The sequence below is a fragment of the Pseudonaja textilis genome, chromosome 8 (assembly GCF_049901715.1).
Source record: "Pseudonaja textilis isolate UNSWEBS1 chromosome 8, rPseTex1.2, whole genome shotgun sequence".
Lineage (NCBI taxonomy): Eukaryota > Metazoa > Chordata > Lepidosauria > Squamata > Elapidae > Pseudonaja > Pseudonaja textilis.
The window spans coordinates 16462468-16534556 of NC_141997.1; the positions used below are offsets into that span (position 1 = coordinate 16462468).

At 37.8% G+C, this 72089-nt stretch overlaps 1 protein-coding gene across 1 annotated transcript; it reads left to right on the forward strand.

Annotated features, from left to right (window-relative positions):
* The first annotated feature begins 17093 nt into the window (after nucleotides 1-17093).
* Nucleotides 17094-43728, forward strand: CRLF2 (cytokine receptor like factor 2). The gene is made up of 10 exons (XM_087938412.1): nucleotides 17094-17169; nucleotides 18301-18342; nucleotides 21016-21124; nucleotides 23957-24123; nucleotides 25824-25957; nucleotides 26765-26918; nucleotides 29094-29211; nucleotides 30511-30589; nucleotides 33047-33152; nucleotides 42930-43728. Exons 1-10 carry the CDS (start codon nucleotides 17094-17096, stop codon nucleotides 42941-42943), a joined length of 999 nt encoding a protein of 332 aa, XP_087794538.1. The 3' UTR covers nucleotides 42944-43728.
* Nucleotides 43729-72089: the final 28361 nt, after the last annotated feature.

Here is a 72089-nt window from a genome sequence, read left to right on the forward strand (position 1 = left end):
GATCTAAAGCAGCAGTGTCCAACCTTGGCAAACTTAAGGACTTCAAATCCCAGAATCCCATGTGGTTGGGGAATTCTGGAATTTGAAGCTCACAAGTCTTAAAGTTGCTGAGGTTGGGCATCCCTTATTTTAAGTCTTCCCCTCTTCTCATTGGATTTCTTCTCATGGAAGAGTTGGAAAATATCTTAGAGGCCATCTAATCCAATGTTGTCCTTGATGCCACTTCTTCTACAACATCTTTGACAAATGACTCTGCTTGAATATGTCTAATGAAGAAGACTTCATCACTTCAAAAGGTCATCTGTTCCACTGGATGTTGGCTTATACTCTCTTCCTGATTTCTAGATTGAACCTTGCAATTTATGGGTAAGGATAGTTGCAAATCCATATATTCTTTCCTAAAAGTATTCAGTATTGTACACTTCTTGTTCTCTTACTTCTCTCAGTGTCTGCCACAATAGCCCTTCTTTAACCAGTAGTTTAAAATTAATATAGCCAGCTTCATAGCCTTTTCCCAGTTTGTGGTTAAGTTCACAGAGTTTGTTTTGTTTGTTGGCTTTGACTTGTTAAAGTAATGGGATCAGTAAACATTGATTTCTGGCTTAGTGTTGTTATATGTGAATGTAATCATGGCTTGTTCTACAAATCATAGTTTTAAAAAGCTTAGTACATGGCTGTCAAACTCAATGTCATCACTTGATGTCACATGATGTATTGCAACTTTTTTGCCTTTGCAGAGCTGGGGTGGACGTGGCCTGCACGTGATGCATCTGGCCCACTGACCACCAGTTTGACACCCCTGGCTTAATATGGTACATGAACCCAGTGTATATACTGTATATTTTTGATCCACGTTTTTCTCATTTGATTTGATATTGTATGAAATTGGATGAAAGCGAAAAAAAGGAGTTTCAGGAAATTGATAATATTAAACTGTTATTTCTATATAAAGCCATAACAAAGAGCAGTATCAAACATTATGCTTACACTTGCCACATTCACCACTGGGTGGCATAGGTACTCAGTCAATAGTGTTTTCTCTTGTCTCTTCTCCTTTTCCCCTTTGCCCTCCCTTCCCTCGTCTGCTTTCTTCTGCAGCTGAGGAAGCAAAAAATGAAACTGTGGAAACAGAATAAAAGTATCAGTCATCATTAACAGTTAATAGGAACATAAAAAGTTTGAAAAGACACTCCAGTCTTAATTAGTTTAAAATATGCATCTCATTCCCATTCTGCTGGAAACATTATAGTCAATATTTCACTATAATACCTTCATTATAAGAAATTAAGATTTAATATTAACAGATTTAATTTGGCGGACTGATCATGCTAAATATTGCTAATAATACATGGTTGAAGTGTAGTTTGAGTATACCAGTACAAGGGTTAACTGAATCGGAGAGAATTCTTGTTTAAGAAGAATGTGACTTCTTTGCCAGCAAATCACCCCTTTTAATGTTCAATCTTCAAATTTGACCTTTCTCCACAGCAGCACGAGGTCAGTGACTGGTCTAGTGTAGAACTTCTTGGTGAAAGTCTGCTGGTCACAAGTGGAGTCTAATGACCTCACTATCAGCACCTTGACTTTGCGGATTAGTCCATCCGAACTGAGCAGGGTTTGATACACAAGTCCCATAGGCCATGCGTTGTGATGCACATCCTTGTTTTTCAGCAAGGCAAGGTCTCCCTCTTCAAGGTTCGGGTCTTTGGTCTTCCATTTACAGTGATCTTGTAGGGTAGACAAGTACTCTTGCTTCCAACAGTTCCAAAAGGTGTTGGCAAGCTGTGGAACTTGTCTCCATTTTTGTTTGTACAAGTCCTTAGAATCAAAGTTTCCTAAAGGTGCGGACCAATCACCTGTCTTCTTTCACAATAGCAGGGGAAGAGCCATTGCCAAATACATGCACCCTCATTTGGTATTCGGAAATCCATTGGTCATGCTGATCATCACTAAACCATAGGAAACGGAGGTAGTTGCGGTGATCTTCCCATACGAGGAAGGAATAGAATATCTGCTGTATGTCGGCCATAACTGCTATAGCTTCTTTTCTAAAGCAGATGAGCACCCCAAGTAGATTGTTCGTGAGGTCAGGTCCAGTGGCCTTGGAACTGTGCACTGGCATTGAAGACTAGACGTATTTGGCCTGATATCTGTGGATGGCACACTCCAAAGAATGGCAGGTATCAACAGGTACATCATTTGAGGTGCTCCTCTAACTCCTTCTGCATCAGGAAGAGGGTCTCGAGGGGCAAGTTGCTTTTGGGGGTGTCACAGATCTTGAACAGCTCCGTCCATGCATCTGCATGACAGTGATACTGCCTTTCCCAATCCTCTCTGAAGCATTTCATCACGGGTGAGGTAAGCTTCCTATGCTGTCTGAGGTTGTAGGCCTTCTGAGGTATCGCGGCTTCTTCAGAGGGTTGGACATCTAAAGGTGGTTGTTGGGAATCAGGCTCCATGGTGACATCAAGGGTGGGTGGAGGATTTGGGTCTACTGGTACATCATAGACATCTGTCATGGCTGAGGAAGTTGCCATGCTTCAAATTGGGAAAGGAAAAATTCTGGAAATTTTTAGTGATTTTTTGTGCAATTCCTTTTTGTAATAGGGTACGCTGTAAGCAGGTGGTTGCTGGATTTAACACTTGAGCATGTAGGTGGCACTGCAGAGTCTGAGCAATGCTAGCACAGCACACGGTATGGCTGCTTCTAGGGTGCGGTGTGAGCTTTCGACAGAAGGGGGCACTAGAGTTGCATTGCGAAATATGAGGACTAGAGGGCAGAATGCAAAAATATTCCTATAAGGGTCGCTTGCTTTGCAAGGTGGCAGCAGAGGGTCTTAAAGATGCTGTTGCTATGCCCATATTAGGTTGCAGTTACTCTTGGGACCTTTGAATTAGGTTGATTAAATGATGCACAATAGTTTCATAATCACTCTGGTCAATATTTGAGAAACTGTGTGGAAAAAAAATCACATAAGGAGAATTTTTTTTTTGTTGACCACCAGAAGGGGGCAGTTGACTGAAGAGAAAAGGAGGGAAGAGAAAATGATGCCCACTCTTGAGAATAAAATAAAATGACTTCACTGTAAATTTCTTCTTGACCACCAGATGGAGCTGGTAGGTTGTAGGTAATCTTGGAATATTTGAAATAAATTGATTAAATGTTCACAATAATTTCAAAAGGAGTTATCAATGCAAACACGTATTGGAAACTCAGGGAGACTTTTCTTTGAATACCAGATTCAGAAATCTGTAAGAGTCCTGTTAAAATTCCCCTTTGTAATCCAGACAGACTCCTGATCATCTGTGGGTGGATAGAGAAAGAAGGGGAGGGATTCCTCCGAGCAGCCAAACAAGCTTTTGAAAGTTGAGCAGAGAAGAGGGTGGGTGGGTTAGAAAGCTCTTTGTTTTTAGCATGTGGGGAATTCCAGCTCCTCCCACCATGCAAACAGCATGTAAAGAGTTTAGGACAAAGGGGTCTGATGAGGTATTTTAATGACTGACTTCCTGTTGAAGCTTCTGGCAAGCTGGGTGCAGTCTTTGTCTCAGAAGGAAAAAAGGAAGAAAAGGATAGCAGATCATCCTCAGTTGCTAAAAATCGTAGTAGGGCAGATGGGAAAAATCTGGCTCTTCCTTTTGCTTTACAAATTGACTCTTCCAGTTGGGAGGTGTTCCTCGAGACACAGCCTTTCCTTCGCTGAAGAGAAAGGGAAGGGGGATCAGTAAAGGCTTTGTCTCCCTTCCAAATGATGCAGATAGCAAATCAGCTTCTGGTTTCCATTTTAAAATACAAGCAAGATTTCTCAAACTTTCCAACTGAGGTTTGACTATCTTTGGAGAACGGGGAATTTTCTATCTCTCCTTGTTAGGCAAATAGAGTCTCTGAGATAGTAGGAAAGCAAATTGAGCAGAGAGGAAGGGTGGGTGGGTGGGTAGAAAGGTCTTTTTGTTTGTAGCATATGGGAAACTCCAGCCCTGCCCAACATCCACAGCATGTAAAGAATTATGATGCTCACACACAGAGAGAGATGACAAGACATGCAGGTTCAGATCAACATTGCACATTCACTCCTGGTTTCAATATCATGTTGCTTTATCATAAATCCAAAATTTAATACATTTATTTTGATTTTACTTTTCTGATGAGTTAGGATTCATCTTTCACTGTTCTGTCTCTTGCACAGAGGTAGATTTATAGCTGTGCAGATGCAGATAGAGAACTCAACAAAGCTTCCATAACGAAGTTCATTTATTGGTACATCAGATATCTTCATAATTTACATTTGTGACAAAGTTCTTCTTAAATGACCAATCCTTTGTATATCTGCCTTGTACGTGAAAGATGGTTATCTCCTAACCCATCTCGTAGCGATAGAGGGAAGATGCCATGAGGTAGAGAGTTCAGACAAAGAATGAGGAAAACTCCCTTAACCCACCAAGGGTCAATTCAGTGACCAATCAGAATTACAGATGTAGCCACGTGAGATGAACTACATTTCCCAGGATACCTTTAACTACATTTACCATGATGCATTCCCTTAAGGGGACAGCTCATAATTCCTAAGTAACTATCCAACTCCCATAGACTGGCTGGGACAGCACAACAACATACAATATTGATTACCTTTATTACACTACACAACATTACCATTTTAATAATTAAGTTTACATAACTTTCCTAATTGCCAGTAGCCCTTATAAACAAACATACAAGAACAGATGAATGCATAGAGGCCTTTCCAGTTGATATGATTTCTCAATTAATTATGATCTCTTCATAGCAGATTTGGGTCAAATCTATAGTTAAGGCAGGAAGGGTGTGTCTGTGGTTTTTTTTTTTTGAAGGCCATGTTCTCTTATTAATAATCTACTCAGAAGTGGCATCAACTTCCTACCATCTAAACTCGATCCTTACTTTAACTCAAATAAAGATATGGGATTTCAAATAAAAGTAAGAAATGGAAAGAATGTACCTAATCCCTTCTTTACTCAATGATTGCAAAGTACAGCTTCCCACTGTCTGCTGTATTTTCCTCAATTCAAATTGTTCTTTTCAATGGAAACATTAATATCACCAAAAGTACTTGGAGCGCAGTTTTAAGCAGAAATTATTAGGCAGAGGAAGTGTCCTCTTTTGAACAAGTTAGATCTCCCCATTTTTCAAACATCAGTTTAGAGATTTGGTTATGAGAATATGTGAATTTCCATCTCTTATTCCATTAATAATTCAGTGCACTCAGACAAAAGGACTTACACTACTAATTTTCTGAATTGTGAAGTATTAGTTCAATTTTTAGGCTATTTCTCCGGATGCATACATAGCTCAGAGATAGGTACTTGATCATCAGAACAATCTGAAAACAGGAAAGTACAGTGTGTATCACTTCCTCATGTGTTATCCTATCATGCTATCATTAAAAATTAAATTTACTCATTGATAAATAACCTAGATTATTAAAAAAATATTAACTGCTTTTTCAAAATGTACATAAATAATATACTATAAAATAATTAAGGTACTTCATCACGATCTAGGAACCCATTCCATTATTACCCTTTTTATATATTTAATATTTTAATGCATTCGAAAGAACATAATGTTTCTTCAAAGTTTCTTCTTGAGTCTTCAAATTCAATGATTTGATTAACACAGTTGATTATCTTAGTCAATAAAGTACATTTAATTATATGCATTATAGATTAGGTTTTATGAGCTATATTAATCTTTTTCGCCTTTTGATTTAATTATAAGTTAGACAGATGATTTCCTTTTTTCATCTTTAAAAAGCCATCAACATTTCAAAGACAGATGGACAAACAGATCCTGCTACATATTTTGTTCAGTTTTTTTATTGAACTGGAAACAGATTTTTCAGAATCTCCCAGTCTCTTTTTAGTGACTTTTTGCTATTATTTTAATTAAATTGAGAGTAAAGTATTTTTGAAGGGATATGAGTTTAGTGACAATTGTTAACTTGTGTTTGACAGTTTGCTAGGAAGCAGTTTAATAACTGTCATATTTGTAAGTTGTTCCATATGAAGTAGGCCAGATCTCTACCAAAATGTTTTCCCTACACTCATAAAAATAGTAATAAAGCAAAAAAGCTGCATATTACTTACAAGTTAGGTGGTACTAAGATATATCTAAATCATACTCCTCACTCATTTCAATTGGGCTTCCAGCAGATGTATCTGCAATAGTGGACACTCCAAAGTATGTGAGATAATATCATGGTTTAATTCCAATTCAGACTTTATTGATAATTAATCAGAAGCAATCGTAATAATACTGATTTTGAGAACTGTTCAGATAGGATTGTTGAGAGGTATGTTGGTATTAGAATGTATAGATGTCAGCTCTGATAATTTTCAACAGTGGGCATGCTGGCTGGAGAATATTGAGGACAGAAATCGATATACCAGGAAACTGCTTCATTGAGCACTATCAATAGTCTATGAAATGCATTTCCCATTTATTATTAAAAGAACCATCAGATAAACTACAGTGTTCTGTGGTTTTAACTGTAGAACAGCCAAGTATACAGTATATGTAATGGATTCCTTAAACAATTTGAGAGACTTGCAGGCCATATCTATTTTTATTTATTCCTTTATTCTACAGTTGGTGTCCACAAACATAACTTCATATGAATCTGCTTATTGAATATATAATGGCAAAAGAAAAGTGTGAGAAGTAAATCCTGAATGCAAATTAAACAAGAGATCCATAATTTTTAAAACAGTGTTGTGTTCAAGTCCTTTAGCAGGTGAGTCTTAGTGCTTAAGAAATGTAAATATTCATTTTATGACAGAAGAAAATATGCATATTTTTAATAATGTTAATAGCACATATCCTCAACATTATGATGATAATAAAGATAATGATTATGATTATGATAAAACTGGAAAAGAAAAACCATCTGAAAAATTATATTATACTGTATTTACTTACAAATTTTGCTTTCTTTCCTTTCTTTCAACAATTCAGAGATTAACAGCCACCATATATCAAGAATCCACTGTTGCAAATCAGGCGTAGATTTTATTTTTTCATGCCATACACACTTTTATAGCCGTTTCCCATGTAGCAAATGTCAAAAATTCTTGAGATTGACAGTTTTCAAATACTAGGGATGTAGAAAATAACTTTAGTCCAAAATATAGGCAATAAGTCAACGCGGCTATGTGTTATTATTCCAACACCTGAACTGGGTGTCCAATAAAAGAGAATTGGGATTAAAACATATTATTCATGTTTTGAAGTATCTATTCTCTAATCTATTTTGCTATGCTCTGATTATAAGCCCTGGGAGACTCCTGCAAAATTAGAGTGAAGGAGTTTAGACATTATTTTTCTGTTAGTACATCTATATTCTAAAATTAGAGTCAAATTCTTAGAAATTGGATCTACATCTCTGTTGTTGACATTTTGCAACTACTAAAATAATATACAGGTGAAACTCAAAAAATTAGAATATCGTGCAAAAGTTCATTTATGTCAGTAATGCAACTTAAAAGGTGAACCTAATATATGAGATAGACTCATTACATGCAAAGCAAGATAGTTCAAGCTGTGATGGGTCATAATTGAGATGATTATGGCTTATAGATCATGAAAACCCCAATCCACAATCTCAGAAAATTAGAATATTGTGAAAAGGTTCAATATTCTAGGCTCAAAGTGTCCCACTCTAATCAGCTAATTAAGCCATAACACCTGCAAAGGGTTCCCAAGGTTTTAAATGGTCTCTCAGTCTGGTTCAGTAGGAATCACAATCATGGGAAGGACTGCTGACCTGACAGTTGTGCAGAAAACCTTCACTGACACCCTCCATAAGGAGGGAAAGCCTCAAAAGGTAATTGCAAAAGAAGTTGGATGTTCCCAAACTGCTGTATAAAAGCACATTAATAGAAAGTTATGTGGAAGGGGAAAGTGTGGAAGAAAAAGGTGCACAAGCAGCAGGGATGACTGCAGCCTGGAGAGGATTGTCAGGAAAAGGCCATTCAAAAGTGTTGGGGATTTTCACAAGGAGTGGACTGAGGCTGGAGTCAATGCATCAAGAGCCACCACACACAGACGGATCCTGGACATGGGCTTCAAATGTTGTATTCCTCTTGTCAAGCCGCTCCTGAACAACAAACAATATCAGAAGCATCTTACCTGGGCTAAAGAAAAACAGAACTGCTCAGTGGTCCAAAGTCCTCTTTTCTGATGAGAGGAACTTTTGTATCTCATTTGGAACCAAGGACCCAGAGTCTGGAGGAAGAAGGAGAGGCACACACTGCAAGATGCTTGAAGTCCAGTGTGAAGTTTCCACAGTCTGTGTTGATTTGGGGAGCCATGTCATCTGCTGGTGTTGGTCCACTGTGCTTCATTAAGTCCAGGGTCAACACAGCCGTCTACCAGGAGATCCTTCCACAGAGGAGCTTTATGGGGATGCTGACTTCATTTTCCAGCAGGACTTGGCTCACACTGCCAAAAGCACCAAAACCTGGTTCAATGACCATGGGATGACTGTGCTTGATTGGCCAGCAAACTCCCCTGACCTGAACCCCATAGAGAATCTATGGGGCATATCCAAGAGAAAGATGAGAGACATGAGACTGAACAATGCAGAAGAGCTGAAGGCCGCTATTGAAGCATCCTGGTCTTCCATAACATCTCAGCAGTGCCACAGGCTGATAGCTTCCATGCCACACTGCACTGAGGCAGTAATTGCTGCAAGAGGGGCCCAAACCAAGTACTGAGTACATATGCATGCTTATATTTTTCAGAGGTCCGATATTGTTCTATGTATAATCCTTGTTTTATTGATTGCATGGAATATTCTAATTTTCTGAGATTGTGCATTTGGGATTTTCATGATCTGTAAGCCATAATCATCGCAATTATGGAAAATGACGGCTTGAACTATCTGGTTTTGCATGTAATTAGTCTATCTCATACATTAGTTTCATCTTTTAAGTTGCATTACTGAAATAAATGAACTTTTGAACGATATTCTAATTTTTCGAGTTTCACCTGTGTTGTATCTGGGAGGACGGTTCAAGAACGGAGGCAAGACTCAGATAGTAACTAAAGCTCTTTATTTGTGACTTCAGATCTGAGCAACTAACCCCAGCTGCAGCAGCCCCTTATATAGGGCTGGCTGCGGCTAGGCAGCCAATGAAGGCGATTTGAGTTTGCCGCTCTTGGCAGGGCCAATCGCGGCAGCCCGTTTATTGGCCAATCGCATCAGTCTATGGCGACCAATCACGATCGGCTTTCAGCGGGCCAATCAGATTTGCAGGCTACGAGCCTGCTAGTCCGCAACAACCTGTATTTTGGGGGAAAGCATTTTAAGCATAAAGTATCACTGCTAATTTTATTGGTTTTGGAAATGTTTATATCTGGATTGCTGACCTGTTTATTTCTTTGTTTGATTTATTGTTTGGCATTGTAAGAGTTTCTTTCCTACATTTTGTTTTTTTTTATTGCACCATTAGCATTTGATTGTACTGTTCTGTAAATGTATCACTAACACCAAGAGTCTTTGTGATTACAGAGAATAAATATTCACAAATCATTTTTGTTATATTAACCTGTTTTAAGATAGGAAAATTATTTCATGTTATTTAAATCAACTCTCCACAGGGTATGAAAGCTCATTATTCCAGAGGCCTTGCAAATAATTAATATAAAATTCCTCCTTCAGTATCCCATAAAAAGGGGTCACTGGATTACTGAAAGAACAGTTAATTTTTCCCCAGACTTCAGCCATTGTTGAACTCCAGAAGCAGTATCTGGACCAAGTACAATGAATAACAAATGCTTTGCTAAATAAATATTAAGAGATAAAGAACTGAAGCAAGGCAGTTCCTTTTTAAATTTTATAGAATACGTCAATTCATAAAACATTTCTATGCCTGTTTTAGAGTTGCCATGAACAGAAGTGGGGAAATTCAAGAAATTTGAAAGAGCAGTGCAGCAGTTTGGAACCAAAGTGCATTCCATTCTTATCTTGCAAAGATTATAACCAAGCTACCAGAATTTCTGCCATGCAAATCTCTAATTGGAGAACATGATTGATGACTCTTGCCTAGGAGCTAGTGTTTGTTGGAGATATGAATTATGATACACCCAGAGGGGTGGGGAGAATTACATGTCTCAGAATAGGCTTTACACAGGCCATGCTGACATGGTCGCTCCTAATAAATCCTTTGAAGTTTTTGAAGCTTGGCTTGAGGCTCATGATTTAATTGGGGCAACTGCTGGAATCCTGACAGCAATATATTTATATGGCAAAATATAGTATAGCCATTGAAATGGAACTTGTACAAAGAATGTCTTCATTTCTTGCAGGATTTTAGTGGTTAGATAATATCCCTATAGCTAAAGCCCACTAAGCTTTTACTACAGCGGTGAACTAGGATGAATGCTCAATGAAATTCTAGACAATTAAATACACTTTTTTGACAGTTAACTGATTTGCATATATTAATAATTCCTATATGTATTACTGTAATGTGCTTTACAAGGGGCTATCTTTGAAGATCACTCAAAAACTACAATTGGTCTAGGACATAATCGCATGCACAGCATTGGGTATTTTTAGGTTTGCTCCTGTTATACTTCTGTTGTGTGTGGCACTGCATCCCAGTTCCTTCCAGGTGCAATTCAAGGAGTTGGTTATTACTTTTAAAACCCTGCTTCGTATGGGACCAGTTCACTCGTTGGACCTCCTCTCTCCAAGAGTATCTGCCCATCCTACTGGATAGAATGGGGTAAGGAAGGATGCATTAGATCTTTTCCCTGAATTCTTGACAAGTAATACTACCTCAGAAGCATGACTTTTCTATGGCTGCTCCTTATGGAACTCCTCCTCCAGTGATTTGGCTAAAAGATTCATCCTTTTAGCCTTTTGGAAGGTGATCAAAACCTGGCTTTTTACCTAGATGTTGGGATAGAGTGAGGATGTCTGGAGTTGGTCCTGGAGTATCCAAATGGGATGCTTGAGGCATGGAATTTATTTTGTTTTATAGTTTTATTTTTTATTTTTTAATATATTTCTGGGTTTTACTGTTGTTGTGAGCCACCCAGTGTTGTGCTTTAAGATGAGGCTGTACAAACCTTTTTCATCTCTGTCTGTCTTTCATGTTTCAATATCTTGCAAATTCATAAGAAATGTGAAGACATAAACACAGGAAGGACTCTCAAACTATAAATCAGCCTTGGAGTTAATTATATGCTGAAGATTTTATCCTCAGTCTTCAAGATAGGGGTGGATATTGTCACCACAAATGGTAAATCTTTGAATTAATTGTGAGTGGAAACTTATTTTTCTCTGATAATTTCCTGATAATTAAATAAGTTTCTTGTCACTTCAGGACATTTATATTTATTTATTTATTTATTTATTTTATTTTATTTGGTTTGTCAATTGCTTACAAGATAACAAGTATAAGTAAAAACATAGTTATGAATACATGGATACATATAAGAAAAATATAAGAAACAATAGGACAGGGATGGTAGGCACATTGGTGCGCTTATGCACGCCCCTACAGAACTCTTAGGAAAGGGGTGAGATCAATAGCAGAAAGTCTAAGGTTAAAGTTTTTGGGCTTTGGGGAAGAAACCAGAGTCAGGTAGAGTATTCCAAACATTGATCACTCTGTTGCAAAAGTCTTATTTCCTGCAATCAAGTTTGGCGTGATTAACCTTGAATTTGTATCTATTGTTTGCTCTTGTATTGTTATTGTTGAAGCTGAAGTATTCATTGACAGGTAGGGCATTGCAATGTGTGATTTTATATACTATACTTAGATTGGACCAAAGACAGCGTAGTTCAAGGTTTTCTAGGTCTAGAATTTCAAGTCTGGTGGCATAAGGTATTCTGCAATGAGTAGAGGAATGGAAAACTCTTCTTGTGAAATATTTCTGGACTTTCTCAACTGTGTTAATATCAGATACATAATGTGAGTTCTAGACTGATGAGCTGTATTCGAGTATTGGTCTAGCAAATGTTTTGTATTCTCTAGTTAGTAGTGTAATATTACCAGAGAAAAAGCTACGTAAGTTTAGGTTAACAATTCTTAATGCCTTTTTGGTTATGTAGTTACAATGAGCTCTAGCACTTAGATCATTAGAGATGAGTACTGCAAGGTCCTTGACAGAGTTTGGCTCATCAACAAGGTCTTGACTATTCAGCCTATATTTTATTTTCTGCTTTTTTTTTGCCAATATGTAACACAGAGCATTTGTTTGCTGAGATTTGAAATTGCCATTTGTTTGACCATTCTGATACATAGTCGAAGTCTTTTTGAAGGGTAGCAGTATTGTCTGTGGTGTTGAATAGCTTTACATTGCCAGTGAAGAGGACACAGTTGCTCTTAATATGATCACAGGATAATGGATTGATTAATAATTGATTCTATGACTTTACAGGTGACGCAGCATAAAGTGATTGGTCTGTAATTTTCAACTAGGCTGGGATCTCCCTTTTTGAAGATGGGGATGACCATGGCTTGTGACCATAGTTTTGGCAAGGAGCTGATCCTGAAAGATTTTTCAAAGATTATGCTTAGAGGTTCTGCTATGGCAGTGGATAGCTTTTTTAAGAAGTAGGCACATATTCCATCTGGTCCAATAGACAGAGATGCTTTTAGATTGTGTAGTGTTTTTTCAACATTGTCTTCTGTAAAATCGATATGTATTAGATCATTGTAATTGTCTGTGGTTTGACTAGGAAATACTGGGAATGATCCATTGCTGTTTACAAATACTGAGCCAAAGAATGTGTTAAAGAGGTTGGCTTTAGTGGTGTCATCATTGCAGTCTTTATCATTAGGTCCTTTCAGGGGTGGGATGGACCTTGAGTCTTTTAGTTTGTTGTTCACAAAATTGTAGAAAGCGTGGGTGGAATTGGTGCATAAAAGGTTTTCCTCTTGTTTAATGTGATAATTGGTGCATTCAGTCTTTATCTGGTGGCATAAATTTTTGTATCAGCTTTTGAAGTTGGCAACATAGCCAGATTTGTTTTTCCGCCAAAGTGATCTCTTTTTGGATTGAAGCTTCCTTATTGTTATGGATAATCTGTTTTTTTTTTTTTTTTGGAGTTGTTATTGATACATATAGTTTGATGACTCTTTTGACTTCAAGTAAAAATATGTTGTAATAGTCTTCAACATTATTGCATCCAGTGAATAGAAATTGCCAATCAAGGGATGAGAGATTGCTGTGTATAAGATCATAGTTGCCTTTTTTGAAGTTATAATTGGGGATTCCGTCATTGTGATGATTTTTGTGTGGGCGTATGTTGAGACAAAAGTCAATCATATTGTGGTCACTGTTGGAAAAGGGTTCTTTAATTTGTATTCTGTAAATTAAATTCAAACTATTGCAGAAGATGAGATTGAGGCAGTTGTTAAATCTAGTATTGTTGGTTACTAGTTGTTCCAGTCCCAGGTTTGTTACAGCATTGTAGAAGGTTGTATATATAGGTTCAGTTTTACATTCATTTAGGGTCCAGTTAATGTGAGGTAGATTGAACTCACTAAGAAAGATAAAAGTGTGTGGGCATGATGTTGCCCATGTTAGTAGTGAATTTAGCTTGTTTACATGTTCAACGTCATAATCAGGGGCTCTGTAACATAGTAAAAATTGAAATATGATATTTAGGGACAGTTCACAGACAATGGTCTAAGGAAGAGCAAGCTCTTGGGTAACTTGGATGTTTTTTAGATGTAAGGACTTTTTATAGAAGATAGAAACACCACCTCATCTATGGATTTCACGATCTGATCGGTAAACGTGATAGTCTCTTACTGTGGTAATGGAGTCAGGGAGAGATGCATTGAGCCATGTTTCATAGACAAATATGATGTCGAATTTAGCCATATTTAGTAAGAGGAGAAATTCAGGTATTTTATTCACAAGGCTTCTTGCATTGAGAAGCTTGCATTTAAGGCCAGTTGTAGTTGGAATTGAGGTAGTTAGGGGCATGCATGCCTAGGTTAGGGCCGTGCGTGCCTAGGCATATGGTATATGGTGCTAAAAATCTTCTTACTCACATAATGACCAGCAACATTAGCCGGCTGTCAAATTACCCAATTGAGTCTGCCATCATCATCATTTTGGGGAGTTTTTGCCCATTTTAATTTATAATTTGAATCTGAAAGCTACTGTCAAGACTGATTTGCACTTTCACCTACATTTCTTCTTTGCTTGCAGCATGACAATAACAGGGAGGGAGGATGGTTGGAATGCAGAAGAAAGAGAGTGGTGTTCAAGCATCCGGTAGCACCAAGGGACATTGCTGACAACCCAGGGATTACCAAGCAGATGCCTTCACATTGCGGACTTAAAAAATGAATATATGTGATTGGTGGATGTTTTGGAATATGGGTAGCCCATAGGAAAAGGAAAAAGGGAAAATTAACTATGTTTGATTTTGCGTAGGGAAACCCCAGAGCTGGTTTTGCTTCTTCTGTGCCAATGTGGTTTATTCAGTAAAGTTAATGCTCTTGGTAAAAATAATGTCTGGTTTCTTTTTCTGGATTTGCCAACTGGACAATTGACAGCTATATTTACAGAGACTCATCCATTTCAGCATACCGACCTTACTGAGAGTATCTACTATATATCTTTTTGTGCTTCTATTTCAAGAATTCTTTGTGCAATAATTTTATTAACTTATTGTTCAGGTGCTGCTCAACAAGAGAAGGAAGCTCACAATTCCTAATGTAGTTTACATGTTGAATTATTTGGGAAAACTTTAACTGAAGCCTAAGCTGTTGTATCAAACAAAATTTTTGGAGTTCTCATAGAAGAAAATCTATATAGCTAAGGATTGAACTGTGGAGTCTTTGGTGGAGACTTCCTGTCTCAGGAATGCTCTGGAGTTTTTTTTCCCCTCCTTTGCTGGTAATTTGCTTGTGTGGAGTGACCATTCAAAGTTACAATAGCACTGAAGAAAGTGACTTATGACCATTTTTCACACTTACAACTGTTGCAGCATCCCCATAGTCATGAGAGACCAGGTGAGGAAATGTGTGCCTCGATGTGAGTGATGTTGAGTTGGCCATATCCAGCCAGTCACATGACCAGCAAGCCATGCTCACCAATTAAGCCATGCCCACAGAACTGGTTGTTAAAAAATTTGAATCCCACCCCTGCCCAATATATATAAAATTGCTCTGAGCAAGTTCCTATAATGATGAGAGAACCATGACTTAGTCTTATAACAACCTTAAGTAAGAAAAGAGTAAGTAATGCTTTACTAATTTACTATCTAAAAACTGTACAGTACAGTTTTCAGTTATCATCTTAATTCTGCACAGGAAACTATATTAGTTTTAGTGATAATAAAAAATATTATATTTAATATAATATCTATTAGCCTAATCAGTCTGACCTATCTCAGGAGCTGTTTATCCCTTTCTACGTCTTGTTAAGAAATTCCATTGAGGCAAATAGAATCTGTTTTAATAATAGATACTTTGTTATGCTGTTTTTCATAATCAACAGGTATCTTCTATATCGTCAACATTACATGATTTAGGTTCAGTATTCTATTTTTCAAAAAAAAAAATCTATAGCATTTTCTTAATTTACATGATTTTTGCATATGTTTGTATATTTTTTTTCCTTATCCCTCTTTTTAAAAAATGCTATCCAGAAATACAATTAAGATTCTTTTGGTCAAAAAGAAGCATTCTCTGAAGGTCTCTCAATTGACCTTTTTTGTCACTTCTTCACTGGGAAGTAGTTACAAGAGATTAAAACAGACTTCCAGGGACTGAGATAGCATCACAGGAATGCAGAGTGCCTGTGGAAAAGATGAAAGGAATGTGGAGTTTAGCAAAACAGTACTCTTCTCTGTTGGTTTTTCTCTTGAAGTACGGAAAAAGTAGCAAGCAATTTCTTATCTCTGGGGATTTTAGGGAGGGAATAATTATGATAAGTATTGCTACAGTCACTTTGTTTGCTCTTGTTCATAGCTGTTGAGTGACCCAGTAGAAATCACATAAAAGAGTTAATTTATAAGGTGGTTGCCATATTTGTTTTAGAAATAACATAGCTAAACTAATATAAGTAATCTTATTTCTAATATGTCTTGAGAAGGGAGTAGTGATACCTTTTTCTCATTTTTTATAGATATGAGACTACTCTGTTTTAATAAATTTGAATAATAGATAAATAACCATATAAAGTTAAAGTTATCTGATGAATGATAAGCATAGAGACTTTGAGATAAGTTTGCATCAGAAAGATTTTTCATCCAGAGCATACCTACCTATACTTACAATTACACATTGTGAAAGGTTTCTTTTCAATTTGCTGTACATAATAGCCTGTTTTGCATTGATTTCTGGGGAAGATATGGTAAGATCTAAGAAACAGAAGTGCTTGCTGGTGTTTTTTAAGTTGAACCACAAAACAGATTCGTTTATTATGGGGTTAAACATTTTTTTGCTTATACAGTAAAAGAGATATCAACTTAGCTATTAGAATTGAAACTTTGCACCTGTAATTTAACTGATTATATTAAATCTAAAAACAGCTTGATAAAAATGGCCAAAGTTTAAAAGTTGAAGAATCACCTCAGGGTAAGCACAAGGCAATGTTTATCATTAACAAAAGTAGATGTTCTGCAAGGATGATTCAAGCTTAGAGTAAACTCCATTACAGACCTCTATTTCCATAACATTTAAAATGTGATAGAACTCTTAAGCTTGTACAATCTCAGTTTTAAATGTGAAATGCTACCAAAGAACAGCAAAAGTGAGGCAAGAACTTACAATTTGTCCAACAGCAGTAGCCCAAAGAAGCCTTTTAGATGTCAGTTCACCTTAGTGCCAACCAACTCTGAATTGACAAAGATAGGGATTCTGGTTTTGAAAAATTATGTTTGAAGCCCTTTATCACTCTCTATAACAGAAGATGAAGTGCACAATTGTTTTAAGAACTTCATACCACAATTATTACAATGATTTCCTATAGTCATTTCCTTCAGTTTTATTGATATAAAGATGCCCAGCAAAAAATAGTTGTAGAGAAGTATTGCTGCAATTTACACTGATAAAATTTGATTATAGATTCAATTAACATTATGGGATGGACTATTCAAAATTATGTTGCTGTACTACTTTGGATCTACTTGCTAATTTCCAAGTTATGGGCACAAAGTAAGTTGCAATTTAAACACATGCATTTATAACACAAATGATGATTTTTCTTTTTAAACTATTTACAAGAACTGGGATAAAAGTCAGAGCTAAATCAATCTTCAATATTACACTGTTTTCCAGGCTACTATAATGTTGATGTACAATGATTTTAGATTGTTTATGTACAAAAAATGAGATTTAACATAACTTCATTTAGGTTTCAAGGTAAATAATACATATAAATATTCTAATGTTTAGCATAAGCTAGATAAAATGAGCAACAATGCAGACTATACTATGCAACAACTTTTTGGACAGCATCCAATTTGGGTCGGTCACCAGGATCAGAGGTTTTATCCTCTGACCTTTTGGAGTCATGGTAAAGTCCATTTTTATGAAACTTCTATCTTCTTTTTGGACAGTGATAATACATAAAGAAGATATAATTTTAAAGTGTTTTGAGTAATAGTAATGAAGTTTTACTAGAGCAATTTAATTCCAATATAATTTTGTTTGCATTTTATTTATTTTGTCATTTGATTTATTCATTTTGTTATTTTTAATAATGTTTATTTTTCAGCAGGTTTTGTGGCAGGATAATTTATTATTCATATTATATATTGATTTGAATTTTGGCTGACTTATCTTTCACAGATTGCATACACTTGTCTGTTATCTCTCCAAAATGGATTATTAATATTTTAGTGTTATCGCCCAGTGTTAGTGTTAATTTGTATCTATTATATTGTTATACACTTAATAATTATGACAGCCTGTAAGTTAATTAAAAATAAATACACATTTTTGTCTTTATGCAGAATAAACCTGTTAAAACCAATGGGATTTAAATTAGTACATTAATTCAGTCAATCTACTGTGCTATGATCAAGTTTGGATTAATGCATTGCTTATAATTAAAAGACAGATATAAAATTGTAATGACTGGTATCATTGATTTCCTGGAATATCTTAAGATTTTTAAAGTTATATCAACATTGTCTTGATATCATAATATAAAATCCATTTTACAAAGCACAAATTATTATAAACAGGAAGAACAATCTATTACTGTAGGCTGTGTTTGGACATTTATATGGAAGTTGTATAGGATTTTTCTTTTTCAATCACTCTTACTTATTTCTTTTGAAGATTTATGTCCACCTGATGAGGAAGACTTCTCAAAAGGAACAGGTAGCATTTAAAATATTGATTGATTCATTATCTGCCATTGTCATCTTTGACTCCTAAAGAACACATAGATAGATTTTCTTCCTGACAGACTGTCTCTTCCAACTATGCATTCATCTCTATTGTGATTGAGTCCATTCACCTTGCTGTTTGTTATCTTGTTCTCTTTCTTTTCCCCTTCCTAGCATTAGAAATGTTCTAGAAAGCTGGGTTTTTGCATAATGTGTCTAGAGTAAGATAATTTGATATTGGTTAGTTGTGCCCCAAGTGAGAACTCTGGTTTATTTGTTGGACGATTCATTGGTTTATTTTCCTGGCCATCTACAATATTCTCAGGACTCTTCTTCAACACCAAAATTCATATACAAATATGTTCTCACTGTCTTTTCAGTTTTGCATTATACTGCATAAAAATCTTTTTCTGACTTCCCAAATGCTTTGTCCCAAGGAAGAGGATATTTTATCTTAATTTCAGATTGATTTGGAATTTATTTTGCTGCCTTCTTCTGATTGTATTTGGAAAGTGGAGGAGACTGACAGAAAGCACTCTGGAGATTATTTACAATTGTCTTCAACTATTTGATCTCAGAAAACTGTAAATAAGAACTAAGCCACTCAAGCCATGTTATATGGTTTGACCAAATGCAGAACAATTCTGATCAGTTTGTATGAAATGGACCTGAAACATGTCAAGGTACTTTTCTCCTTCAAAAAAAAAAAACTGAAATCAAGGAACCCTAGACAAGGTTCTTCCATCTGCACTAGGTAAGAGGCCTTTCTGGGTCCACTTCAATGTACTGGTAGTTAGCTATAAAGCCCTATATGGCTTGGGACCCAGTACCTGAGTCATTGCCTTTTCCATGAGTCTCTATCCATCCAACTAGGTTAAGCAGAAAGGGCATTTTGCAGATCTTGTCAGCCAAAGATGCCAGCTGCTGGAAGCCAGAAGCAAAATTTTTCTGCAGTGGCCACTGCTCTAACAATCATGCTTCTTTCTGTCCCCAAGCCTGTTAGCCTTTTGTAAGGCCTTAAGAGCCTGGCTATGTTTTCAAGCTTAGGGCACTGAATATGACAATGGACCTATTTCCTAGCTATATTGCTAATAGGTCAAATATTTTGCTATTGTGTAGCTTGAATGGGATGTTTTTAATCTTTTTATTCTTTTAAAATGATTTTTTTAAATTTTAGTATATTTTATGAACTATAAGCCGCCTAGTGTCATTGACTGAGATTGGTGGCCATAGAAATTGAACAAATAAATAAGGAGGAATAGTAAAACAAATGGAAAATATAGCTATCCAAAAGTTCCACAGATAAAAAGACTGTATTGTGTTCTCAACTATGTCTTCAGTGGTGGGATTCAAAATTTTTTACTACCAGTTCTGTGGGCATGGCTTGGTGGGCATGGCAGGGGAAGGATACTGCAAAATTCCCTTCCCTCCCCACCCCACTAACCTGCTTTCCAGCTCTGTTCTCCTGTGCAGGGCAACAAAAGAAGACCCAGCCGATCAGCTGGGACTTGGGAGAATAGATGTGGGCGGGTCCAGTCAGAGGTGATATTTGTGAACTGGTCAGAACCTGCTGAATACCACATCTGCTTCAATAGGTCAGGAATAAATCAACTCCACTCACAAACATGGTTAGTTTGAAGGATAACAAAGGTCTATAAAAGATAAATGTATTTATAACTGCTATATAGAAGATTTAAATCTGCTTTTTAGCATCTTTTTCTTTTCTTTTTTCTTTCTTTTATTTCTTTCTTATCTTATTACTTTAAAATTTATTTTTCACTATTATCTTTTTTCTTCTCCAAGTTAAATCTCTGTTAAATCATTACTCTGTAAAAGTTTCTTTTTTAAAAGTACATGGTAGAATAGGCAAGTTTGGAGATCATCAAGGATTCCATGGTGGAATTTATGGGAATCTTTTTATATATGATTATACATCATAACTGAGAATAAATTAAACATATACATTGGCAAAAATAGAAATTATAACAACCTTACCTTGAATCCTAGAAATACAAAGTTATCCAACTATCTTCCAGTGAGAACTAAATAATGTAGAATGAGAAGTGAAGTTGATGGAGAACAGGTAAACTGTCTGAGACAAATAAATGCATAATTAAAGTCAGTTTAAACAATAACACTTTTTTACCCTATCTCTTTTTAACTCTTCAGTGGAAATTTAGGGTAGCACTAGTGGCTGCAGAAGGAGGAAAGAAACTTTTGCGAATGACTTTTTGTGAATTATATGTGTTCATTTACTGCAAACAAATGATCAGTGTAAATCAGTGTTTCTCAATCTCAGCCATTTTAAAATGTGTGGATTTCAACTTCCAGAATTCCCCATTCTTAATTTCTTAATTATTTTCCAATCACAATCTTTTTCGTGCTGTCTTTCGTGCTTGTTCAAAGTTTCTTGGTTATACCATTGCTAGATGACATAAGATCTGTGGTTTGAAAGATGATTTGCAAATTTAGTTGAATCCATAAACAACTTTTTGCAGCCTGACCCTACATTTTGGCTCTTCATGTTAGTAAATGCTGAGTTCTAAAAGTACACAAATGTTTCATATTGGAGCAGGTCATGAAAGAGACTTTCTAAGCAAAATCTTCAGACAGTTTTTATTACACAAATGTCATGTTTTATTTTTCATTATGATCAACAATGAAGACAAATTATGCATAAATTATATAATACAAAATATCCATAATGAGCAGATGAAGATCTCATGGGATCCTATAGAAATGTTTACTGGCAGGAACTTTACGGTGTTTTATAGGTGAGTATTATTGAAAGACTATACTCAGTGAGATGAGAGGCATACAAATCTAATAATAAATAAATAGCTACAACTTTAAAAGCACAACTATAATGATGTGGGAAAATACCCGAACAAAGCTGAATACCATACATGTAAGTACCCGCGAAAACTTAAGAAAACAAATTTGACTTTCTTTGAACTATTAAGTTTTAATGCTAGAGATTTTTTTGAATAAGTTAGGGTTTTACAAACAACGCAAATTGTGGTATTCTTCATCATTTTTCCTCATTCCTCATTTTGTTTTGTCTAGAAGAATATTTTTACTACTAGGCCTCCCTTTTTCATTCTTTTAAATCCTTGAGAGGTTTTAAACAATGACATTGATATGATGGGATTATCAGGGATTTACTGTACATTTTACCTAAAACAAAAAACTAAGCAACAGATACATCATTAATTGAATTTCAGTGCCATAATTTTGGGCTAGGACCACAGAAGGCTGACCTTGATATAGACTTGAACGGAATAAAGAAATGTGATTTAAAAAAAATAATTGTGATTCTAATTGGTGAATACCAATCTGACTTCTAATTCTACAATTTTTATCTCATTGGCTAAACATTCTATATTTTTTACACCTCCACTAACCTAAAACCTAAGTATGAGGAGACCAATACTATTGATCTCACTGGATCTTCTTTAATGCACAATTCTAACAGTCTGTTCAGAACTGTCTGAAAATATCTTTTTGTAGAACTAACCTGCAATCTAGCAAGAGTGCAATATTTTGTACCAATGTTGGACAAATAGATGCTGGAAGAAAATGCTACAAATGGAGCACCTTGAGTTGCAGCTTACAAACACCCATCTTGTGAAGAAAAAACGAAGACTTGCATACAGATAGTCCTTGACTTACAACAATTCATTTAACAATAATTTAAAGTTACAACAGCAATGAAAAAAGTGGCTTACAAGTGGTCTTTGTATTTACAACTTTCACAGCATTTCCACGGTTATCTGATCAAAACTTGAGCACTTGGCAACCATTTTGTATTTATGATCACTGCAGTATCGTGGGATGATGTGATTGTCATTTGAGACCTTCTCAGTCAACTTCTAACAAACAAAATCAATGGGAAAAACTCAATTCACTTAACAACCCCATGATTCACATAACAACTGTATTGATTTGCTTAATATCCTTGGCAAAAAAAACAACAACACATAAAATCAGGTGCAACTTAACAACCACTTTGCTTAGCAACAGAAATTCCGGTCTCAATTGTGGTTGTAAGTTGAGGAATACCTCTACAGTATTCAATTGGAGGAATGAAAGTACAGACTTATTTAGATTAAGTTAAGGAAACTGTAAATGCTGCTGAGAGAGGCACTGAAAAAATGATCAAGTTTATCTACTGTGGCCATTATTATATCTTTAACACAACCAAATTATTGCATTGGTTTTGTACCAGGTATCCAGAGAAATGCAGGTCAAAATATATTGAGATGGCTTGAGGACATCATTTACAGAGTCAAAGCCATCACTGTATTGACAAGTTTGGACATCCCTGTAGTTGCACTTTATGCATTGTTTTTGTACTTAAATTGAAAAGCTCATTACTGCTGAATTCTTGTTGCCTTAGAAAACAGACAAAGTAACTGTTATCCCCACTGATTTTGCCTTCACGTATTTATTGTACTGCAGATATGTAAACTTCCCTGACAGTTGGAACACAATACTCGATTTTTGTTTTCCTTTTCCATTCCTCTCTGCAGGATCTTTTTCGAAGGATAAACTTTAGCAATTTGGTGTAAGAATGGTGTGCACTAAAAGGAATCTGTGTGATTGCAGTCATGTGGTTGTGTGGGTTTTCCCCACTATACTGGAGACATTATACGTCATGCAGAATGTGGTTCAAAAGGTTACCACATTCAAATGTAACCTCTGAAACATGTTCTGCAGAACACTTTAATACCACTCTGTTTCCCTTTATGTTTTGCTGCTATTTTTTTAAAGGAGAAAACAGATCGAGACTTTTGTGAATCTAAGAAGTCCATCCTTCTCAAATATTTAAGTCAGTTTGCATTGAGTTTTGCATATTGCAAAAAGGCTGACAATAGCATTAGGAGTTGCCTTTATTTTTTGCAAGTTATATTGTTGAATCTATATTATTTCACTGTAGAAACTGAATTTATATTGATTAAATTGGTGATTTTTATATGATTTGAGCATACCAAACTGAACAAAGATTTTAATAGTAAATATTCTTTTAATAGAAGGAATGAATATGTCACACCTACACACAAACACACACACACACCCCTACATATACACACACGGGGGGGAGAGAGAGGAGGGAGGGAGGGATGGAGGGAGAGGAGGGAGGGAGGGATGGAGGGAGAGGAGGGAGGGAGAGAGAGAGAGAGAGAGAGAGAGAGAGAGAGAGAAACACACCTATGCAAATTCTAAGTGAATTGCTTAATATTCTTTACTTGGCCTACAAAACCTGCCAAAATTATTTGGGCTACAAAATCTTGGCTTACAAAAACACAGAGAACTTTTATTTAGAAAATCATTTCAGGGTAGGAAAAAACTAATTCTTTCAGATGGCATGGGATTTCTAAAGTTTATTCCTGGACAATAAAGCAATCAACATTTGCTGCAAAATAATAGGAATATTTTGTCAGAAAAGCAACAGAGTATTTTCAAAACAGGAATATTCTAAAAATATTTCTGTGATTCTCAAAAGATAATTTTGTATGATACCAGAGGCCAGCCAGGACCTCTTTCCTGTGGTCACACTTAAGCTGCAGTCATATCACTTTTTAATATTGTTGTTTCAACTTTAGATTTGATGAACAGAATTGGAAACAGTGTGTCCACTATGTCTATGATCATGGATACATAGTTGGTTGTACTTTTAAAGTTGAAGGACGTGAATTTGATATTTCTATCAGAGATACAAATGGGACAAAGGAATTTTACCAGGATTTTAAACTATCGAGCATAAAATTCTGTAAGTCTATATATATTTTTTTTATTAGAAATCTACCCGTGACCTTAAATATAATTTTGGAGTACTTGGCATTTGATATAATTGCAATTGTATGAATAGTAGCATTTATAATTTGATATCATATTTCATTGGAAAAACATAAGAATGAGACTTAATTGCTGGATTTATCCCAGGTCTTCACTGAGTTGGAGATTTCAGTCGATTGAGATTTTAATGAGTTCTTGTTTTAATGAATTTGAGGAACTGTGAGAAAATTCATTAAAATCACTTTTTCTCTCTCTAAAGCAGCGGTCCTGAACCTTCCTGACAGGCGGTGCGGTGCTGAGCAATGGTGGGGGTGGGGGTGGGGGAGAGCAATGATTTTGGGTGTTCAACCTAATCCCTCATATACACAAATTGTGTGCTTTACTGCCACTTGTGTGGCCCAGTTCCCAATGGGCAGCAGACCAGTAGAGGCTGGGGTTTGGGGACTCCTACTCTAAAGAATTAAGTATGTAATATCCAGATATACTATTTTTTTTAACAACCTTTGCCATAAATGTGCTGATTTGGCATTTCTGTTGAGAAAATAGCTCTCTATTCTAAAATAGAGCCATGGGAAGCTGTCTTATTCCAAGTTAGACATTGTTCTACCTCACTATTAGCAGCTTTGTAGGGCTTCAGCTGGGTTTTCTCTCAAATGTACCTGGGATCAGCCTAGAATATTTTGTTTTTAGACTCCAGGAAGATTGGAGACTCTAATACTTGTGTCATTTCAATTCTTCTCTTCATCTTGAAAAGAGTGTTGAATTTTCTACCACAAGATGCAGATTACATATTTAACAGAGAAAATAAATCTATTCTTATGACTGAACTGTCTTGCAAAGTACTGCCAGAAATGATAAACCTGACCTGAAAAATTGCGAGATCTGTCCTTTCAACAAGAAGTAAAACTGAAATCTGAATAATATATTTTCTCAGTGGCTAAAGTTTTCAAGGGCTGAAACCCATTGAAGCAGCTCAAATTCCCAAGAATGTAGGGCTCTTGAATCATGAACTAGATGAAGAAAATTCAAGTTTAATACTTGACTGTAGAAATATATTCCTAAGTGAGACAAAATGGGAAGAAAGAATTACCAGCCACCTGAAATACAATTTTGAAGGAAAAATTGGGAGAGAAATCTAATAATGAGTATTTTCCTTGGCTTCCTTTAGACACCACTCAATTTAATCTGCTGCCCATCCATGCCTTACAGATAATAAATTGTGTTTTCTTCATTATATATTTCCTTTCAATACCTGACAAAATAGTAATTTTTCAGCAGCTTTATAACATTCTGCTTCAGCATTAGGACCTCCTAAAAAAAGAATTTTTAAACATAACCAAGAGCATATAACCACATAGAAGTCATCAATTTTAAAAAGTTAATGAGCTGCAAATATTATTAACCTACTTTTGCTCCTACTTTTTATTCCCTGCAGACAGATCACCTGCAACATTCTGTATTTTTAAATTAATAGTAAAACCTGGTGCCTTACATATTTAAAAGATTATTATAATTCCTGTACATAAAGATGTTAATTATTAGAAAAAGGGACTTTTACAAAAATTATTAAACATTTGGTTCTTGCAATGTAATAAACATTAAAAAAATGTAAAGCAAATGTATGTGTATCTAGAAAAATTTCAATCTGTACTAATTTATTTTCATCTTTCCCAGTGAAGCCCAAATCTCCTCAAAATGTAACCTTCCTCTGGAAACATGACAAAGTGATCATAGAACATAGGCCATCTTTCCCTCTACATTGTTTTATATTGGAATATCAGTACAAAAGTGAATTTGATGAAGATTGGGTATGTGTCTGATGGAATTTTTTGTAACATGGATTCAAAGATAAAGGGATGGAAATGTTGAAAAGCAGTTAACTTATATTTAAAAGTCTGTCATATACAACAGCTATGGAACTGTTCTTTGTTAAAATGGAGAATGGGATGTGGAGCAACATATTCAAATGAAATGGAAAGATGCATTAAGGCTGAACATTAGGAGGAATTTTGAGATGGTAAAGGTTCTGTAGAAGCAGAACAGTTTGCCTAGAATACTGGTGGACATTCACTTTTCTGAAGAATTTCAAATGGATTGGAATTCAAATGATTGAATGACACTTGTCAGGGATGGCTTAGTAGATTGCTATATTGATTAGAGCATGTGAGTTGATTACCTGTTGTTTTCCAGTTCCAAGATTCAATGAGGTTTCATACTAATGTGATTAATCTCATAATGATTTTTTTGGTGATTACAGTGTTCATAAAAAAACATAGGCTTGCTAATTGTCACTCACATATTTCTTCTTAATTGCTAATGTAAAAATAGAAAGAGGGAAACTTAAAAAAAAGTGATTTGTGCTTAATTGTTTTATGGTCTATGATTCCCTTATTTTCTGAATTGTGGTGCAAGTGATTGAATTATAAATGAGACAGATAAAGAATTTAACCTTTTACTGGTATCTGACACAAAGAGTGAATCTTTCTAATAGGTCTGTGCATTTCAAAAGCCTTTGCTATATAATCTTAGTTTTTCCTATATTTACTAAGATAAGCTGGAAGATGAAATGTATACAGTGAACAAAATTAATAATGACTGCCACTCTTGCCATTCAGTTTAGGAAAAATGAAAGCGGCAAGTTTGAAATACAAGGTTTGGATCCAGTGAAGTGCTATTCCTTCCAGTTTAGGGTGAGATTCATATGCAGTAGATCTTCTTATCCAAGTGAATGGGGACCAAAAATGCATTGGAAAAATAGCAGTTCCATAGGTAAAAACTCCTAAATATTATTTCCCTGTCATCATAATCAATAATTATCTGATGTTTTAATATTTGTTTATGTACACAAATTTATAATTACCAGGGTCATATTTTCAGTCTTGTGAGGTACTCCAGACAATAAGTACACAGAGAAATACCACTCCCAACATTATTGTAAGGTTATATTAATAGAATCACATTCCTTCTGTGGGCTCAACTGCCACTTGCCTGATCCTTTTCTAGTCTGTAGGAATTCCACCTGTATCTGAAAGTCATTCCCATGTATCAGTCTATTTGGATTGTCTTCCACTGATGCAGCCTACAGCAGCAATAGCATTAAAACTGGTTTTGGCAGGTTATCCTATTATTATTAATATTACGTGACTCACCAGTTAACCCAGTAGAGAATCAGGATGTCCCAGATAGTGTGTTCTTAGATAGGAGAATAACTCTCTTCTGCCTCTTTCCCAGGTCTATTCATGTCAGAACAATCCAGAATAAAATCTTATTCATCTCTGATTTAACTATGAATTAGAGCAGGGGACACCAAACTTGGCAACTTTAAGGCTTGTGGACTTTAATTCCCATAGCTGGCTGGGAAATTCTGGGAATTGAAGTCCATAAATCTTAAAATTGCCAAGTTTGGAGACCTTGGGATTAGATGGATGAGCTAGTATATAAGAGCAAGGCAGGGAAAGGGGAGAAGCTAATGTAACGACCCAGGATATGGCACAAAGGCAATACAGTCAAATAATAAGTAAGAGTCCCTTTATTAGCTCCAACTTTGCCCCCAATGTCCTGGTTACCTTCTGGTCTGGAGAAAAACTCTCCCAGGAACAGCCTTTGGCTGCAGAGATTCAAGTCCAAAACATTGTCAACAAAAACTTTAACTATAAATCCAATCAAGGCAAGATGAGGTAATTAATCTGGCAAATCAAGAGAAGGAATTCCAGATGTGAAGAACAACAGTAAATCAACCCAGTTGGGAGGATTCCAGGAATTCAAATAACCACATTCAACATAAGATAAACTCATGTCTGTTCCCAGAAAATGCCGCTCTCAGCTTGCATCTCTTTTAAACTCCCTTCCCAGGTGTGCCTAATGAATGGAATCAGGGCCCTTTTCTCACCCATAAGCCATGCAACCCACGTTGCTCTCTTCTCATTTGTCCCTGCATGCCCTAGGATGAAGAGTGTTGGGCCTGTGTCTTCCTCTAAACTTCCACTCCCTTTTTCTACCTCTTCCCTGCTCTGCCCAGCCAGACTTTGCCCTTCACCAGTTTCCTCCACAGCCAACGGAGCCACACTCCCACTTCCTGTCAGCTGTTCATCTTTTTCCTCGGATTCAGACTCTGGCAGGGGCATGACAGCTAGTCTCTTCCAATGTAATGCCTTCGCAATATTAAAATAGATTTAAGGGTTAGGGAGAGAATGTTGCTTTTAGTTTTTTAGGGTCTCCATCTCTTTCTTCAAGCTTTCAATTCATGTGAGTGCCAATCTGGACTGGCTAGGCAATTGAAACGTATTACAAATTCTGTGGATAGGCTGCATATCTGCTGCTCCTTAGACTCCTTACTTATTCCGTCTAAACTGACTTTTCTGAATGGCAGAGGGCCTTACTCCAGAGAGAAAGAGGGTGGATCTCTCTTTCTTTTTACAAAATTAATTACAGAAACATATGTAAGATTTACTTTGACCCATATTCTATAATGAGCTGCCTTTGGTTCTTAGTTTGGAAAATCATTTTGAAAGTCTCAGTACCCAACTGCAAGCTGGTAATAAAATGCAGTTGAATATATACTCATGTTATTTGGGGAAAAAACAACCCACACATTAACAAAGAGCAAATGCTTTCAGGTTGAGGCCTTATTTTTGCCTATTCTAAATGTGTTGAGGCATCATTAAGGTCACCTCAGGTGGCTTTTCTATCAGGTATCTTTATCAGAATATTTCTAGTGAAATAAAAAATGTATTATCATGAAACTTTATCACGACAATATTAAGACTGGCATATATAGAAGATCTACCACAAAGCCTTTTCAGGCTTTATTCCTTTTTAGAAGACAATACTTGCAAAACATATACCTAAGCAGAACTGATATTTCTTTTGTTAATCCCTTAAAGAATACTTTCAATTTTTTGTCTGTGTGTGCCCATGTCTGCATCTGTGTGTGATTTCTCTAAGATTCCTGTGAAGCTGATGACTTCAATCCAGATTTAAATATTGTTCTCCAGTCATGTTTGGTGATGGCTGGCCTCCTAATCATGACAGCCATTCTGCTTTATATCTGCAGGCTGAAGAAGTATGTGATGCTTATTTTTATAACTCTTTGTGAATTAATGTAACAATGCCTTTTATTATGATTATAAAACCTAAGCAGTTATAGGGATAAATTTGGAGCAAAGTTCTTATTGATTCTGGTATGTTGTACTGTCTTGAATCTCCCTTTTGCATGAAATGTCACTTTTAAACTGAATGCATCATTCCACTAAGATACCCATTGTATTATACATATTTTGGATTGAGAAATGTTTGAAGGATAACCATGTCCCAATATTCATATTAGGCTACTAACTGTGAATTAGGCCAGTTTTTTTTTTAAAAAGATGAAATAAAGTGATTATTGAAAGAGGAATTATTTTCAACACAGTGCAAAAAGAGGAAGTTGGTTGGAAAAAAATCCATCAGCAAAAAATGGGGGAAAGCGGGGGAGGAAGGGAGACATCTAGAGAAAGTTCAAAGAAAGCCCTATAATATTTGCAAATCAAGCAGACAAATTGTTCACAATTTATGTACTGACAAAAGCAGGGAATTTATACAAATTCTTGTAGCTAATCCGTACCTGCTGTGACTTTTGTTCATTCTCACTGAATAAAATTAAAATACTTCATTATAACCACCACTGGTTCAGCTTCCAGTGGTAGATGGAAGTTTAAAGTTCCAAAGAACTAAAAGAGAAGTGAAAGATAAGTTTGTTTTAAACAAGAATAACATATAGAGAAGTTTTATTGTCGTACTTTTAAATTCAAATGAAACTTTTTCCTTTAAAGTAAACTGAAGAATTGAAAATAGATAATCTCTATTTAGATTATCAGTGGAATATTGTCTCTTTTATTGGTAATACAGTACTTTATCATAGTAAACATGTTTCAATTTTCTATAGTAGCATGCTTATTATGATGAAGTATTTGTAAAGAGATTAATTCATTTATAGAAATTCATTTATCTCCTGTTCAGTTTCAGATATGATTGCACAGCTACACTAGCAACATCAATTGTGAACTTATAAACCAATTCTGTCTCAGATCTTTAAATTATTCAGTGAATGGCTAGCTATTCCAAATATTATTAAAATTACTAGCTTTAGACTTTTTCATGTTTTCACTTTTTCGGCTGAAAGTTGTACTTCCTTTTCTTCTTACTGTAAAACTGTAGAAATATATGTAGGTGTTTTTAAATTAAAAAAAGAATTTATGCAGGAAAGGGTAGATAAATGTTAATTTTTGGAAATTTATCAGAAAAAGTCTATTTTTGGAATATATTACTCACATTTTCTCTAATCATTTTTCTTAATCAATCCTTATCTTTTAAATGGTTACAGAATTAGAAAAACTCTAATACCAGTAATACCAGACCCTAAAAATTCTGATTTGTTCAGGGATCATAATGGAAACTTCCAGGTGAGTTATCGTGGAATGTTGCATTCATCTTCCTAATTTTTGATTCCCCTGACAACTAACTTTTCACAAGGGTATTTGAACTTGATTCGTTAGATATCTCCAAGCTATTTTGCACATCTCTTGCAAAGGCCAGAGATTATTTATTTATTTGCACAACTATTTCTAGATTGTTCCTTTCTTGGAGCATTCTAGGTGGTTCATAATACCAAGCAAAGCAATTAAAACCATGACCTAACCAAAACAAATATCACAATTTATGACAAATAGAATTAAAATATGTAAAATAAATAAAACTAAATTGATTGATGATGTGCCATCAAGTTGTTTTCTAGCCCTGGTGACCTCACACAAAACGTACTAATTTTTAAGCTATCCATATTCTTAATCAGATGCACCGATACTGCGCCAAATGATATATCTCAATAGATAAAAAGTAGAGGATATACATCAGAGTGGTCTCAGATATCATAAAACAGAGCAAGTTAATTCAGAACAGATTTTTGTTTTATTTTGTTTGGATAGCTTGATCTGAATTCATTCCACTTCAGTTACTAGATTGCATGCAGCTGTTGCTCCAATCTACTTCATAACAGTTGCACCAGCATGGGAAGGACAAAGTATTTGCAAGCTGTTGTGGACAAGAAATTAATTTTTATTTTTATTTAACATTTATTAATAGATTTATATGGAAATCTAGCTCACTTAAGGCAACTCTGGGTAGCATATGATAATGCAATATAACTATACACATATAAAAACAATCATATACATATATATTAAAATGTTAAAAACTAAATATACCATCTTTTTTATGGTACTGAATTAATTCATTACTTTTCCTATTCAGTCATTGACAGGAAGAATCACTATGTTCAGGAAAAGGCATTATCAATATGAAATAACACTCCACCCCTTTGAATAAACACATGAATTCATGTATTAAGAATTAGTATCGATGTTACTCATCATAGGGGCAACTATCATTGTTACATAAAATATGCAAAACAAATCTGGGATCAAAAGCATGAAAAAGTCAGGGAAATTTGATATATTTTTTCTCATAAATTTCTCAATATGATAAAAAGAATTTATAAGCACTTATATTTGGTCATATTTACAAAAAATGAGAAATTGAAAGAAGCCAAAATTTACCTATCCCAGATCAGTATGTGTGTTTCAGTGCTATCAGTCAGAATAATGTATGTTCTGAAAGTTTATTTCTAACAGTGATTAATATTTTTTCTTTCTGTTAAACTTTTAACTGAATCATAAATGCAGCAGTTTTTAAATTTAATATAATTATATAATATATTAATATTTTGTTTAATATAAATATGACATATTTAATATGTCATTTTCCAAACTGTTGCTATTTTCTCTGACCAAGGAGATTTCATTGGTTTTACCATACCAGAAAACTGTCAATATTCTAAACACTTTAGACTATAATTCCCATTATCTGCTCTTAGGTCCAATGTTCATAATTGTTAAGAATTGTAGTCAAATGCTAAAGCCAGCTAAAGACAGGGTTATTCTCAGGGGTGGGATTCAAATTTTTTAACAACCAGTTCTGTGGGCGTGGCTTGGTTGGTGGGCATGGCTTGGTGGTCATGTGACTGGCTGGGCGTGGCCAATTCAACATCACTCACATCAAGGCACGCATCTCCTCACCTGGCCTCTCGTGACTGTGGGGATGCTGCAATAGTCGTAAGTATGAAAAATTGTTATGTCACTTTTTTCAGTGCCATTGTAACTTTGAATGGTAACTCCACTCAAGCAAAGTACCAGCAAAGGAGGGGGAAAAACTCCAGAGAAGTTCCAGAAACAGGAAGTCTAGTCCTGCCAAGAATGTAATAAGGGTTAACAGAGAGGCAGTTTCTGTAAGCAACACCAGAATGTTCCTTCCTGCCTTCCTTATAGGAGTAGGCCAGTAATTTCTTCTAACAACTGGTTCTCCGAACTGCTTAGAATGTTAACAACTGGTTCTAGCAAATAGGTGTGAACCTGTAGAATCCCACCCCTGGTTAGTCTTGTGGGGAAAATAGAAGGAGAAAGGAACATGTTTGTAACCTTAAGTTATTTATAAAGGCAGGATAAAAATACATACATACATACATACAAAAATGATCAAAGATTAAGGAAGGCTGTGCTATCTGTTTATTTCATGTAGTAACAGCACCTTGTTGATCTTGATTTGTCTAAAAAAGCTAACCTGAATCAAATCTGGTTAGACCTTGAGTGATAGACAGGGCATACAAAGAATATAAGTTCAATCAAGAAGTCAGAAATTTATCTTGGAAGAAGACAAAGAAAGACAAATCACTTTCATCTACATAAATATGAGCATGGGCATCACTAGAATTAATTCCAAAGAAGACTTTACTTTTTATTACCAGTTAACATGCCTGGAAGATACCGTTTAAGAAATCATGGTAATCGGTGATTTTTTTTTTAAAGGAGTGGATTACTAAAACTGAGAATGTGCTGCCTGAAACACAATTAGAATGTATAATTGAAGAGGAAAAAGAGGAAGATCTCCAACAAGCTAAAGTGGAGGTCAAAGGTATGTTTTTAAAATCCAGTGTATGAATATGGAAGCTGAATTGGTCTATTATTGCCCTAATAGGTGGCAATTAGATATGAACCAATTGAATAGGTTTGTATATTTAGACATAACTCTTTCCAGTATTGGAGCTTGGGCTTGCCAACATCATCACATAGAAAAAAAGCTTGTTTGAATTTACTGTTTAAGTTAAAGAATCATAGTTACCCAGGGTCCCTAGCCCCATTAATTAAAGTATATAAAGCTAAGGTTACCCCTATTATGGAACAGAGGTTTGGGGTCTATACTCAACTACAGTACTATAACAAACACAGTCCCAACACTTGAGATGTATTTTGGATGTAGCAGCAGTTAGAGCTGAATTGGGAATTTATACAGTTCATGCACTATCCAAAATTAGGGCATATAACTACTGTAAAAAGACCAAACACTTCCTCACTAGCAATTAACACCCAGCTAAGCAGATATTAATACCAGGATTAATATCAGATCCACAAGCAATAAGTAAACAATACCCCAACCAAGAACACTCCCACCAACATTGACAAGGCAAGTGCATTGGCCCCATCAGAGCCTGAGTCTGAGCAGGAGGATGAGACAGAGATAGGGCCAATGGAGAAATGACTGGAGGAGCAGGATAAGGCAGTCCTGGGTCCCTCTGGCCTGGGAAGGGTCACCAACGAGATGGGGGAGTGCAGGAGGACCAGGCGAGGAAGGAGGACAGGGCAGGCAATGGGGCCGAGGAGCTGCAGAGCTCTGGTGAGGAGCAATTACGTCCCCGTGATCCCCAAGCACAAAGAATGAAAGAAGGCAGGATCAGCGCAGGGCAACCCAATGACTCGGGAGGAGGGGTGTCCCACCCCTTTTCACAAGACTCACCCAGGGAATGAGATTTAAAGGAGGCTGTTGAGAGGGGCGTTTGTCAGGAACAAACATTGCTTTTTCCAGCCTCACAGGTTGTTACCATTGCCTGGATATTTTGCCGTGTTTTGTCTTGTTTGCCTTGTTTGCCATGCTGACCTGGTACATGTGAGGTTGCAGTGACAGAATTATACTCTGGTTGGTGCTGCAGAGAATTCTTCCTGTGACAAGGACTCTGAAATCAAACTGCTAAAACTGTGGCTGCTCTCAGAATTGTGCTTCTTCTCTGGACTAATAGCAGCCAGGACCTATTGGAGGTGCATGTTTAGGGTTTGGCTGCTGGATTTGCAGGGAATGGTGGGACTTTTAGGGGAAGAGGAGTTAAGCCTTCTTTCTGGCTGTGTTGTTTCTGTGCCTAGCTCCGGGTCATCACAGCAGCCAGGACCTATTGGAGGTGCATGTTTAGGGCTTGGCTGCTGGACTTGCAGGGAACGATGGGACTTTTCCTATAATCACAGCAAACCTCACTCCCTTCTAGTACTGTGGATGTTACCTAGTTGGGTAATGAAATATATCAAGAAAATAACCAATCTCAAAGAGCACAAAGGACCCCACAAAGAAGCCATGATACAGAAAAAAATGCATAGCAATATGCTCTTTTTCTTCCTTTACAATAATAGATTCCATAATCAATTAACCTGAATTATGAAGACCTTTTTCTTAAGAAAAATAAATTAGTTACAGTATAATGTTTAAACCATCAGAACTAGGTGAGATACTTGAAACAAACACTAAAGATTTATACATTAAGAAAGTATGTGCTCTACTGCCATCATCTCAGGCTTTGCATCAGCACCTTGCATATTTATGAAACTTCTGGGTCCCATATTCTGCAGCATAGCATACAGGCTGCTCCATTTATTGCCTTTGCTACCAATGGGCTTCTACCTTGCATTGTCACCTGTTTTGTTTGAGCAATGAGAGGCTGAACCAGAGCATGAGTGCAACAATACTTTATTTTACAATAAAGGGCTGACCGCGCTTGCCAAGCCTGGAACTGGCTCGCAGCAATCAGCAACCGGTTGGACCCCGCAGCCTGCTTTTATAGCTGGCTGCTGGGAAGAGCCAACCAATGGGAATGGGGGAATAACGCCCACGTAAAGTGAGTGGACCTGAGTGAGAACTCCTTGAGTCCTCAGGACATAACACCCCTTCCCCCAGATGCGAACATGCATAGTCCTTGAGGTAGACGGGGGTTGTGTTACGCCCGGAACGGCGCAACTCGGGAACATTGTCTGTCTGTTCGGTACCAGTCTGTGATGGTTGAGCCGGCATAGTGTCGCCAACACTCTCTGGACTGGGCATCCTCGGGAACCACTGGGTTGGTTACTGGGGTCGAGCTCTCGTGGGTTGGATCAGGCTGGTCAACTCTCTGGGCGCTGTTGTCCGAGTTTGGGCTGACCGGAACGACCGCTGGTGCAGACTGGTCGCTGGGTCGATGTGGCTGGGCGGCGGATGAGGCGGTTCCCCTTCGACTGGAGACTCTGGATTCTTGTTGGCAAGGGTGCTGAGGCGCCTTCTAAGCTGGTCTATATGTCTCCTCCAGATGCGACCATCCTCCAGCCTGACTCTATACGATCTCGGCCCGGTGATGGCGATGACCTCGCCTGGAATCCAAAGTGGGTCCCCAGCGAAATTCCTTGCGAATATTGGTTCCTGTAACAAAAATGTCTAACCCCGACGTAGAAGCGAGGGGAGAGTCAGGGCAGTATTGTGGGTGCAATCTGTCCAATACAGTCCTCAGGCGCCGGCCCATCAGAAGTTCCGCTGGGGACTTATTGGTGACTGCACAGGGGTTGAGTGCTGGCTCATCAGGAACCGTGCGAGTTTGTGGTGCCAGTCATCCCTGCCAAACCTAGCGAGGGCCTCTTTGGTGGTCCTGACGGCCCTTTCAGCCAACCCATTACTGGCAGGGTGAAATGGGGCTGTGAAAATGTGGCGAATGCCCAAGTTGGCAGCAAAACGGCTGAATTCTACTGATGCGAACTGTGGGCCATTATCGGAGACAATGGAGTCGGGTAGTCCATGTGTAACTAACAGGCGCGTTAACACGTTGGTGATTGCTAGTGTGGTGGTCGTGGATAGCTGTGCCACGTCTATCCATTTGGAATAAGCGTCCACGACCACTAGGAACATCTTTCCATGCACGGGCCTGCCAGATCGATATGGATTCTAGACCAAGGGCGTTGGCGCTCTCCCATCTGGTAGGGGTGGCGATGGGGGGAGCAGGATGGGATTCCTGGCAAATGCTGCAGGAACTTACCCAATTGACAATGTCCTCGTCTAGACCCGGCCACCACACGTAGCTGCGTGCTAATGCCTTCATTCTCACAATGCCGGGGTGTCCCTCGTGCAATGCCTCCAGGACTCGGGTACGCAGCAAGGTCGGAATGACCACTCGAGTGCCCCACAGTAGACAACCCTGCAAACTGGACAGCTCCTGCATGCGAGTCTTAAAGGGTGCGAATTTGTTATCAACGTTGCCTCCCGGCCACCCCCTCCTCACCCAGTCGAGCACCTGGGCGAGCGTTTGGTCTGCCTTGGTTTTAGCGGCGATGTCAAGGGCGGTGATGGGCAGGTCCAACTGGGTGATTTCAAAAATGGCGTTGACAGGAGCTGGGTCTTCAGCCGGAGCGGGTAAGGGGCAGCGACTGAGCGCGTCGGCGTGGGATAGAGTTTTGCCCGGGTGGTGAATAAGTTTGTATGAGTAGGCCGCTAGGAAAAGTGTCCACCTTGTCATTCTAGGGAAAGGACTTGAGGTGTCTGTTTGTCGCCGGCCAGTAGGCCCAGGAGGGGCTTATGGTCGGTGACCAGTTCGAAGAAATGGCCAAAAAGGAATTCGTGAAACTTTTTCACGGCTGCAACAGCTGCTAGGGCTTCCTTGTCTATTTGGCTGTAATTTCGCTCCGTGGCCGAGAGCGTCCTGGAGAAAAAGGCGATGGGGGCCTCGGCGCCATTGGGGAGTCTGTGACTAAGGACCGCCCCAATTCCAAAAGGGGATGCGTCTGCTGCCAGTACTAAAGGAAGGTTGGGGTCGAATTGGATGAGCACTGCCTCTGACATAAGTAGTGATTTGACGGCGTTAAACGCCTGGTCTTCTTTGTGCCCCCAGTGCCACGGTGACTTTTTGTCTAGTAATCTGTGTAGGGGTTCGGCTACTGAGGCTTTATGGGGCAAGAAGGATGCATAAAAGTTCAGCAGCCCTAAGAAAGCTTGTAGCTCCGTTTTGGAGGTTGGTGTGGGAGCTTCGTGGATCCCCCTGACCTTGGACTCCAGGGGGTGAATGCCAGAGGCGTCAATTTTATAACCCAGAAAGTCCACCTGTCTAGTGGCAATGGCGCATTTTTCTTTTTTTAACTTGAGGCCATGCTGTCTGAACCTCTCTAACACTGCTCGCACTCTCTGGAAGAGTTGGGGTCTGTCCCTGGCCGAGACCAAGATGTCGTCGAAGTAGGGTACTACACCAGGGAGGCCCTGTAAAATCCGCTCCATGAGGGATTGAAAAATACCCGGGGCAACACTTACGCCAAATTGGAGACGCTTGCATCGGAAGGCACCCCTGTGAGTGACGATGGTCTGAAGTTCCGCTGTTTGGTTATCAACAGGGAACTGCTGATATGCTTGAGACATGTCCAATTTAGCAAAAATACTGCCCGGCTCGAATGTGTGCAATAAGTGCTGAATGACAGGCACAGGGTAGGCGCTAACTTGTAAATATTTATTGATTGTTGTCTTGTAGTCCGAGCAAATTCTCAGGCTACCATCTTTTTAAGGGTGTGACGATGGGCGTCTCCCACTTGGCGAAATCTGTTGGCTCAATGACCCCTTGTTTTAGTAGTTTATCCAATTCAGCGTCTAGTTTTGGTCAAATAGCAAATGGAACTCTACGTGGTTTTAATCTGATTGGGACTGCCTGGGGGTCAACGGTGAACGAGATGGGGGTTCCATTATAACACCCCAGCTCCTCGCTGAACACATCTGCGTAGTCAGCGAATAAGGAGTCAGTGTCTGAGGTTGAGACAGCATGGACTCCTGTTAACCCTAGGCCGAGGTGGGGAAACCAATCGAGCCCCAATAAGGTGGGTAGATTGCCGTTAACTACCACTAGAGGTAGGTGGCCTTTAAAAGCTCTAAAACTGACAAAGAACTTGCCTCTGCCGATCACGGGAATGGCCTTCCCCTGGTAGTCCTTCAGACCGAACTGGCATCTCTGAAGCCGGGTAGTAGATAGGCTGGGGTGGAGTCTCTTGAGGGTGTTCCACGAGATTATTGAGAGCACTGACCCTGTGTCAACCTCCATGTGGCACGGTTTACCTTCTAGGGAAACGGAGAGAGAAATTTTACTAACAGCATGGCAAGTATGCCTGGCAAGGCGGTGCGTGCGACAGTTTAATACTTGCCTCTGTGGTCCCGCGTGCGAGGACGGGGGTCTGTGTGCAGCGCTTTGGGGGGCTTGGCAGACTCTCGCGATGTGCCCCCTCTTATGGCAGTTGTTGCAAGTGGCTCCTTTAAACTTGCAGGTGGCCCTTTGATGCGATCCCCCACAGGCTAGGCACAATGTGATGTGCTTGGGAGGACCGGTGTATTCTTGTTTGGCCCCTACCTGCGACCGTCTGTCGTTGGCGAGGCGGTGGACGTCGTTTTCATCGTTGTGGGTTTCCTCCGCTTCCACCTCTTCAGAATGGACTGGGAACGATGCTAGCTTGGCACTTGGGCCCTGAATTTCGGTGGCTGAGTTCGTTGCTAGCTCGGCTGCTAGGGCCTCCTCGACCGCTTGTGCGAGGTTGAGGTCTTTTTTTGCTAGCAGGCGCCTCTGTAGGTTGAGATCCTTGACCCCACAAACTAATTGATCGAGGAGCATGTCCTCCAAGTATGTTCCAAACCCGCAGTGCAGGGCTGCTGTTCTGAGGGCGGCCATATATTGATTGATGGTCTCCTTACTTGATTGCTTCCTCATACGGAACGTGAACCTCCTGGCGATTTGTGAAGGCCTGGGAGGCGTAGTGGTTAGTGAGGATCTCAAGCAACTCGGACCACGGAACGTTTTTCAATTCTCTCGGCGCTACGAGTGCTGCGGCGGTATCGTAAACAGTGGCTCCGCAGTAGATTAGGAAATAGGATTTTTTCCGATGTTCTCCCGCATCCGCCAAGCCGACCGCATCGATGTAATGATTGAAGCGGTTCTTATACGACTCCCACTTCTCTTCGTCTGGTTTAAACACCGGGAATACTGGGTTGGAACTCATGGTGCTGGAACGGCTGGGCTACCTGCGGAAAAAAATCTCTCTGGGACTACGGGCGCTCATGAGTGATATCAGCTCTGGAGAGGATTTTTTGCTATCCTCTCTTTCTCTCTCTGGGTTACCACGTTGGCTGCTAGCCATTGGAGGTGTCTTGATTCGCGCCAAAAAGTGGGCGCTAGTGACTTCCTACAGCGCTGTGCTGTGTCTCCTACTGGCTCGAAATTCAAATGACACCCGTTTGAATTTCGCGCCAAATACAGAGCGGCTGCGGCTCGCAGCGCTTCACTTTCCCTGCAGCGGGGCTAACAAGCGGCTACAGACGCTTCTAACATTGAATCAGACCGCTTTCTCTGGCTGCGGATCAGCGTTTGCTCTTTTTGATCGCTCGTATTGTTGGCTGACCGCTCTCTCTGGCTGCGGATCAGCGTTTCCCTTGTCGCCAGCCGATCGCTCTCTCTGGGCTGCGGATCGGTGGCTAGTGACTCAGCGGTTGCAAGGTGCTTCTGGTAGCCATCCCATCCTCGTCGCCAGTGTTTTGTTTGAGCAATGAGAGGCTGAACCAGAGCATGAGTGCAACAATACTTTATTTTACAATAAAGGGCTGACCGCGCTTGCCAAGCCTGGAACTGGCTCGCAGCAATCAGCAACCGGTTGGACCCCGCAGCCTGCTTTTATAGCTGGCTGCTGGGAAGAGCCAACCAATGGGAATGGGGGAATAACGCCCACGTAAAGTGAGTGGACCTGAGTGAGAACTCCTTGAGTCCTCAGGACATAACATCACCATTACACTATTGAACTCCATCCACAGGCATTCCCTCCTTTCTAAAAACATTTCTTGATGGTGAATGCTAGCAGCACCTTTAGCCATACAATCGCTCAGCTTCAGTAAGTGTTGGCAATCACTGTATTGCTCAATGTTGACATATTTTCTGGGAATGTAAATTTCTGGGAAGTCCCCTATTATAATTGGAATTGTGAGGCTACAAGTAATTCTCATGTAGTGACCCCAATTAGGATGGTAATTCAGTTGTTTAATGAAGCAGATCCTGTCTATGTTTTAGGCCTTCCATGTCCTCTTTTTAGAGGACAACTATTATATTTCTTGGTACACATGTGAACACACACAGAGTTGTCCATAAATGTACTGTAATACCTTTTATTCCAAATCTGTAATATGCTGGTTTGGAGACATAGCTGTTGTTACTATGTTAAACCAGCATAACTTGTTAATGGAACAGAATGAATCCTGCTTCTCTGCTACACAGGAGATTAACAATGTGAACAATGGAATCCCAATTTGTATGATTAATTCAATAAAGGAATTAGGGGAATTCTATAATGTAGATTTTCCAGATACAAATGACAATTAAATAAATACTGAAAAAGAATCCCTACCAGGTCTAGCCTACAGGGATAAATGAACACAAATAACCAGAGATCTTGGTAAATCTTCCTTCCAAAAATGTAGCAGGCATCAATTAATTTAGCTTAATTTAGTTTAGTTTTATTAGTTTAAGGATAAGCTTTCTTCACAAACTGAACTTTTTAATTCTGACAAGATAATCCTATGGGTTCAGAATATATTTAAGTAAGTTATACCAAGAGACTAACTTTATGGCCCTAAGCAAAACAAAATCATTCTGCAGAGATGCATCTATAATGTGAATTTTAAGCTCCTTTTTAACCATAATGATGTCTCTGGTAAAAATAGATCTCTGAAGACCCCATTTCTGGAGTAAACAAAGTATTATTTGAACTAATATATCTCACCATATGCACTATACTAAATTCCTGTTTCAAATGCCCTGAGACATTTTAGCCAATAAGTAAAATTATGCTGGCAAATTTTGAGAAGCGAACTGTCTGCCTGGACTCTCTTCAAAGTAAGAACAGAGTTGAAGCTTTTATAAAAGCCCTGAATACAACCATTAGCCTATTTCTTCGTTATATAACCAAATTAGTAAGTGACATCAAAATACTAAATCACCAATCAAACATACCTGGGCCTTGTGCATAGGCCACCAGATATTCAATTTTTGAAGAAAAAAAGAGTGTATTGTGTGAAAGAGAAGAATCTTCCAATGAAGACAAATGTGGGAATTGAAGTGGGGGATGGGGGTGGAACTTGATGTGATGTGAGAGCCACTTTGGTGTAGTGGTGATGTTTCTGGCTTAGAAACCAAGAGAAAGTGGGTAACTGACCCAGTTACCTCTCTCAGCCCAATTCATCCCACATGGAAAATGGGAGGAGGAAGCAGTATTATATATGTTTATTGTCTTGAATTAGTTATAAAGTAATAAAGGCAGAATTAAAAAAAATAAAGAAATATAAATGAATAAAGTGCTTAAGTCCATCTTGTCCCATGTGGTGAAGAACCCTTTGCAGTTTCTTCACTATGGAAAATAACATGTGAAAGTTTGTGTTGCTTCAGAAGAAGCTGGACCTATATAGTCCTTTAATATTTATATAGTCACTAGTTCTACTCCAGTTTATTTAAACTAGGAGGAAAGTTGTTTTCCTATATAGTGCTGCATCTCTGTAAAAAATGTAGGGAGTGATGTGACAGCAGTGGTATCTCACTTTATCTCTTGGCTTTGGAAGAGAAGGCATCTTTCTCCATCCACAGCCTTGGTTCTCAAGCATTGAAAAATGTATCCTTTCATGAGTTTAACTCACTTGAGTGCCATAGATAAAATATGGTTTGGTGGCTTTGCAGCTCTTTTACAACTGGTCAGATTTTTTTTCTTGAAAAATATGCATGGGACAAATATACACAAAATATATATTGAAAATATAAATGGTCAAGCAAATGGGTCAACAGCTCCTTTTGGCTTTTTATGCAGTGAAAGAAGGAAGGACTTCTTATAACTTCAGACAGTGTGGCCATTCAGGAAATGGAGAGCTGTCTGAATGACTTTTTTGGCCACCTGCACAGACTACTGATAGTTTGCAAGGGATGTTTTCCCCAACGTCATCCATCAAAATATTTGTGTAGTGATTTTGAATAGCTTTGGCGTAGAATTGGTAGAATAAGAATTGCTATGTGACCAGATTTCAAATCAGGCTTAGGTTAAATCTTGATTCTTCCAGAAATAAAACTGCATTCAGGAACCAGTTAACAAAGAAACTTCATAGTCTTTATTGCAGCTAGATAAGTTGGTTTAGTTATATGTAAGAAAGAAGTTTTATATATATATCATAAGAATAATTTGCTTTCAGAAATTGCTGTGGCTGCATATTCTTATGTTTTCAGCAGTTTTCAGCATTCCTGATTCAGTGGTTTGCTAGCTTGAGGAAGGACTATGCCATTTGCCATTTTTAGTAATGGCAGTAAAATGGCAGTCTGTTTGTAAGTACAAGTTCTGACTTACATACAAATTTGAGTTAAAGATAGAATTGGGAGTGTTCTTGACCCGGGGATTGTCTCTAATTCTAATCTTGAGATTTGGATAGGGCTGCTCAGTGGTTTTCCCTAGCCTGAGTAGTGCCAGTTCTTGCCTCTCAAGACCTCATCCTAAATTTGAGTACCTACTTTGAAAAACAGCTTGAACTGAAATTATGATTAACTCAGATAATTAATTACTCATTTTTGTTGATATTTTTTCTCCACAGCATTCTGGTGTTAAGAATCAAGAAATATAATTTGTCTCACAGTGCTTGATACATGACAGAATGTACCTCACAATCTCTGCCTGAAGCAACAATACATGACTCAACTGCAATCATTTCAATTTTTGTGTTCCTAAAGTTTCTTCTCTGTAGACTGCTTGTCATTTCATTTTGTGAATTTTATGCCTGGAAGTTTCAGAATGTTAAATTACATCTGCCAAGTAGCCATAAGGATTACAACTGTAATAGGCACAACAATTATTATTGTAGTTGTCCTAAATTGTATTTTTCTAGTCCTTTTATATTTTCATCTGAATTGCTGTTAGATATTCATATGCTACATTTAATTTTATAAGTAACATTCACCAACCAGGTATGTTTAGGGGATTTCCTACTTCTTCAGGTAGGCAGTTCCCCAGAAGTGCTATTATATGTAAAAAAAAAAAAAAGCTCACTATGACTCATTTAGATGATATAAAATATGCTTTAGAAGTTTTGCAAATGTTTGTTGGCTCTGGAAATGCAAATATTATTTAGTTAGATGACTTTAAACTAATACAATTTGAGGGTATATTTTTAATGAGTTGTTCTTTTTATCACTTCAGAACATAGACTATCATTCTAACAGAAAAAAATATATTTTTTCTTTAAATAATGTATGATGTTCTAATCAACTGTGTCTTTGTAATTATAACTTTCTGCTGTAATTTTGAACTTGAATACTCTGTCAATTCATGTGTACCACAACTGCTTGGTTCTTAATATTATCGATATCCAAAAAAGATTAAAGTGAAAGTTTACTGGACTTCTCCATCTGCTTGTGAGATCCTTCTTCATTGGCATGGGATCCATATTTCAGTAATTAAGCACATGCTTTTCATCTGGAATGCTGACAAAAATCTCATCACTATTCCAGATTAAATCTCAGCTGGGTAGATGCAATTCTTCCATGCTAAATTCATCTATTTGATGTCCTGTTCCTATCCAACATCATTGGTACCCTATATGGTACCAATTTGCAGAAGATCAATAAACACTTGGTCTATTTCTTGAAAAGAATGAGTTAATGTAAGCCCTACTTCTAATTGATATCTTCATAGAAAAAAAGCAAAGGTTTATTTTCTCTTCTCCCTACCCTAGCGATCCTCAAATTTGCATTACGATAATCAAAGATCTAATGATATTCAGGAAAGTAGTGATATTAAAATATTTTAGTGATGTATTTAAAGTGAGATTCATGAATAGGAAAAAAAACAACCCAAAACAATCTCATTCTTAGATACCACTGAATTTTAGGAATCTTGTCTCTAGTGAATATGTTCTGGGGTATTTGCCTTTTGATTAGAATATTTCAGTCTTATTTCATATAATGAAATATGAATGTATTTTATTTCCTTCTGGTTGCAATCCCACAATGGCTCATTAGTTAGCTGCAATTATTATTTTTTCTATTTCTTGCTAATATAAAAGTGTTTTGCTTTGCAATGAGCTCCTTCATTCTAAGGATATTGGACTGTTGTATACCTCCCCTGCTTTACTGATTTTGGGAAGCTTCAATATTTTTGAAAATCACGAATGAACTTTGGATCCTCCTTCATATTGTTGTTTAGAAATGAGTAATGATGTCCAAGCTTTCTTTCTTATTAGTTTGACCCAATGATCAGGTTTGAAGTTTTTAAAGCATGTTCTCTGCATTCTCCTAGACTTTGTATGACAACAATGAATCCGTTACAAACTCACATTTATCAGAAGACAAAGTATTGAGTTCTCTCTACTAAGTCTTCTACATTCACCTTTTGCTACTACTTACCACTTTCCCTTTGTGTGTCTATATAGGGAAACAAGTGGACCAAACAGGGCACTGAAGTGCATCCTGTTTTATTTTTTAAAAAGTTTTTTTCTAAAGATGTCTATGTGCTCTTATAGCTTGCAAACACATTTCAATAACTAGAGAAAATGCTGCCATTTTGCACAATAGCAATTTTCTAAAATTAAAATGTTTTTTAAAGCAATGGCCCTGGAAGCTTCTGTGGCAGTAATGAAGCATCCATGGACACATTGGATCTTATAAGCACTAGGATAAGAAGCTAAATTCCTGGCTCTGTAAGAATGAAGGTCTACAAACACGTCTGAAAACCCAATGATAAAGCAAAGTTGGCATTCTCCATTTTCAACTCACAGACCATCAGATTTGATGAAACTCAAATATATGTAAGATGCTTCAGTCAGTCTGTACTCTGCTGTGTTGCAATAAGGCCAATTTGACTGGATTTCTGAGTAAGAAATCCCATGATAGCCTTCCAAGTCAGAACTAGGAAGGTAACAACTGGTGCTGTTATGACTTTAAGTCTCTTAGGAAATTTATTATAGAAAATTGTATTTTTTTAAAGATTATGTCCAGTACAGTCTGTTCAATATTTTCATACTTATTCATAGAAAGTGATAAAGTATTCTTTTCTATAGAAAAAGTAGAGCATTGGTTTTTCTCTGTGGTTAAATTATCAGAGACATCAATGCATGTCTCTAGACTTTATACAATCATGCTGTTTCATTAACCTGTTAATGTCATTAAATATGTTATTACACAGAAAGTCTTCCTCTCCCCAAAACTATCATGGTTACTTTAAAATCTATCATGATTAAGAAGTTAGACCCCCATTTCTTCAGCATGCCCAACTGCAAGACCATCTTGAGAATTTGAAGATCATAAAGACTAATAGACAGACTTTGGCTTATGGCTTTGCTGGCAGCTTTCCTTCAATTGTTGCTGCTATTGGTAAAACTTCTCCCGATATCTTTCTAATCCAAAATTACAGCTTTGCACACCTGAGAAAGAGAAATGAAGCCCTCTCAGATATGCCTCTTAAAGATGTTACACTCTGCTGTTTGGCTACTAATGCAGCAGAGAGCCAGTTTAGGATAGTGGTTAAAGGCTTAACTGGGATATCATGTGTTACCTTGTATATAGCTGGGTGATCTTATTTATATTGTATCAAAATGGCTAATTATGTCTGGTGATTTTTCCATAGTTTCTCCACACATAAAAGTTTATCAAATTGCTAGTTGTTCTTCATTACCATTTGTTCTGAAGGTAGATGTATGCATTTTTATCATTTTAGGAAATAGCTAAATATTTTCTCTCTCTAAGATTTTTTTTTATTTCTTGTGGTGTCCTAAAGGAACATAGGACACACAGTTTTATAACATATAAAAGAGCCCAACAAATATGACTTCTGAAAACTGAGTGTTAATAGGCTTTAAACAAGAATTATTAACTCAGGGGTTTAATATCAGGGTAAGGATAAATGAATCTGTTTTAGTTTCAAATTTCTTAAGCATTTGACACCTGATATTTTTAAAGAATGAAAAGTATACATTTTTGTACCTATGAAAATTCATATAAATTTTTGTTGGCCTTTTTTGCAAAATACATGCATTTGAGAATATTTTTTTAATAAACTGATGTCTTTCTGTATGCTATTTCCATTGTAAATGTGTCTGGGGTTTTCTTATATAGGTAGAAAATTTAAAAATCCTTTTTTGTAATCTTAGACATTGTCAGATAGAATTGATATTTTTTTAGGTCACTCAGTTTTATCAGTTAGTTTTACTAAAGCTCTAATATTTTCAGGAAGAAATCTTAACCACATGCATGATCTAATGATTACTTATAGACTTTTTATATGTGTAAGTGTTTCTTATTCATTTTGAGGAAAAAGTTTTATAACTTCTACAACAATATAATTGAAAAAATATGTGGGAGATCTATAACTACATGTGGAATGGATTGTCAGAAAAGAAGTAGTAAAATTGATGCAGATTGGTTCCGTAGATTATAATAGTTACACTTCACATGGAATTTATTAAAATATTTCTTAGTGAAAGTTTATGTCTAGTAAGAAAGCAGATTATTAATATTCAATAACAAAATTCACAGAGGATAAATTTATAGAACACATTTGTCAAGCAATTTAATTTCAGCTTCATTTGCCAATAATACAGTCAGTTTAAGATCTTAGATTATTTCTCTTACTATATCATTCCTTTTTTCTTCATCACTTTTGACAGCAGCCAGTAAAAAAATATTAATATACATAAAAGTCAGTCTAAAATTTAGCAATAATTTTCACTTAATGATAGATTTTTGTCCATAGATAGCACTGGAGCAAAGGATTCTCATGTTCTAAAGATGGCATGTTAAACTACATGCAATATTAGCCTGCAAAATATGAAATGCAGACTTTTTAAATTGCATAATATTATGCAAGGTTATAGTTCTTGAATACATTTGGGAAAATTGCAGAAATTAGAATAATCTGAATTAGACAACCTTTCTAAAAAATATGGTCAGTAATGTATGTTTTTGACTGGTATCATATGTGTCTTGCTAGGCAACAAGATCTGCTCATGCTGGTAGCTTTACACATACAAACACACACACATATACATACATACAATGTTCAGATATGGATTCTGATTCTTTTTATTTGGAAAACTTTTCATAAAGTCCAATGGGATTTAAACCTCCTTTACTACATAGGGTCAGATATTTACATATGGAAATACCATTCAAAAATCAAATTTAAAAAATATGTTATTTAGGAAAATCACACTATCAGTGGCAACATGAGCACATCTGAGTTTGTTTACTAGTAAACAGATACTCTGGAAGAATTGATTCACTCTCAAATTTATCAGTGATGTTGTAGATTTGAGAACGCATGGCAATGGTAGGGGAAGATAAGAAAGTGAAGCATGATGGTTTGTGGAGATTAATCTAACTATATGAATTCTTACACCATCTACATCTATTCAGACCCTAAGTCTTTATGTGTGGATTTTCTTTCTAAGGTTATGGTTAGGATAAGATTCAACAAGGTGCTCTTGCCAAGTGAAGAATAGAAAAGTGGCATTCTTTTATGTACTATAAAAGTGATGGTGAGAAATGTACATTCAGATTTGCAAGTGTAATGGCAGTCTAATAATGTAGCCCAGACAGGAAACATGACTAATTTATTGTACAGCTAAAATAATAGAGTCTTGCAAGTCTGAAAATACATTTTTCCCCATCACATTTACAGCCCAAGAAACTAAGGAGAGTCCCTCTTGATATATTTCCCATGTTCATATTCCTTTTGCAAGCTAACCTGCCCCTTGTCTGAACATTCTCCTGGCTGTGACTCTTCTCTCTGTCTCCCAAGGTCTTTCCTATATACCCTTATACTGTACTTTCTGTCCCCCACCCCCATTTTATTGAATCTCTCAATTGTGTAAAAGAAGCAACTTCTGCTTGAAAAAAAATGCAATTGAACTGAAGGAGAAGAATGGCAGTGAGATCTTTCAAGTTTTATAAGAAGATAACTGTTGTAGAGCGAAGGGACAAACGAGGCCAGGACCAGAGCATGCTAGTAAAGGCTTTATTCAGGGGAATAAATGGTTGTTGTGTCTACCCGCTAACAAGGCAGACTGCTGGAGAACAACAACGGCTGGCTTCGTCCGGCAGCCGGCTTTTATAGCCGACTGTCAAACGGAGCCAACCAATGGGAGCTGCTGATGCTCCCGCCTAAAGTGCGGACCTGGTTGGGAACTCCAACCAGTTCCAAAGACATAACACCCCTCCCCCCTGGCTGGGTGCATGCATAGTCTTTGAGGTATGATGGAGGACTTCGCTGGCGACCCGAACGTCGTAGCTCAGGGGAACTGCCGGTTGGCATCGAGTCCAAGGAGCGCGGCTCCGAGGCCGCCGTGGAGCCCTCTGGGATTGGTACTGGATCCGGGGAGCGAGAAGTCTCCCCTCTTCGGGTTGGCTCGGTAGAACGTCTCGGCCTGGACGGTCGGTGCTTCCGCAGGGTGGACGTGCAGGAGCTTCGGGCCAGCCGTCTAGGTCCGCTCTCGGCTCCCTTTGTTCGAGTGGAAATGTCTGGTCCCTCAGGGAATTTCCCTCTGGAGCCTGGGCGAGGATTCGAGGGTTGGCTGCTGGATCTGGCTCACCGCTGTTCCGGTCACTCCGCCGCCTGCGTAGTTGGTCCAGGTGTCTCCGCCATACTCGACCGTCTTCTAATTGGATCCGGTAGGACCTTGGACCGGTGATAGCCACGATCTGCCCTGGCACCCACAATGGATCTCCTGCATAGTTCCTTGCGAAGACTGGGTCCTGCAAGGCAAAGTCTCTCACCTGGCTGTCAGAACCCAAAGGGGTATCAGGACAGTAGTGGGGATGCAGCCTGTCAAGAGTGGTTCTTAAACGTCTCCCCATTAACAGTTCAGCCGGGGATTTGTTAGTGCTAGTGCATGAGGTTGTATGCTGGCTGAGGAGAAAACGGGATAACTTGGAATGCCAGTCTTCCTGACCGAATCTGGCTAGTGCCTCCTTGGCCGATCTGACGGCTCTCTCCGCCATCCCATTACTAGCAGGGTGAAAGGGGGCTGTGAGGACGTGTCGGATGCCCAGGTTCGTGACATACCTGCTAAATTCGCAGGACGAGAACTGCGGCCCGTTGTCGGAGACTATCGTGTCCGGGAGCCCATGAGTCACAAAAAGTCTGGTCAGGGCTTCGACAACTGCCTGAGTGGTGGTCGTGGGGAGCAAGGCAACGTCTATCCATTTGGAATACGAATCCACGACCACCAAGAAAGTCTTGCCATGCACAGGCCCGGCCAGGTCGATGTGTAACCATGACCAGGGGGAATTGGCGCTTTCCCACTTCGTGGGTGCGGCTGCTGGTGGGGCTGCTCTAGATTCCTGACAGGGTTTACAGGAGCTTACCCACTCTGCGATCTGCTCGTCCATCCCGGGCCACCATACGTAACTGCGAGCCAACGCCTTCATTTGCACGATACCTGGATGGCCCTCGTGCAGTACCTTCAGTATGGGCACGCGAAGAGTGGATGGGATAACGACTCGGGTACCCCACAGCAGGCATCCCTGGAGTTTTGATAGTTCCTGTTGACGTGTTTTAAATGGGACAAAATCAACTGAACATTTTGTTTCCGGCCACCCCCTTCCCACCCAGTCCAGAACCTGGGTGATTAGTCTATCTTTCTTGGAGTGTGCCGCGATGTCGTCAGCCGTTACAGGTAGCTTAAGTTCGTTGACTTCGAAGATTGCGTGCACTGGAGCTGGGCCTTCAACTGGGGTCGGTAAAGGGCAGCGGCTGAGAGCATCTGCGTGGCTTAAAGTCTTACCGGGGCGATGGACCAGCTTGAACGAATAGGCCGCCAGAAACAATGTCCATCTGGTCATCCTGGGGGACAAAACTTGTGGAGTTTGCCTGTCTCCCGATAAAAGTCCCAAGAGTGGCTTGTGGTCTGTAATGAGTTCGAAATGGTGGCCAAAAAGGAATTCGTGAAATTTTTTGACTGCCGCTACTGCAGCCAGAGCCTCCTTGTCAATCTGGCTGTAGTTTCTTTCAGTCATGGAAAGGGTCCTGGAGAAGAAGGCAATTGGCGCTTCTGTGCCATTGGGGAGTCTGTGACTAAGGACAGCTCCTATCCCGAAGGGGGATGCGTCAGCGGCCAAAACCAAGGGTAGGCGTTGGTTGAATTGAATTAAAACGGCGTCGGAGGTGAGTAGAGATTTGATCGCTTTAAATGCAAAGGACTCCTTGGGGCTCCAGTGCCACGGAGCGTCTTTATCTAACAACCTGTGTAAAGGTTCAGCGACTGAAGCTTTGTGTGGTAAGAATGAGGCGTAGAAATTTAATAAACCCAGGAAGGCTTGCAGTTCCGTTTTATTATTTGGCGTGGGTGCCTCGTGGATGGCTTTTACTTTTGACTCCACTGGGTGGATGCCTGAGGCGTCAAGTCTATATCCTAGAAAGTCCACCTGTTTAGTGGCGATGGTGCACTTCTCCCGTTTGAGTTTGAGACCATGCTGTCTAAACTTCTCCAATACTGCTCTCACCCTCTGGAGGAGCTGGGGCCTGTCCTTAGCTGAGACCAAAATATCATCAAAATAGGGGACTACTCCTGGAAGACCTTGGAGGATTCTTTCCATTAGCGACTGAAAAATCCCCGGGGCCACGCTAACGCCAAATTGGAGGCGCTTGCACCTAAATGCCCCTCTGTGTGTTACAATTGTTTGTAAGTCTGCGGTGTGGCTGTCGACAGGGAACTGTTGATATGCCTGCGACATGTCTAGCTTGGCAAAAATTGTGCCGGGCTCAAAAGTGTGCAATAGGTGCTGGATAACTGGAACGGGGTATGCGCTAACCTGGAGATAACGGTTAAGTGTCGTCTTGTAATCAGCACAAATTCTCAAGCTACCGTCCTTTTTAAGTGGGGTGACTATGGGGGTCTCCCACTTGGCAAAATCTGTGGGCTCAATTACCCCTTGCTGGAGAAGTTTGTCTAGCTCCGCATCCAATTTGGGGCGGATGGCGAAGGGTACCCTACGGAATTTCAGGCGGACAGGAACTGCCTGGGGGTCAACAGAGAAAGAGATGGGTGTGCCATTGTAGCAACCCAGCTCGCTACTGAAAACGTCGGAATAGTCAGAGAACAATGTGTCTACATCAGAAGTTGAGACAGCATGAATCCCTGTGACATTCAGGCCGAGAGAGGGGAACCAATCTAACCCCAAAAGACTAGGGAGGGTACCATTAACCACCACTAAAGGCAAATGGCCTTTGAAGGTTTGGAATTTAACAAGGAACTTGCCTTTCCCGAGGACAGGGATGTTCTTGCCTTGATAGTCTCTCAGCGTGAGGTGGCACTTTTGTAGCTGTTTCTGGGTCAGTCTGGGTTGAATCCTTTTCAGCGTCTCCCAGGAGATGATTGAGAGCGCTGAACCGGTGTCCACCTCCATGGTACAAGGTTTACCTTCTAGGGAGAGAGAGAGTTTAATCTTATTAGGAGTTTGGGAAGTGTGGTTGGCGTGGTAACATGTGTAACAGTCTTCTACTTGCCTTTGGAGGCTAGGGGATGAGGGAAACTTCTGGGATGGAGCGCGTGCTGCCTGGCAGACTCTTGCAAGGTGACCTTTCTTGAGGCAGTTAAGGCAGCTGGCATTTCTAAATCTGCAAGATGCCCGGGAATGGGCACCCCCGCAGGTCAGGCACAAGGGAATCTGTTGCGGGCCACTGCTGTTTCTCTGTCTCACTCCTACCTGTGGCTGTCTCAGTTGTCTTAGGCGATGGACATCAGCGGTTTCAGAGGGGTCAGCTTCACTCATCACTTCCTCTGAGTGGACGGTGGAAGTGCCTGGCTTTGGTGCGGTGCCTTGAATCTCGGCCGCTGACTGCACGGATAGCTCAGCGGCTAGGGCTTCCTCCACCGCTTGGGAAAGATTTAGATCTTTCCTGGCTAGTAGATGTCGTTGGAGTGTCTGATCTCTTACCCCGCAAACGAGTTGGTCAAGAAGCATGTCGTCTAAGTAGTTCTTGAACTCGCAGTGAAGCGCGGCTGTCCTCAGAGCTGCCATGTACTGGTTGATGGATTCCCCTTCGGCTTGCTTCCTCATCCGGAATGCGAAATGCCTTGCGATCTGGGAAGGTTTGGGGGAATAATGGTTAGAGAGTGTTTCCTGTATTTCGGTCCACGGGACGTTTCTGATCTCTCGTGGTGCGAAGAGTGCCATAGCGGTGTCGAAAACCTCAGCCCCACAGTAGCTCAGGAAGTACGACTTCTTCCGGTGTTCCGCAGCATCAGCCAGGCCAATGGCATCCAGGAAATGATTGAAGCGGTTCTTGTAGGAGTCCCATTTTTCCTCACTGGGTTTGAATGGTGGGAATGCCTGATTGGCATTCATTTTGGGACCCTCAGCCTCTTAGTAGGCTGTCTCTCTGGGTGGTCGTGGCCCTTGGATTTGCGCTGTTTTGAGCGCTGGCGGCTGCGGCTGCAACGCCCGAGACTCACTCTGTGAGCTTCAACCTCGTGAAGGCAGTTTAAATTTCACGCCTTCCGAGTGCAATGGCGGCGGTGGCTAACAGCGCCGAACTAGCTTCAATGACTTCAGCTCAGTGCTTCGCTAGCGTAATTTGAATTCAAACGGCAGCGGTTTGAATTACGCGATCTTTTGCGAGCGGGGCGGCTGAGGCTGTCAGCGCCGTGACTTTCAGCTCCGAAACGCAGCGGTTTGAGCTCGAGCTCTCTGTGAGCGAGGCGGCTACGATCCAGACGCCGTGGCTTCAGCTCTTTTGCCTTTGGTGCTTCTGGTTAGCCTGTAGTTATCCCATCCTCGTCGCCAGTGTTGTAGAGCGAAGGGACAAACGAGGCCAGGACCAGAGCATGCTAGTAAAGGCTTTATTCAGGGGAATAAAGGGTTGTTGTGTCTACCCGCTAACAAGGCAGACTGCTGGAGAACAACAACGGCTGGCTTCGTCCGGCAGCCGGCTTTTATAGCCGACTGTCAAACGGAGCCAACCAATGGGAGCTGCTGATGCTCCCGCCTAAAGTGCGGACCTGGTTGGGAACTCCAACCAGTTCCAAAGACATAACAATAACCTTGTTTGTTTACGGTAGCAAAAGATCAGAGAGAGTAGTATCTTTTCAACTAATAAATGTTATTAAAAGACTTAAGGTTTTGTGAGCTGCAACTCACAAAAAGTAAATAAAATATGTTAGCCAGAAGAGGTGCTGTAGGGATCTAGTTTTCAAGGGTGTAATCCAAGGTCATTAACAAAATGTTTGAGATGCTATAAATTTGAGGTTAATGGAAGGCTGAATCACATGCATTTTTGAGGTGTAAACAGAAAACATGATTGCAAAGAACCTTCTGCTAAGTTTCCCATATAGTTGTTTTTAATTGATAACACTCAGAGATTTATATCTATAGTAGTGAAGCATTGTTTAGTAAAACAAACACAAGAATTTTGGAGTACAGTAAGTATAAGCTTTCCTATGTTTTATTTATTTATGTTTTATTTAACTTTATATAATCCCAGCAGCCATACATTGGTGCTTTCTTCCATATAGGCTGTGGTAAGAAAACAGAAACATTATTTCATGAATATTTTAATGCAAATGTCACACTTTTGAAATGATTGTGTGAATTTACATGCAATTACATTTTGCAGGTCTTGGGATGTTGTAATGTAGATTTTGAGGAAAATATTCTCATGTTACAATGGGTGCACTTGTGAAAATGTGTAAAAGACAGCAATATTAGGAAAAATGCTTCTCAAAATATGTACGTTTATTTGCATGTGAATATACACTAAAATCTTCACAATTTTCTATGCAAACTTCTTTTTAAAGTCACAGATTTTAACTTGAGAAAATAAGAAACAAAAAGAGATTGGAACTGACTGTTGAAATTTACTATCAAAATTGCTCAGCTGCCATGAAACAAACAGAACTGGACATTTGTAATATAGCTGTCACTCAAAGGTAATAAATAGTTTCCTGTTAAGGCTCAAAGGCCCTATTTTTAAGAGCTCGTAATAATCTTTCCATCTTATTCTAGATTTTGTCAAAACAGATTCAAGACTGTAAGGCTTGATAAAGATCAGAATTCCATAAGATGCGTTTAAGGTTTCCAATAGCAAGCAGAATGTTTTTCTCGCTCTTTGAACTTGTAGAAGTATTTCTCAACTTACAAAAGTTCATTTAGTGGCCATTCAAAGTTACAACAGCCCTGAAAAAAATGATTTACGATCATTTTTCACACTTATGACTATTATGGCATCCCCATGGTCACCTGATCCAAATTTGAACAATTAACAATGACATGTATTTATGACGATTACAGAGTCCTGGAGTTCGTGTGATCATCTCTGGCAACTTTCTGACAAGGAAAGTCACTGGGGAAGCCAGATTCACTTAACAACCATGTTACAAGTTTAACAGTTGCAGTGATTCACTTAACAAGTGAAACTATGCCAAGAAAGGTGTAAAATGGGACAAAACTCACTTAACAATTGTCTTCCTTAGCAACAAAAATCTTGGGCCCAACTATGGTCATAAGTCGAGAGCTACCTGTTCTTTTTGCTGTGAAGTTGTCAAGATTTTGTTGAAGTGCTGGGGTCAGCTGTACTGTTAAGTAAAAGACAGCATCTACCTGGAAACAAAGGTGGTATTCAGCAGGTTCTAACCTGTTCTGGAGAACCGGTAGCAGAAATTTTGAGTAGTCCAGAGAACCAGCAAATACCACCTCTGAGTGGAGTTTTTACAGTATCCTTCCCATGCCACACCCACCAAGCCTTGCCCACAGAACTGGTAGTAAAAAAATTTGACCATTTGAAAAACCCACCACTGCTTAGGAAGTAAATGTTGATGCATCTAGGATGAAGTGGGAGCAGCCATTCCCAGGTATTTCTCCAGAACTGCTTGATTGTTCTCCTATTAGCAGAAAATGTCACAAACAAATCAACTCTGCATGATTATGCTCAGTTTGACCACTCTCCCCCTTAAAAGTGACTTGAGTGTCATGTAAATGGGTGGTAGACATATAATATAGCCTTAAGTGAAATCATTTTTGTAAACAACCATTTTTGTTTACAAAACAATTAGTCTATGGAGATTCTCAATCATCCAGGTCATGGTTATCTCAAAGGTGCTTTTTCTGAAAGACAACTGCATTTTCTTGATGTTGTCGTTTGAAAACGTTTCACTTCTCAGTTCTGAAGATCTGAAGTCCAGTTGCCTTTTTTGGAAAAAACCACCTTTTGGACAATTATGTCTCTGTGTATTTCTTTTAAATGTCTTGTCATGGCATCAGTCTACAAAGAGCAAATACCAAAATAGCAGAACAGCAGTGACAGATTCTACCTCACTGATGGTGGAAGTGATACACTTGACTTCTTGAGCTGAAGAAGTGATTCTTGGAACTGAACTATCGATAGAAATAAATAGTTCTGTCTAAAGAGAACTATTTTCCTTAGTTACTCCTATAACAACAAAAAAATAGACTGTCTTTATAATTTGCATAGATTTGCATAGACTTTTCATAGAGTTTCTTTGAATTGCCTTTGACAAAACTCTGAACCACCCCACACTTTTCTTCAGAATGCTGAGCTGTAGGATATTATCATGTGAATCTGATGCCTTTAAAAGAAAGGGGGAAATGAAAGCATTTCAGGTTTAACAGTCTATAAGGGAAAAAAAATAGAAAGTCTGCAAGTTATTTAACAATTACTTAAGACAGTTAGGTTCTGGCAGTCTTTTCAAACAACTGTCAAGTGAAGACTAAAACATTAAGAAAACAATGAGGCTTTAAACTTGTGTTAGTATGTAAACTTTCCTACATTTAAATATTTGTTAGTCAACGCTTTAAACCAGTTTGTACTTCCCCCTTTTCTTTTCTTACTAAAAGTTGGTTCCATTTTCATGTAGACAGAAAAAGCAGTCATGTAGACAGAAAAAATTTTCTTAAAAAAAAAACAAACCCTGAAAGCATTATGAACTTTTCATATTTATACTTGTTGCTAGTAGAAATTCATTTTGTAATGTTCAAGAAATAGCAGCAATTGGACCATCTTCTACCATGTAAGGGACACATTTCTACTTTTACAATGATATCAGATGGGTTCATGCTCCACCACAGGTTCATACAGTCAGAGATAGTTCCTTACCTAAACAGAAAAAGAGAAGGACTCTGGATCAAAAAAAACAACAACAGTGGGAATATGAATTACTTCCAAATTCCTGCTGACAACAGTTCATTTAATGAACTGTAATTTTACCTTTCAAAATTACAATGGCACTGAAAAACTGACTTATGACCATTTTTCATACTTGCAAGCATTGCAGTATCCCCATGGTCACATGATCAAAATTCAACTGCTCAAAATTCAGATGTCTCATATTTATGACAGTTGCAATGTCCTGGGATCATGTGATCACTTTTTGTGACTTTTTGATAAGCAAAATCAATGGGGAAGCTGGATTCATTTAACGACCATGTTACCAACTTAAAAACTGCAGTGATTCACTTAACAACTGTGGCAAGGTCATAAAATGGGGCAAAATTCACATAACAGCTGTCTCGCTTAGAATAGAATTTGTGGTCATAGGTGGGGGACTATTTGTGGTTTACAATCTTTTGTACTGTTCATAATACAATTGTAAATTCTTTGATAAACCAGTAACTATTGATAAGTATAAAATATATTTTTCCCTTTTCTTGCCTCTTCTTCATAGTTTTTATTTTTAGTCTGTACTTTTCTTTTTTTTAATATTTTTCTGTAAGATTGTTCTTTTAAAAATAAAGAATATAGTTTTTAAAAAGGCAAGTTTTAAAATTACTTGTAGAAAATTTAACAATAGATTTTATTTTTTAATAGTGCAATAAATGTACTTTGAGTAATAAATGTAAATTCGTTTTCTACAACTTTTCCCATTGATCCATTATGATTACTTCTTGGAATTTTGCATTCATTTTACCATGCAATTTTTATGTGTTCTCCTTCCATATTGTATTTCAATGTTTATAGATGCCACCTAATAAGCAGCCTTTAAAAATATATATAAATATTTCAGAGTCTGTTATTTTTTCCCAGGTCCCCCTTTTTATTACTTTTAATCTTCTCAATTATTTGCAGATATGTACTAACCATGGTAGTAGATTCCTTCGTTCATGAAACCATATTTATTGTGTCTTGAAACAGTTTCCTGAATCTGAAGATATCATTGGCATGTCGTTAAATCTTCCTTCCTGTATTATCGTCCATAGAGCAAAAAATAGAGACTGGAATGATGATGCTAATGGTGAGATCGCTGGGTTTGTCCTTGCTTTTAAAAGAATTTAGATTTTTAACATACTTTTGTTATTATATGTCCATATGTTTTTCTTCTTTTGCTTCTTTACACCATAGATATCTATGAAATCCATTAGCTGGGCCTTTGCATCAGATGTTATCACCAAACTGTTTCTTCTTTGGACTGTGAAAAGAGAAGGTGATATATTACAGCCTAATTCAGCAAACAGGGATTGCTTTCATTGTCTCTTACTCCAATAGTGACAGATTTTCCAAAGTCTCTCTTCCAAGCCTTGGGAACTGTTTCCATTACTTTTCTCAGAATTTTTTAGGTTGGGGAGTGAAATTAAACCCACAATATTAAATCCTATCACTAAAACAAGTTTAAAAATTAGTCCAGTGTGAGTGAGGACTCTATGATATAATATGATCAGAATCAAGGCTCTTTATTATTTCAGGAAGGATAGTCCTTCCACTTCCAAATTTTCTGGCTTGCAACACAAATGTTGCAATTAAGATGGAAAGAATTTGAACTGAAAACGTTTCCAAACCCTTTAAAACACCAGAAAATTTACATGCTTAACTTAATATATAGTTGCAGATCTTGCTTGATTCAAAGAGATTGGGGATGAAGCGGCAGAGAGGAATGTCTCCTCCCATCTCCTCTCCAGATGTTTGCTTCAGGAACGTCCAAGGGATTCCCTAAGCGAGCCACAGTATTTAACAATGAAGAAAAAGAAAGAAACTTGCAAAGTTTCTAATTTTTCCAATTCCTTCACCTTATGCATACTTGGCTGTCTTTTGATGGTAAAGAATCCCAGACTGCTGACCATTGAAATCATGTATGTCTTTAATGATGTATTAAATTTTGAGAAAGAAGATGAAACAGTTCCTTCCATCCATCTATCCCTAATACATAAGGCAAGGCATCAAATTTATTTCATCTTTCAACAGTGAAAATTTTGAAACTGCTGTCATGATATTATATATAATATAATTCATCAATATAATCCGTAATTCTCACTTCAATAAAAGTATTTTGAATAAGTAAAACCCTGTAGAAAAAAAAAAGAATGATATGAACATGATATCTCTTTAGGTTTATTATTGGAATCAATTTAAATGAGACTTTAAGTCTTGTATAATTACAAAATATTAAAATTACTATAGCAATACTCTGGAAAATGTATAATACAGTTATCAAATACCAGGGAATATATGAAATATCTTGTTTACAAACTATCAACATCAAAATCAGGTCCACTGATCATTCCAGGAGATAAAGTATGTGGTGTTATATATAAAATATAAGTTCTTATTTTTCAATTGATATAAAGATCTGATTGGATTTGTGATGTGCAGAATACTTGGTCTTTAGTTCAGGTAGTCACAGATTTTAATGGACATTTGAAGGAGTGTCTTTCTCCTTTTCATTTAGAAAGCTACAATATACATATTGACATACTTCTTATCCTTCACATTACATGGAGCAAGGATGGGCAGGAAGCTGAAAAGGTGGTTTTTGCTTTTGTCCAATGCTGGGAACAGAGACATAAATCATGTGAATTAGTAGCAATAGCAATAGCACTTAGACTTAAATACCACTTCATAATGCTTTACAGCCCTCTCTAAGTGGTCTACAAAGGCAGCATATTGCTCCAAACAATCTGCGCCCTCACTTTTCCAACTTTGGAAGGATGGAAAGCTGACACAATCTTGAGCTGGTCAGAATCAAACTCCTGACAGTGAGCAATACTGCATTCAAACCACTGTGCCACCATGGCTCTCTAAACAATATCTTGCAGTCGATTATTTAATCTTAGCAATTTAAACTATCCTTTACAATGCCAAGTATTTATCCACAGCGCTAAATATAAAAGTTTTATGTAAAGTGAAGATGGCTATGACCTAGCAAATGTAGGTGCAGTGTAATTGTCTAAAATGTGTATTCATGTATACATCAATGACAATTTATTTGTGTTGTTTTCAATAAAAGTTCCTGCTTCTATCAATGGAAAAGGAGGATAGTGTACAGCAGAGATTTCAAACTTGAGATGACACTTCGTCCTCATGTGATGTATTACAACTTTTTTCCTCTTTGCTGAACCAGGGGTGGGCATGGCCAGTGTGTGATGCATCCAGCCTGGGGGCTGCGAGTTTGACAAACCTGGTGTAAGCATTCAGCTGAAGTGTTCAGTGCAATGTGTCCAGTTTATGCATTTTTGATGCGTATCCCTATGCCTATTCTTTCAGAATGCAGTTGTAGTATGCATTGTCATCTAGGATAACATGCTTTCCTCTAAAAAACATTGGGTGAATGACTTCTTGCTTATATACTTCCCTGCTAACATGAATCCAACCCAATTCTAAAAGGATTTGCATAACTTATCCTCTGGGGAACTCTGTTGCTTGATCTGTCTTACCTTGAGTTCAGGGGTGGGCTTCAAAGATTTTAGCAAAGGTTTCTCTGCCCGGTTGTGGGTGGGCGTGGCCATGGTAGATGTGGCTAGTCAGCCTCCTGCACCACGGCAGAAGGGGCATTTTTGCCCTCCCTGGGCTCTGGAGGCTTTCCTCAAGCCTCTGGGAGGGCAAAAATGGCTTCCCTGGGCTAAGGAGGCTCCCTGAAAGCTGGAAATGGGCCCATTTCTGGCCTTCCTGAACTTCCAGGAGGGCCTTTTTTTGACCTCCCTGAGCCTCCATGTGCGCCCTGCACTTACCCGCATTCACATAGGGACTCCTGGGAGGGCCATGGTGGGGTGGGTGAGGCCAGCCAAGAGTGGGATTTGGGGGTTCTCCAAACTTCACAGAATCTTAGCTAGCGGCTATCCAAAAGCCCTACGAACCCCCAGCAGCCCACCCCTGCTTGAGTTGTATGTCCTACTCTGTTGATGGGATATAATTTGTAATACCTTCTTGCCTTCTTTGACTTTCCCCCTAGATGAAAAAAACAAATTCTTCTTCTCTTCGAATTACTTTAGCAGTTAGAAACATCATAGCACTTTTCTTTTTTCTTTTTTAAAAAAAACCCCTTTCTAACTTTTATCAGCATTCTCGGCAGTTCCGTTTGAATTATTTAAGTTTTTCTATTTTAATAGGAGATGTAATCTGCTTTTAAAATTATGTTTAAATTCTTAAAATGCTTAGTATCTTACCCTAGCAATACAGATAACAAGCTGGTTGTTTTTCCTGAACTGAAGTATCTTTTGCCTTTGATTATGTTTTGACTTGCGATATGATAGTTTTAATCAAATATTTTGAAATTACTTTCTTTTATTATCAATTTACACGCTGTGAAATATAAATTTCGTATTACATTTTCATCATCTTGTTAGGGTTCAACATTTTTTTAATTTTCTTAATACATTTTCCAATAAATATAATTTTTGCATTTATTTCCTTTACAGCATTTAATCATAGTTACCCAGGATAAAGTGTAACCCCCTTCAACCTTCCCTTGCTTCAACAAGCAGTCCCTATCTCTCCTAGTCTTCCTGATAGTGTAAATGCTGATCTCAGCATTCATAGTGTTGTAACAGCCTTACAAGATGAAAGAAAAGTCTTCTAATTCATGTAGAGCATTTGGGTGTACAAAAAAACCATCTGCTGAACATTATGCTGTACTCAGAGTGACAGGTTCTTTATTTACATTTTCATCGTGGCTACAAAAAAATACAGTCGAGGTGAAAGCATAAAAGCCTCGCTTGAACAGGTCATTAATGAAGAAGGTGCCTTATCTTGGAATAGACCATTTTATTTAGTCAGGTAACCTGACTTTACCTACACTGATTCCCAGAACTTATCCAGCAGAGTTATTTCTTGTGATATGATAGATTCAACTGTATGTCTGGAACTCTATGTAGATGATGTGTAACACTGCTGAGTTATGATCCCTTTTTCATGGCTACAGAGATGATTTTTTTAAAATCTGTCATTCTAAGGTATTGCTCTGAAATGATTTCCAGAAACCTGGAACATCTTATAGTCTGAGTCATTTTGACCCCGGATATCTGCAATTCTACAAAAATAGACAGCTTTGAAGCAGCATTGTAAAAGAAACTTAAGATCCATACATAAATTCACGCCTTCAACCCAAGAAACAGGCTGCATTGTTAGCTAACAGACAGAAGGTGGCAGCAAAGCTCTTTCTCGTGTCTTTCCTTTAAATTGAAGTCCAAGTGTGGAAGTTTTATTATTCATAGAAGAAAAGGAAAAGAAAAAGAAAGTAAGAGTTGATGATCTCGTCAGCTTTTGGCACATATTAAATAGACAACATATACACAGAAGTCTTTACTGTTTCAGGTTTCAAAGGTAGTTTTTCAATAAACATCCTCCTCCATCTTTGGTTCACAATACTTTTTGTGTCACCTTCTGAGATTTCTGGGCTACCCTTTCAGAAAACATTTGCCTCTACAGCTTGCTCCTGCAGCAACAGTAGTGCCTCTAAACATGGATAGTTACTTGTTGTTTCCAGTTGATTTCCCTATCCTAGGAAATATAAATTATTCAAGGCATCTCCTGCAGAATTTACAAATTAACTCTGAGAGTTGTATACTCTCCAGTAGGATTGGATACCTCTTAAAAGTTTTATTGGATACTTGAAGGGAAAACTAAACCCACAATATGTTAATGGGGTACATTAACAAAATGTATATCAAAGCATGAGTTTTCAACCTTTTCTAAACTGTGTTGGGTTTTTTTTTTTTAAAAAAAAAAGATTACTGGAACTTTTGATCCAAAGGCAAAATTTGACTGAGTGAAAATTGCCTGTGATTTTGCATTAGAGAATCAACAAAAATAATGCAAGTGAAAAAGAAATGTTCAGACAGCATCCTTATAAAACAAATGTAATGCATAAGACCACAGCTACACAAAACACATAGAGAGCTTCTAAATATTAGTTTGGATTAATATTGAATATAAGTAATAAATTGCAGCAAATAGTATACGCCCAATATTTATCCCAAAGAAAGAGCCTTTACTTAAAATGATCTAGTGTTTCTTAGCTTTGGCAACTTTAACATGTGTGAACTTTAACTCCCAGAATCCCCTAGGCAGCCATGCTTATGCACTTAATGCACTCCTTACTAATGGAAGCATAGGTAGAAAAATAAATAAAAATATCCTACCAAATCCTACCCCCCTCCATCTTGCTAACATAGTATTGCTAGCTGAAGCTAAAATCAATCCTGCCAAATTGAATGTGTCCATTTTTATGCATGTGTCTATAACCACCACATCAAAGAGAAAAGGTCAGAATAGAGGAAAGGAGCAACGAGAAGGAGAAAAGAAAAAGAGTTTAGTAACTTTTTAAAAAAAGTTTGTAATATAAAATACTGGATTTACAGAATTAACTGACTATGCTCCATCAGCCCACCCCTCTTAGTTACAAGTGGACATAGCCACATAGGCTCCTTTCCCTCCTTCCAGTAGAAACAGCAAAAAGAAAAGTAAGAAAACAGTCAGGATAGATAGAAAGGGTATGTGAGGAAAGGATAGAAAATTTGGCTATGGAAAAAAAAATCTTCATGAATAAGAAGCGCAACTGATATAGAGGATACAAGCAGAATGGAAAGGGTGTCTATGTTTTGTAGCAATGTCTGCAACTATTTGCAACTCAGATCTTTTGTAAGATAACTCTCCTTCAATGCAAGATAATGGAAAGAGGGAGCATATTTTCCTCTGATGTAAATCTGGTCAACTAAATAGATCACAGATGTAAATTCATTCAGAAAGAATCACTCCAGCCCTAAACTTGTATTTTGCAATCTGAACATTTTTCTGTTAAAAAAACACTAATTTGTATTCACCCTAAGAGGATTATACAAGCTAGTGATGACATAAACCCCATTAATTTTATTGGTGGCAAAATTCAATTAACTTAATCTGGATACAGGCCACAGATTCCTGAGGATATTGTGCAGGTTTAAAACCAGCTCTGCTTCAAGCCCTTATGTAGAGATACCTTTAATAAGAGGTGCTGATTTCTAAGTGTCCTTCTAATGCAATGTTCGCCCTCAGGACCTAATTCATATCTCATTATCTTGATTTGGGGCAAATTGTCAGCTGTGCTCCTGGCAGAGCAAACAAGCACTTTATCAATAGTTCCAAGCACATCAAAGTATATTGGAATGCTGTGCAACTAGAAGGAAGATAAGCCCTTACACACACACACACACACACACACACACACACGCACGCACTGCTTATAAGATTACTCTCCATTAAAATATACATACATTATTAACAGTATGTTTGTGTATGTGCATGCGTGTAGATATATTATGACATTAGTAGTGAAAGAAAAATAAAAGGAAGAAAAAGCCACTCCTTCCTCTCACAATTATACTCATTTTTTCCCCTCATTTATCCTTTTGATCTATATCTGCCATAAAGCTGTTTTAGGTTCTCTAGTTCTAAGGAGGATATATTTCCTGTAATTCCAAATCTATCAAGGCTGAAAAAAAGAAATCAGAATAAGATTAAACAAGGAAGCCTGCTTACATGCTAGTTGTTTGAAAACATGACACTTTAATCCAACATCTATAATATTTTAGAAAAAAAAATATTGAAGGAAAGGTTTGTTGTACAAGAATTCAAACAATGATAAAATCAGATATTAAAGGAGGCATGTAAACAAGTTTCAGAATAATGCATTGTTAAAATAGATAAATGGTTTGTTAAGTTTTCACAAGCTGGTTGAAGTTCTTAAGCCTGATTGTTTTCAAAATAAAGGAAATATTAATTGAATAATTATCTACAGTGGATTACTCAAGATGCTTGTACAAAGTTAAGATGTGATTAATGATTAGGCTGAGGATTACTCTCTGGCTGCTATGAATGAGACACAGAGGCAGAATAACCATCTAATATGAACAGAAAACTAGAATTTGGGCAAAGTATCTTTTGTCAAAAAAGTTACAGCAATACCATATGGAATAAAATGCATAGCACATGCTAATATCTTTAAAATGTTAATATGTGAAACGTTCTCTATAACAAGAAGAGGCAAGCTATTTCATTTCAGATGTCAGTGAATCCAAAACATGCCCTGGACATATTGCAAATAATGATGGATACTGCACAATAAATTTTGTGAATAACAATTTCAAGATACAATATAAAAATATAGTACAATTATATTTAAAAATAAATATAAAAATATATTAAAATTCTATTTATGGCTGAACATTTTGAACATGGTTAATTTAGTTTATTGATTAACCCATAGGCCATATCAAAATACAAAGTTCCAAACACAAATTATCAACAACATCCTATAAAAACAATTTAAAATGAAATTGGAATAAAATACAATAATTTAATATATAGACAAGTAAAATAAAATAAAATTATATTTCAGTATCACCCTGATAGTATCTATCCCTATCAGTCCCATATATGCGGATCTCAACCAAAACATTTTACTCAAGTATTGTATCATATTAAATGTTGTTTTCAAATTCTGGCTGCATATAACGTATGTTGTTTTAATATGGGGTTCCCAATGGATCACTTGTTTAATATATGTCTCTCACCCACTTATACAAACCACAATCAAATAGTATGTGAGCCAATGGTGGGATTCAATTTTTTTTACTACCGGTTCTGTGGGTGTGGCTTGGTGGGCGTGGCCAGGGGAAGGCTACTGTAAAATCTCCAGTCAGAGGTGGTATTTGCTAGTTCTCCGAACTACTCAAAATTTCCGCTACCTGTTCTCCAGAACTGGTCAGAACCTGCTGAATACCACCTTTGATGTGAGCCAAGTCTTCTACCTCTGCCACTCTGCAGATGCAGATACGTCCATTATGTGGTATAAAATGGAATCCCATATCTGATCATTGTATCAATCTGTTCAAATCTCGTTCACATAAATATCTCCCTGAGATGTTTTGGCAATTGTAACTTTAAATAGCTATCTATTTGAAAAGTACATTTATATTTACTCAGCCATTTCAAGATATAGCTTACTAAGAGTAGCCATATTATTTTGTGGTTCTAGGTCCATGATTGTTTGAGCAACTCTTTTTTTAACTTGTTCTCAAGTTACAGAAGAGACAGGAAGACAAACATGATAATATTCCTGTAACTGTTCAATGCAATTTCCATATTTGCAAATTACAAAATCAAATTTAGATTTCTATAATTAAAGCATTTAGAAAGAACAATTCAATAAATATGTTCTGATTTTTTTTCTTTTTCGTCCTTCACAGCTAATGCCCATTTAATTCTATTTATGTGTATATTTTCAAATAGTCCACTCTTTAGAATAAAACATACCACAGGGATTAAACAAATAGAAGATATTTGGACTATCTGAGAAACCAAATTGGTAGACTGGTGATCACTTGCCAAGATGAACAGGCACCAACTTGCTTTATACTTCACTAGATCCTTTCAGAATTCCCATTTCAGCACTCAAGTCCTACATTAACTGAAAACCTGCAGGCCAAAAATGGACTTGCCAGAATGCAAAATCAAGGAAAAATATAAAAAGCAGGAAATCAGGCAACATCAGCAGGCATGTTTCCAAAAGACTTAAAGGCAGACTGGAAAAGTATTCTGGTTGTTACGCTCATTTAAATTAAGGGGGAAAAAAGAAATTAAAAGATCTTACAGATGTTTCCGCAAAAAGGGAGGATTCAGTTGCATTCATGGTATATAAACTATGAATCAAACATCTCATATTAGTCACAAAGACTTTTAGCTCCGTGGGAAGATCAGAGTAAATGCTCAAATCCTCAGTGTAAATGTATGTCAAAATCAGAAGGAACAAAATTTTCAATAAGTAACTGATCTGACCTTTTAGGAAAACTTAAAGATGCTATTGAATGGGCATATCTTTTTAAGAGTAGTAAATGATGTCCCCGTCCTTTTGGATACTAGACTGGCCAAACCAAAAAGGAAAAAATAGCTATTTTTGATGCCAGTTAATACTGGAACTTATAGAAATGACAAAAAATGTCACAATATTAGAAACATTAAAGCAGACCTTTGGAGAATGGAATCAGAAATCAATAACTAGATTACCAACACTGTCATTAATAATGTTTGCTTCTATGGACAGACTGTCCCAAATATGTTAATGAAAGAATGAGAGATGTGGAACCAATTTTTTCTAATAAGCCAGAAAAATTCCAGAAGTGGAATTACAAATGACAGGCCAAGAGAATGATTTGGGAAAGAAAATTTGAAAAAGGGATCTTTCTTTTCCTTCCTTCCTTCCTTCCTTCCTTCCTTCCTTCCTTCCTTCCTTCCTTCCTTCCTTCCTTCCTTCCTTCCTTCCTTCCTTCCTCCTGAGGAGTGATGGCTCAATAGTTAAAGATGCTGAGCTTGTCAGCTGGAAAGCTGGCATTCCAGCTTCAAAACCTGACTACTGTGCAACAGGTTAGCTCCTCTTCTTTCCCCTGCACGTGTTCATCTAGTAGTATGAAAGCATGCAAATGCAAGTAGATCAATAGGTACCACTTCAGTGGAAAGGCAAGAACATGCACCTTGGCAAATGCTGGCCACATGACCACAGACAATGTCTTTGGACAAAAATGGCTCCCTCACCTGAGAAATGAAGATGAGTACTATATCCTAGAGTTAGACATGACTTGACAGAGAAACTTTTACCTTTACCTTTATTTATATCCCATGAGTGATATTTAGGAAATTATATAAATAGCAAATTATCAAACTTTTCAACATCTTCCAACCTCAAAAAGAAATGCACACTAAATTCATTGAAAACAGAGTTTTAGGACTGATTAGCTTAGTCTGAATATATTACATCCATCTCTCTCATTAATTTCCAATACTATGTCACTCTCAAAACACCTATATTAATTTGCATTAAGTATGGACATACATATTTGTGAATAAAATGCTTTGACATTTACTTTTGACTATGTCCAACCAGTTTTAAAATGTCTTTTCTTTAATTATATAGTAAATAAGCTCCTTTAGAATTGATGGAGCTTATTTCTAAGAAAACAGGATTAAGTTCCCATTGCAAGCACAAATAATCTCAAATCAAAGAAGGCTAGAAGGGTTCATATCCAAAGAGCTAGTGAAATAAGTGGATTTAAGTTAATTATGGGTTACTTATTCCTATAGATTTCATTGAAACTATGAATGTAAATATGTTTTAATTCTCAATCTGTTGTTAAGATGGTGGTCCAGATTTCTTGTTAAAATGATTTCTCAAAAGTGCAGATAAAAATAAAAGCATTTTCTATGCAGAACTGTATCCTAGAGCAGTGGTCTCCACCTTTCTGGCTTTGCAGACTGGTAGGAGAAGAGGGGATGTTCTGTGTGAGTGGTGGGTTAGTCACAAATGGAGCTGCACATGCTTGCCTGCTCACTGCATGTGAAAGCTCATCCACTGCTTCCGTGGGCTGGTTCTGAATGACCAAGCTCCACATGACAGAGTCAGTTCCTGTCCTGGGCCCATCTCCTACCAAGCTAGCAGTTTGAGAGCATTCAAATGCAAGTAGATAAATTGGTACCACTTTGGTGGGAAGGTAACAGAGCTCTGTGACATCATGTTGGCCACATGGCCCTGGAAATGTTTTCGGACAGCATTTGCTCAATGCCTCTATTCATTGCCTTGAAATAGAGATGAACATCATCGCCTATAGTGAGCAACTTGCATTTTTCTAATATTTTAAATAGTCTTTATAATGTGATCAGAGAACACTGGTTAATGAACAGATTACAAACATGCAGTATATTATAAATACATATATTCCCCTCAAATGGCATCTTCTCCACATATATGTCTTTACACTCTTCCATACACCTACCCTAGCATAGCATCATGGATAAAATGCTAGCACATGTGTATGTAAGAGTGTAAAGACATATATGTGGAGAAGATACCATTTGAGGGGGATATATGCATTTATAATAAACTGCATGTTTGCAATCTGTTCAATAATTACGTTCTCTATGGTTTAGATGTTTATTGCTTCCTTCAATGCTATAAAAAGTGCTTCCTAACTGTAAAATAAATGTTAGAATGCTAAAATCCTTCTTTACAATCCAAACAAGAAAAAAAAAGAATATTTTAAAATGGATTATTCTCCCACTCACATGTTGAGATATTTGTTTATCAACAGAGTATATCCAGGGGGACACATTATTTCTTCTGTACCATCAAGGCTATGGTGATCTATGTATAAAGGCTTTTCAACATCTGAAGCACATTAAAGGCTATATTGTTCATGTCTGCATCTCTTCAACTAAAAGCAACTTTTTACGGCTCGACATGGATATTTTGATGCAAGTTATGTGTTCAGATATTTATGAAGAAAATAAATGATCCAGAATTGTTCTTAGAAAGCAAAAGGAAAACTTTGAAAGGTAATGGTATTGACAGAGGGACTGACTGCAAAGAGAAGAATATTATCAACTAGTTTGCGGATGACTTTGTTCCCAGCCCTTGCCATCTCTTCTTTAAAAAAAAAAAAAAGCAAAGACCACATTATCCTTGTTCTCCAGCAGTGGATTTGACGCCTCCTGCACCAGGGCTGACTGATGATGATCCATGTCGTTAACACAGTGCCTTTTGTTGCAATAAATGACTCATGGCAGGGATGCTTGCTAAGGGTGACAGATTCCTTTGCAGCCTGTACAGTAAGAAGGCTGGAGCTTTGCTTTTGAAGTTGCTGTCAATGAAATAATTAGGAAAGCAAAGAAAATGTTTATAAATGTACAGTGGAAAGAAAAATGAAATTATAATAACGGTTGGGCAGATCAAGAGTTGTCTTTCTTTCCCATTGTTACAGTTATATCTAAACAAAAAACAAAAAAAATCCACAAGTGATTACCATAACAAGAATAAAGGATACACCAGACTTACACCAAGGTAACTAGTTTAGCTCCTTTAAAGTACAAAGGGGAATGCAGAGCATACACAGATCTATAATCCTGGAAGGCCTGATATACATTTTTCATCCAGTGTGGTCATTTTTATATAAATGGTTTAGTTTGAGTTGGGAAGATCTTATGGATATGCAGTGATCATGCTGTAATAGTTATAGGGCTACACTGTGTATACAAGTTCTGTCTTGTGATAATGATAATGTCAATTTAGCTATGGCAAACCTTGGTGGTCCATTGTTCCAAATAAATTTCTTAAATAATTTATTAATAAAAATATTTATTTAATAGTAACATTGGAGTACTTCTAAGAATATAAATCAAACAAGGGACAATATTCATTTTCCCACAAGCATAAAGGACTTTTAATTCGTTTATTTAACAATTCAACTCTTTCTAAACACTTTAAAGGTATTTATTTCCACATGTTTGGAAATATTTTGAGGTATATAAAGCTCCAGATATTTACTATAATCAGCAGAAATCACAAAACATAACCTAGCTGTATTGATATATCAGAGCTGAAAGGTAAAATACAAGATTTATCCTAATTTATCTTATAAGCAGAATACTTTTTCAAAATTCTGTATAGCCTTTATATAATTAGGCAACTTCATTTTATCAATATTCCAAGTTGGCCTTCATAGATGTGATAGCAGTAGCATCCCTCTGTGCTATGGAGATTAACTATGGTAAAACAACAGGGGTGGGATCCGACCGGTATATCTACTGGTTCTGTGATTTTATATTTTGCACCGTGGTCTCCCTTGGTCCTTCTCTTCACTAGACTAGCCATGCCCAGTTCCTGCAACCGTTTTTCATATGTTTTAGTCTCCAGTCCCCTAATCATCTTGGTTGGTCTTCTCTGTCCTTTTTCTAGTCTCAACATCTTTTTTATAGTGTGGTGACCAAAACTGGATGTAGTACTCTAGGTGTGGTCTTACTAAGGCTTTATAGAGTGGTATTAGTACCTCACTTGATCTCGATTGTATCCCTCTGTTAATACAACTTAGGATTGCATTAGCCTTTTTGGCGGCTTCTGCACACTGCTGGCTCAAATTTAACTGGTTGTCCACTAAGTCTCCAAGATCCCTCTCACACGTACTGCTTTTGAGCCTGGTTTCACACAGTCTATATGTGTATTTTTGGTTTTTCTTGCCTAAGTAAAGTAGGACTTTACTTTTCTCTACATTGAATTTCATTTTGTTAGATATGGCCCAGTGTTCTAGTCTGTCAAGATTCATCTGGAACTTGAGCCTATCTTCTTGGGTGTTAGCTATTCCTACCAGCTTAGTATCATCTGCAAATTTGGTAAGTTCCCCTTCTATCCCTCATCTAAGTCATTAATGAAGATATTGAAGAGTACTGGGCCTAAGACAGAACCTTGTGGCACCCCACTGCTTATTTCCCTCCATGTAGACTTAGACCCATTAAGGACTACTTGTTGAGTACAGACCCCTTTTTAACAGACCTCTTTTTAAGTGTGAATATAGAATATATCTGAGAAACCAAATTATTCATAAAAGTCTAAAGGCACTCATGTATCCAGATTACCCTATGGATGGAGTTCAGCTATAAAATAGTTATTATGATGGATTGTGTAAACTTTTAGAATAAAAAAATCCTGAACTCTTTTTATTTATCATGTGTTATAAGGTCTTTCAATACCAAACAGATTTCTCATTTCCAATAAATAAAGTTGGGGAAAAACTTTTGTCAGAATGACTACAGATTAATTAGAATATAAGTATCCTCATCCATCTATGGCTTTTGCATTAAAATATTTATATAAAATATTTATTCACATCCTGGCATTCTTACATGCACTGGGTTTGTAGATTGTGGGAAAGCTTTCCAAATGGGGAAGATTGTCTAAAACTTATATAACTCTGAGTCTGATCTTTGTCTAAGGAAACAGATACAATTTTAAATGTATAGGCCTATTTGCTTTGCCATGTCTTCTGGAGGACTGCCACTGCATACAAATTCAATGCTATATATTATATTTCCAGTTCAGGTTAAGTTGTATTATCATTTAATATTTTTAAATTTTTCCTTACAAATCTTACAAGGGAGACAAAATATGTCCAATATGTACATTTTATCCTTAAGAGTGTCATCAATCTCATCTGGGCTGCCTGGGATAGGAAGAGTCTCAGTTTTATTTTATTGGATCCTTTTATTTATGATCCTTACACTGGATTTTTTATACAATGTAATCAATTTTGATAAGAAAGTTAGAAAATAAAGTTTGTTTATTTATCCAATTTATATGGCTGCCCATCTCACCATGTGATTCTGGATGGCAAAATAAGTTAATAAATGGATTTAAAGGAAAACAGACATAGCTAAACAATCTCTATACTTTGTTTTATTTTTCAGATCACATAAACCATTTACCTTTTACTAATACAGAATAAACAATATTTACATTTTCTTGCCTTCATCAAGAATTCTTTTCTACAGTACCAAAATAAGCTCTTTTCCCCAAGGAGTTTATTTTTTTATTCATTTGTCAAATTTTGAGGCTACTCAAATCCATGACAGTTCCAAGAAGCTTGCAAATAAACAATATAGATGAAAAGATCAAAGCTGATCAGAAGAGCAGAACACTATTCATAAACCATATATAACTAAATATAAATATGTTGTTGGTTTGAGC

What these genes read in the sequence shown, in the direction of transcription:
- CRLF2 (XM_087938412.1), top strand. Translation starts at nt 17,094, where the DNA reads ATGGGATGGACTATTCAAAATTATGTTGCTGTACTACTTTGGATCTAC. An exon ending in ACTATCGAGCATAAAATTCT is followed by an intron (nt 24,124 to 25,823) that starts GTAAGTCTATAT and finishes CATCTTTCCCAG; the next exon opens with TGAAGCCCAAATCTCCTCAA. An exon ending in TATATCTGCAGGCTGAAGAA is followed by an intron (nt 29,212 to 30,510) that starts GTATGTGATGCT and finishes AAATGGTTACAG; the next exon opens with AATTAGAAAAACTCTAATAC.